This window comes from Gymnodraco acuticeps, unplaced genomic scaffold (genome assembly GCF_902827175.1).
Source record: "Gymnodraco acuticeps unplaced genomic scaffold, fGymAcu1.1, whole genome shotgun sequence".
In the NCBI taxonomy this organism is placed as follows: Eukaryota; Metazoa; Chordata; class Actinopteri; order Perciformes; family Bathydraconidae; genus Gymnodraco; species Gymnodraco acuticeps.
The window spans coordinates 851-61,798 of record NW_022991443.1 but is presented as its reverse complement, the minus strand read 5'-3'; the positions used below and the strand labels follow the sequence as shown (position 1 = coordinate 61,798).

At 41.2% G+C, this 60,948-nt stretch overlaps 4 protein-coding genes across 9 annotated transcripts; all 4 read right to left on the bottom strand.

Annotated features, from left to right (window-relative positions):
• Positions 1-2,134: 2,134 nt before the first annotated feature.
• Positions 2,135-22,133, bottom strand: plekhm2 (pleckstrin homology domain containing, family M (with RUN domain) member 2). Of its 2 annotated transcripts, XM_034196372.1 has the most exons (20): positions 21,540-22,133; positions 19,855-19,961; positions 18,852-18,961; positions 18,653-18,752; positions 18,111-18,198; positions 17,847-18,021; positions 16,499-16,558; positions 15,050-15,329; positions 13,600-14,358; positions 13,247-13,316; positions 12,712-12,802; positions 12,361-12,425; positions 11,843-11,931; positions 11,516-11,648; positions 10,895-11,085; positions 7,299-7,364; positions 7,041-7,200; positions 6,642-6,821; positions 6,012-6,128; positions 2,135-5,867 (listed from the first exon to the last, which is right to left on the bottom strand). In XM_034196372.1, exons 1-20 carry the CDS (start codon positions 21,597-21,599, stop codon positions 5,730-5,732), a joined length of 3,039 nt encoding a protein of 1,012 aa, XP_034052263.1. In that variant the 5' UTR covers positions 21,600-22,133; the 3' UTR covers positions 2,135-5,729. The 2 variants fall into 2 exon arrangements, with proteins under 2 accessions (XP_034052263.1, XP_034052264.1); XM_034196373.1 differs by lacking the exon at positions 16,499-16,558.
• Positions 22,134-23,037: 904 nt separating this feature from the next.
• ddost (dolichyl-diphosphooligosaccharide--protein glycosyltransferase subunit (non-catalytic)) lies at positions 23,038-27,754 on the bottom strand. The gene is made up of 11 exons (XM_034196432.1): positions 27,468-27,754; positions 26,243-26,353; positions 26,064-26,150; positions 25,870-25,973; positions 25,665-25,759; positions 25,017-25,110; positions 24,667-24,815; positions 24,302-24,449; positions 24,067-24,187; positions 23,869-23,975; positions 23,038-23,681 (listed from the first exon to the last, which is right to left on the bottom strand). The coding sequence occupies exons 1-11, from the start codon at positions 27,700-27,702 to the stop codon at positions 23,532-23,534; spliced, it is 1,401 nt and encodes a 466-aa protein (XP_034052323.1). The 5' UTR covers positions 27,703-27,754; the 3' UTR covers positions 23,038-23,531.
• Positions 27,755-28,244: 490 nt separating this feature from the next.
• zbtb17 (zinc finger and BTB domain containing 17) lies at positions 28,245-40,736 on the bottom strand. Of its 2 annotated transcripts, none has more exons than XM_034196296.1 (15): positions 40,577-40,736; positions 39,008-39,248; positions 38,058-38,237; positions 36,595-36,900; positions 36,410-36,496; positions 35,091-35,413; positions 34,260-34,402; positions 33,338-33,638; positions 33,087-33,174; positions 32,589-32,705; positions 32,365-32,485; positions 31,622-31,752; positions 30,981-31,223; positions 30,556-30,633; positions 28,245-29,471 (listed from the first exon to the last, which is right to left on the bottom strand). In XM_034196296.1, the coding sequence occupies exons 2-15, from the start codon at positions 39,210-39,212 to the stop codon at positions 29,077-29,079; spliced, it is 2,718 nt and encodes a 905-aa protein (XP_034052187.1). In that variant the 5' UTR covers positions 39,213-39,248; positions 40,577-40,736; the 3' UTR covers positions 28,245-29,076. The 2 variants fall into 2 exon arrangements, with proteins under 2 accessions (XP_034052187.1, XP_034052188.1); XM_034196297.1 differs by having other exon boundaries at positions 36,595-36,897.
• A 1,470-nt stretch (positions 40,737-42,206) lies between these two features.
• On the bottom strand, positions 42,207-50,011 carry hspb7 (heat shock protein family, member 7 (cardiovascular)). 4 transcript variants are annotated; one of them, XM_034196414.1, is made up of 4 exons: positions 49,694-50,011; positions 45,431-45,611; positions 43,502-43,626; positions 42,207-42,884 (listed from the first exon to the last, which is right to left on the bottom strand). In XM_034196414.1, exons 2-4 carry the CDS (start codon positions 45,594-45,596, stop codon positions 42,705-42,707), a joined length of 471 nt encoding a protein of 156 aa, XP_034052305.1. In that variant the 5' UTR covers positions 45,597-45,611; positions 49,694-50,011; the 3' UTR covers positions 42,207-42,704. The 4 variants fall into 4 exon arrangements, with proteins under 4 accessions (XP_034052305.1, XP_034052307.1, XP_034052306.1 ...); XM_034196416.1 differs by having other exon boundaries at positions 45,431-45,519; XM_034196415.1 differs by lacking the exon at positions 45,431-45,611.
• Between the last annotated feature and the right edge of the window lie 10,937 nt (positions 50,012-60,948).

The following is a 60,948-nucleotide window of genomic DNA, read 5'->3' as shown; positions in this document are numbered from 1 at the left end:
CTCTATGCTGTGCAACCTATTGTCCTTTTTCACTAAGGACTCAATACAGCTGGTACCTACAGTAAGATCTTTAGTTGTAACAGTCTTAAAGTGAACTCAACTGTCTTTAAAGGGGCCCTATTATACTTTTGGGGGTTTTCCCTTTCCCGTAGTGTGTTTTTGAGGTTTTAGTTCATGTGGATGGTCTGCAAAGGCTAGAGTCCCAAAGTTCTCTAAAACACACTTCCCCCCCCTGCCTCCACACGCCATTTGTTTACTTCCATAACATAGTGACAATGACATGATGTCACCATGTTATGTAACACTCGCTCTTTTTGACTAGCTCTCCAACACATTGTTCGTGATAGGCTAAGGGGAGGGACATTTCCAACACACCTCTAAGCAGTTGACCAATCACAAAAGAGTCGACCAGCTAACCAATCAGAGCAGACTGGGCTCTGGTTTCAGACAGAGGGTGAAAAGAGGTGCTGCAGCACAGGCAGTATGTGCAAAAATAAAGACCTTTTTGAACATTAAAGCATGGAGACATGTCACAGTAGAGGCAAAAATACAAATATGAACCTGAGAATTAGCATAATATGTCCCCAATTAATTACATTTAGTTTAAAAATACCTTAGAAATTGTTAGAAGCTGAAGTCTCCATACTTGAATTCCAAACAGTAAAATTTGCTCCAAAGTCAAAACTATAAAAGAAGACATAAAATAAACAGCTGGGGAAAATAATAGTTTGTTTTGGTTCACCACAACAATAATAATAATATAATAATAATAGCGATTGAACTAGAAGGGCACTTTAAAATCGCAGACTTCCCGGCAAATCCAAATGACAATGATAAGAAAGGTACCAATTTCATTTGTATTTCCACCCTGTGAGCCGAATCCAAACATTTTGTATTGGTTCGTTCTTGGCCCATGCTTCACCCCACAAGTTTAAGGAACATTGGGAAGGAAGTTCTTCTGTTATCCTGCTCACAAACTCTCCAAACAAACTGAAAACCGAACTTCCTTGGTGGAAGTAAAGCTTAGAGGAGCACTGAGCTTCAGAGGAAAACCATTTATTGGCCGACTATGTTCACTGGGGTTATTGTCATGTTGTCCCTTAACAGCAGAAACAAGCAGCCTTGTCCAAGCCATGAAAAACAGCCCTAAACCAAACATTCAATAATGGTAGTTTATGGTGTGAAAGCTAATAATAAATTGCTACAAAATTAGACCTTTTTAAGTTGATCAATACCACATACATAGTATGTACATTATCATAGACAGACCGCTCTTATGTGAAAAGGTTTAAAGAGGGACTGCATATCTGACCTGCCCTCTACTGGTGACGGGGAGGAACTGGAACCACCTCTGAAAGAGCACAGCATACAGGAGGAGCTGCAGATTAGTTGGTAATCGGCGACTATTTTTTATAATCAAATCAGTTTGAGCTTTTTCTTAAGAAATTAAAGGCAGAAAAACCGTTGCTCCTCTCCGACAGTAAACTGAATATCTTTCAAGTGAGAAAAAAAACAAGACATTTGTCATCTTGGGCTTTAGAAGAAAACTATTTTCACCAATTCCTGACTTTTAATAAACCAAACAATCATTCAATTAATTGAAAATGAATAGACGGATGCTTGACAATGAAAATGATCCTAAATTGCAGCCCCAAAGCATAGAAAATGCTTATTCGATGAAAAATCATTTGCTTTTTCGGTTGGAAAACAAGGATTCAAAGTTCTTCTAGCCTTACTGCCTTTCATCAGTATTGGTTTACAATATCATGTGGAGAAAAAGTAATGTAGGCTAGAAATTGAGCTTTGAAAGTGAGGAATTAAGTTGGTTATTACTGAATGGTAAACAATAATCAGCAACAAAACAACTCTTAGATGTATTACCATCAGTATGCTGTTTGTATTATTTGTGCTGACAACCATCCTTTAAGATGGATATAGCAAAAAAGACCATTTGCAATAACCTACATATAACTGCGACTGCTCTCTTACCTGCGAATCTTCTATCCCTGCTCTAACATGACTGTCCTTTTGATCTGACTGACAGTTCTTCCCTGGATTCGCCTAAAACAGAAATATAAGTGATAAAGTCAGAGATACTGGAACATATTATAGCACGTGTATTACCACAGGAGCCAATGTTTTCATCTCAGTTTATTCAGTTACGCTTTCCAATCACAAAGGTATATTTGTACATTCATTAACATTATAAAACCTTCTGGACATGCACGTTTTTATGTGCGAGTGTACAGTATGTTATATTCGATTAGTGCTCTATTTACAATTCAATAAAACCGCTAAACATGTACAAATATTACTTGCAGTATACATTTATGAACAAAATCGAAAAGGCGCTTTTCACTTAGAAGATGTCATCCATCATTGGCCAGCAATGTCCCACATTCAAACCCTCTGTTCAAAAAAGACGAAACTTTAACCTTTTTCTTTATATACACTTCATAGGCCACAACTTTATTTCTTTTATAGATAATCCAACAAACAATTCAAGTAAGTCCAACTCTCCCTGGTCAAAAATACCTTCAATAATCCACTTGGTGAGCTACATCCTTTTTTAGATCTCACTGAATTATTAAAAAGGACTTTTACATACCACCTTATCCATCATTTAATATTCCTTTGCAGCCTTGTCTGTTTAGGTGCGCAAAACAACTTCACAACGCTGCGTCCAAACAAAATAGAGAAAAAAAAGAATTAAAAAAAAAGATGAATTTGGACAAACAATATTTGTATTGTTTGTCCAAACAATATTAAAAACAAACGGTGAGTGCTAAGGTTTCGGATGCGACGTACCTTTTTCACCTGAGATTAGATTTCTTTGTAAAAGAGCCGAAGTTGAATGGTAGCACTTCGAGAGGCTTAAAGCACTGATAATGTGGACATGAACATGTAGTGGAGAAAGACATTTTGCACAAACATACATTTATGACATAAGGCTGGGTATCAATTGAAGGTTTTTCTAGGCGTGTTCAAAACTTTGGGGAAAAAAACCCCAAAATGGTCATTATTTGGAGATATTTGGCTGAATAGAATCACATTTTTCGACACAAACCTGCCCGATTCCAACGGCAAACATCAGGAACTGTGTAACTAAATAACAATGAGCATAAGGACCAGCATTCAATACAGACACCTTGATGTCTGTACTTCAGAACATTGGATACTCAGCCCGACATACAGCACATACTTTAACTTGTCTTTCAAAAGAAACCAGAACTCAAATCAAAAGATGATTGTTTCAGTGTTCCAACACAGTCTGTCAAATTGTACAGGGTAAGGCAACAGATAATAAGGATGATTAGTGCTTCATTTAGTTGGAACCAAATTGGCCATTTTGTACGGTTTAGACATGGGTTGTCCATAAAGGCAACATTGTCATTGCAAAAGAAACCTAACGCTGATTTCAGACTCATGATGAGAGCAGAAACACACCGTTACACAGAGCAGCTAAATCAGTGGTAGTGTAGAAGGCAGATGCTTAACCCAATATCATTTTAGGCAAAGCCTCTTATTGGACAATTGTCATTATTACACCTTCTGGAAAATAAATAGATGCTGACATGAGCATTCTGTGGCAAGAAGAAGAAATGGCTGGCAATATGGAGAAAATCAAATATCACCATATTTCTGATCAAATACCTTGATATAGATATTGGGACGTATTATAGTGTTGACTGTGCTTTCACATTTTTAAATAATGCATAGTTTTGTGGATATTAAGGCAAATAGTAGTATGGCTCAAACTAAATCCAGCCTTTAAAACCAAGAAAAGACACCATTACGCTCAGAAATGTAAGATGATATCTTGTGTCATATCACAATATCGATCTAATAACGATATATTACCCAGCCCTTATCACGGCCGGTTTAGGCTTTTTCAATTCTTATTACTTCTCCAAGTAATGCTTTAATATTAGATGATTTTACAGAGTACTTATCGGCTAAGAACAGATGATACTCTGCTCTTGGTTAAAAGGGTATTTAAAGATTTCATAAACCTCAAATAGTGTCTTAATGACTAGTGCAGAAAGGCATGGTATCATTTAGTGGAGTGGTCAGGTCGTGCTGCACAGTACAGTATGATGCCACTCATTTTAAACAAAAGACAACTCCTAGCTCTCAGTCTGTAACATATTCTTCACACTGACTGACATTCTTCTTACTCGATACACTACAAGAGAGGTATATACGCCAATATCAGGAACAATGAAATGTCCACTATGAATTAAATAATTTAGTAACACTTCTCTACAATGGAAATGAAAGCATGTTATGATACTAACACATAACCACAACTGGTACTGTTGTGAAAAACAACAGCGAACACAAGGTGCAAGTCTGCATGGAAGCCTCCGCTCGTCTCTACAGCGCGGAGAAAAAGGCAAGTCTGTTGCATTTCCTGATTTAAAAGAAATCTTTAAATTGGTTTAGCAAGAGTTCAGATAGACGACAGGAGCATGTCATGCACAGTGAAACAGCTAAATATAAAGATATCCTTCATATTGAGATCCTCCTCCTCTCGAGCTTATGTGGCAATAATTCAGTGTAGAGGTATGTGCCCGCAGACAAACCAGAACGGAGTATTAGAAACCATCAGTGAGTTGATGCTACACAGCCTGTGTTTTGCTCTATGTTGTACTTTAGTAGCACATCTTGTAGGGCACGTGCCCCATAGCGCCTTTTTCTTGCGGAAAATCGCTGGCAGCGGACGTTCCCAGCGTTTCAACAATAAAACGCTCCCTGCGCTTTTTTATTGTTTCTATGACAACGATATGTCAAAAAAGGGGTTGCAGCTGTTGACTGACAAGCATGGATTTCATCATCCGTTTGTGCTACTATATATTTGTTCACAATGTTTGTTTCTGCTCCAACCAATGGGCTTTACGGTCTCTTATGAAACTTATGATAGTTTCCATTTGACAGAAGAGCACTCGGAAAAAATACGCTTCCGACATCATGCACTGTTCTCATTGGATCCATTTTTTTAAAAAGACGCTGTATGGTCACGGGCCCTCACTAAACACACATTTATGTGCGAAAAGAAAGCGTTTTTTCTGTGTGTCTGCAAGGCATGGAGTGTGAACTTTTCCACGTCGCAAATAGGAGTCAACTGAGCCCTTAACATATGGCTTTCTCCACATATATCCCAGATTAAGAGAAAACATTTCTCTGTGGAGTGAACCTGCTGGTAACTGCTTCGTCAAATGTTTCTTTTATCTTTATAAAGTCTAAGACTTGACTTGTATCTGTGTTCCTTCTGTTATTACCCCTGGCCAAATCCTATGAGCTTTTTCCATACAGAGACACAATATTGTCCTTCATTAGCTATTCTGCATTGCTGCTATTTCTTAATATCCTCTAATAAAGGAATATGTGTCACGAGCATCAAATAAAATCGGTTGTATCCATCCATTAGTCTTCGTTCATTTCATTTAGATTAAGAATGTGTGGCTGTTGCATCACTGCGATGTGATCTGCTGGATGCTTGCTACTCCTGCAGGCAGTTCTCTGATAGAGATCGGTGTCTCAGAGGTGCATCACAAGCTCACGCTGCAGTGCGACGCCCAATAACCACGTCTGATCTTTTTAGCTTTGAGCTCAGGTTACAGCGGCTGTTTGCCAGAGTTTAATCTATTTTTTCGTGCTACTATAGCAAACCGTTTATCAGTATATCTCAGTGGCGACCCACAGGTGAGTGTGTGAGTGTGTGTCTGTCAGCACCAGGGTTCACGCTGCGCTCTGCCTCGGGCCAGACTGTCTGCCCTCTGCCAGGCGCTGTGCATCAGGACGAGGGCCTCGCTGCAGCGCTTCTGCACAGAGGGGTCCACCACCTCTCTGTGGGGGAGGTCAACCTGTGTGTGGAGAGGACATATGTGAGGGTTCAACTAAAAGGACAGCCAGAGACAATGTAAGAGTAGTAGATCTGAAAAACAAATATTCTTTGGACAGTAAATAATGCAGCGTTACTGATTTGAATGACTAGTCTATCCTCTCACCTGGAAAATGGCCTTCCATGTGGTGCTTAACACGTCCATCAGGCGATCTCTCTCCTCACAGCCGCTGAAGTACAACACCCAGGGAGGAAGGAACTGTGTCCGATCTGAGGCAAACTCCTACAGAGGGACAAATGGGGAAGACTCACATTAAAAGTCCTAACAACAGGAAATAATATCAGTACTATAAGCAGTTGGATATTCAACAGTTCACCTGATTTAAATACCAATCACAGTCTATTCTTCGCAGTTGGAGGAAAATGTGGTAATGAAACACAAGATCATTGGATTCAAGGGCCACGTATATTTGTTGTTGTGGACAGCCCTAATAAACCTGTGCAATTGTTGTGCTGTCTGTTCATCAGTCATGCCCTCTTAGATATATAGAAAAAGGAGGAGGAGCTTCTGTTTTTAACATTTAAAAATCATTAATTTCATTGGTTCAGCATGTATGCATATTTGCAAAACATCACTAACATTCATGACATATTAGATATTTAAATGTCAATAAGCATGCACACCCTAAACCTGAAAACGTAATAACGGATAAGGTAAAACTGTACGTCATATATGCATCACACATGAGTACAAGTCTAATATAAAACCATATATTTTGAGCCGATGGCCACTCACAATGACGCAGTACTCCTTGTCGGCCTCCACGCTGACAGCGGTGACATCACAGATGTCGGCGCTGCCCAGCGAGCGGAAGAAGCTGGTCTGACAGTCCTGATGGCAGGTGAGCAGCTTCCTGTCTGTCATCACCAGGCAACATGGGATACAGGGAGTGGGGGCCACACCCTGAGGGATGACCTGCAGGGGAGGAGGCTTTCATTGAATTGTATCATGTGCATATAAACAGGGCTTGAATACATCTTTATTGACATTTTGCTGAACCATGGATGCTTCTTGCACATTATGAACATGAGCATTCCATCATTTTCCCCCTGCATCTATAAAAACATATTGTGATGCATGCAATACTGGAAAAGTAAAGCTGTGCTGGCTAAACACATGTTGTATGCTCCTCACCCCTTTGGAGACGGACTGGCAGAGCAGCAGCATCCACTCGGACATGTCCTGCTCGTTGTTGGCGCTGAGCTCCAGCGGGGGGCGCTCCGTCAGGATGACCTGGAAGGCGTGGGGCCGCTCCGTGCTGTTGGAGCGCCGGCAGCCTCCACAGTGCTCTCCTCTGCGAGACAATATATCAGTAAATAGCTATGTCTCAGAGAGTTTACTTCCTTTAAGTGTTATTAGTAAAAAACTGTCCTCCTGCTATGTGCTTCTTACCCCATAGTGACGGACAGCACAGGCGTGACATCAGTTCTTTCTGCATACAGGTACAGATTCCCTTTGCTGCAAGAAAATAGAGCATTTATTTGTATGATCAGAAGCTAGACCATAAATGACATAAATATAACGTTTTTATTAATAGATATAATACAATCTAAGCCAGGGGTAGCTAACACGGTGCCTGCGGGCACTCAGTCGCCCGCAGGGGCAACGTGAGTCGCCCGCGAAGCATGTTCTAAAAATAGCTCGCCAAGCAAATCCAAAATGTATAAAATACACAAAACAAAAAAGGAAATGTAATTAAAAGAATCTACCCTACGCATAAACGAACCCTAAATCATAGCGAACTCTATCTACTTACTACAACTCTATATCTATCTAACACCCCTCCTCCCCCCACCCCCACAATGAATATCGACACGTTCACGTTCTTGCTTGATTTGCGGGACCAACGTTGCAGTCGGGAAGAAAAGCAATGTGGCACCTCCCCGCTGATTTTCCTTTGAACAGAGCCTAGTCATGCCAGCCTATACAGCACATGAGGGGCAGAGTTTTACTCTGTGTGTAACTTGTTGTAACCATAGACTGGTTGTAACCTATGGTTGTAACTTGCATATTTATTTATTGCACTTGACGCACACACACGCATGGCGTAATCTCCACTGGGGACATGTCCCCCGGACTTTTCGAAATCCCGTTTGTGTCCCCCCACTTTACAAATATGTTTATTTATTTATTTTAACGCAAGCCGTCATCGCCATGGAGGAGCACACAGCCTCTGTGAGCGAGCGAGACAGAGGGAGAGAGAGAGAGAGAGCGAGGGAGCTAGGGAGGGAGGGAGAGAGAGAGCGAGAGAGAGAGAGAGAGGGAGCTAGGGAGAGCACACTTTTATCTATTTAATATAATGTAAGAAATCATTCCAATGTGTACTATAGGACAGTACAAAAAACAGTTTAAAAGGAGAGTGATCAGTAAAATATGCATAAAGAAAAAGATAGAATGCTAACTAGGTAACATAAGATAAGAATACACAAGTTTGAATGATTTGTTATTGGTTGTGATCATATTCTAAAGATGTTTGGATCATTGAAAAGTATACAGCTCCCTTTCATCTGAGTGTTGAGAGCTGTATCCATAAATTCCTTTTGTGCTCAAAGTGCACCAGATTGATGCATTTCACTTCAACATTTAAAAAAACATCTTCCCGGGGGTGCATGCCCCAGGACCCCCCTAGAGGAGGTGAGGACCCCCCTAGAGGATGTGAGGTCCCCCCTGGAGGATGTGAGGTCCCCCCTGGAGGATGTGAGGTCCCCCCTAGAGGATGTGAGGTCCCCCCTGGAGGATGTGAGGTCCCCCCTAGAGGATGTGAGGTCCCCCCTAGAGGATGTGAGGTCCCCCCTGGAGGATGTGAGGCCCACCCCCAAATAAAGCAGGTTAAAATAATTAAATTGCATACATGTTATTTGAGTAAACACTGAAAACGGGTCCCACAGACCCAAACAGCACACAAAGGTTAAAAGGTAAGCATATCATAATGTTAAAATGTGCTAAATATATACTCTGCAAAAAACAAAAAAAAGAGGAGTAAAAGTAGCCCTCGACTTGTTTTATTTTTTGAAAGTAGCCCTCATCCTAAAAAAGGTTGGTGACCCCTGGTCTAAGCTTTAATAGATGAATGCCAGGATCAGTCACAATCCACTCAAATATCATTGTTATTATAGCAATAGGCAGCACTACTGCCAGCCTCCTCTACGTGTTGTGCTATACATTGTGTACCTCTGGACAGATTGGCAGGAAATCTGCAGGACTGTTTTGCTCAACGCACAAAACACAAAAGTCTGTCTGGAAATATGTTGGCATTTTTCACTTCAGCAGAAGTGAAAAATAGTTAACCATACATTTACCTTAATAAAATAAATGTCATAGTATGTCTTTACACCCCAGTGTAAGAAAAAGTTTTTAGAGAGTACTTGTCCATGGACAAGTGAGTTTGGCAATTTACTTGTCCGAATACATTTTTCACTTGTCCAGAAAAATCGATCGGCATCGTATTTTACATTTTCCCACGTTTTTTACGGTAAGATTTTACTGCATCACACATAGGGTTGGGTATCGTTTGGATTTTAACGATTCCGGTTACGCTTTTCGATTCCGGTTCTTTGAGAGGGTAAAAATAAGTCCCATGACAAACTGGGAGAAAAATATATTTATGAAAACATTAAGTCAAATCTGTATTCCTATTTACAAATCACTTCATACTGTTTAATTTTGTTACGGTTATTGAACACAATTATATAAAAATAATTGTTTAGTTAGTTCTACAGTAAGTGGTGCAGTTTGAGAATGTACAATTGGCGCAGTCTCCTCTGATGTTACGATGCAACCTGCCTGTGAGACAAAGTCCAACCACACAGTCTGTGTGTCCAACACATGTCCTGCAATACACATGCTGCAGCTGCCCAGCTGCTCACTGTTTGTAAAAGTAAATAAATAATATTTTCATTTCATTAAATGTACTTTCTATACCCTGCTTCATAAACAATACTGACATCCCTGTGCTCCTCCGAGTCTGGGGGTCCGGGGGTGTGAGGACAGCGCGAGGACACAGACAGGGAGGCTGATTTAATTCATAAAGGAAATGGCGGTCAATATTAACAACACAGGAGGTAAAACGCTTAATAACCTTCATTACGTGTTCGAGAAAGAACATAAGAAAGTTTGACAAAGATGAGGCTGTTAAACGGGCAGTGGATCCGCTGTGTGTAGAAAGAGAGAGAGAGAGAGAGAGAGAGAGAGAGAGACGCTGAACTGCACCGTGCAGTGATCAGCTGATACGGCAACACGATACGGAGCATAGGGAGAGAGAGCTGCAGTCCGCGGGACTCGGCCTCGCCTCCTGTCCTCACAACTCTTACTCGGAACCGAGTTTTGCTTCCCAACCCTGCCACTGTGCTACACGTCCCGCCCCGCCCCCGTACAGAAAGCGGCGAGATGCATTTACTTAGGAATCGACAAACAGAACCGAAACTAACATTTCTAAACGAACAATGGCGGACACGGACAATTTGCTAATTAGTTCTGCCTTTTGGAAGCTGAATTTATCAATAATTTGTCAATAAATGAGGGCGAAAAACGTCACTTGTCCATCGGACAAGTCAATTGAAAGATCTACTTGTCCGATATTGTAAATAACACGTCCCGGACGGTGGGACGTGTGCTTTTTCACATACTGCACCCACATTGATAAATGCTCATTTCTTTATTTTATTAGCTGTTTATATACATTTTATCTCCCGAATATTTTTGGTTTACATGCTTGTGTAGATATAACCAAGATTATGATTAAATCAAACATTTTCACACTTAATAATGTTTTGAGAAAATGTAAACATTTAAATAAAGCATATTCCTGACCTTGAAAACAATTGAGCATTTTCCAAACTATCAAAACGTTTGTCTTTAACCCTGGACATGAATGCTTCTTGTGAGCCCATCTTGTTAATACAATGAGGGAAGGTCAATGTCCAACGTACACGTTGTATTGAACCTAGCTGATATATACATTGATAGCAGTTGAAAGGAGCTGCCTGTACCTGAGGACGAGGTAGCAGCTCTTCCACAGCTCCTTGCCCAGGTAGGTGGTTCCGGAGCGGTACTGCAGAGACCCCTCTTTGGTGCTGGCAGGCCATCCAGCAGATGGTGGGCCACCCTGGGGGGACAGAGTCATGTCCATGGGATCCTCCCAGTGGACCAGGGAATACAGCTGGATAGACACTTCATATGCCTGGAGACACAAATAAGTAGATGTTCTTTATGAGTCTGCAAAAGAATAGTGGGGTTGTTAAATAAAAGAAGAAAATGTTCTTCTTTTTATGTAAAATATGAACATTGACTTATAGAGACTTAAGTATTTCTCACTGTGAACAACATGTTTGATTCATTTTCAATATAATGTTATTATTGAGATACATTGAAAAAAGTCTGCATTGCATTCCTGTAAGATGTTGTGCATGTGTGATCATTGGCACACACTTCTTGTGATAACTCGTTTCTTTTCTGAGCAAGTAAAACTAATTACTTTTATGTCAAAACTCTGTAATTTTATTTTATGATTAATAGTTGAATTGCTGCATTTTTGTCAGCTTTCTCTCTGTGAAAAACAGAGCTATAATGAAGAGCTAATGCAGTGTTTGTAAAGTTTAACATGTCTGTACCTCACAGTGAGATTCCTGGGAGACAAACTTAGTGAGGGCCAGTTTCTCCATGGTAGCGTCCGTCAGCACAGAGGGGTACGGAGGCTCACGACATCCCTTCACCATGGCTGACTTCAGAATGGATAAGAAACACCTGTAAGTGAAGGAAGAGGAACTGGATGAGATCAGAGGAGAGACTAACAATCACCAAAGTGTCTAGTATGGCTCATATGTGAGATGATAGAGGTATGCATGCTGGTTCTTTGACACCATTACGGCTTGCAAATAAGACCATTTATTGAGCCAAAAAACAAAAACAAAGGTGAAGAGATATACAGGTTCACTCACAGAGTCAGAGAAGCATCAGCTGTGTCCAACAGGAACTTCCTTCTTCTGTTGTTGCAAACCACCATCACTGTCTGTTGGTCAAGGCCCACCTAAAGTAAAACAACATTACAAATAAGATATCAGACACAAAACGTTGTGCTCCACGACCCCAGCTGTCATGTCATGATTAAGTCTACACGGTTCAAATCTTGTAACTTAACATGGATCACATTGAGGATCATGTAGACTGCAGGTTCAACCATGATGTGACAGTTTGGGCTAGTGGAGCAGTATATGAATATGTTGTGCCTCTGCTGGGACATGCTTACAAACGCTTACATGCACAAAAGCCTTTATAACACACTACAGGAAAGGAGAAAACTCAAAAAGCATAACAGGTCTCTTTAACTCATACATCTTTGGTAATGTCAAGGAACCTTAAAAGATTTGTTATGCCTTATTTGGTTTGGATGGACCCACTTTTGGTACCAGCACTGCTTATACAGTGTGTGTATAAGCAGCTTTAAAAGGATACTTACTGAAAGATAGTCCATCTCATTGTAAGAAACGGCGTCTTCTACGGTGTAAGGCTTCTCTGCTGCTCCTGTGGAGGAAAACAAGAGTCATCCAGTGAGAATATGTAATGGCAATTATTTTCCCATTCAAAATGACATTACTGAGATGTGTTGTCCACTTCCTTCAACATTGTGTCGATGTTATAGGACCCTTGCAATGGTTGAAACTCTCAGATCGGCAGGGATTTACAGTCACGATCAAAACTTTATTCTATTAATGTTAGGGAAGTCAGAGATAGAAACCGGACGTATGTAAAAAAAGGACTCAAGTGTTTGTGCAAAAGTCAATATTTGCTGTTGTTTTGAGCCGTGTACCCTTCCTAAGCAGGTAGATGTAACAGTCAGTCAGCAGCAGGTACAGGGGCTGCAGGTCGCCCTCCATATGGCCTGTGCTCATTCTCAACATCTGAAAACATAAAGAAAAACTAAGTGTCAGCAACATCAATATTCGTCCTAATTAGGATAATTAAGATAAATAGTTGAGCGTGTGAAAAATGGGGGATTTGAAACTACTAACGAAATAGCAATAAGATACGTTACTACAAGCGGAGTAGAAGCAGTTAAAAAAGGCAGTTAGCAAACTGAGCCTTTCAACACTTCCACTGAGCAACGGTCTCCAAACCACGGTGTCCATTTTGTAACATGTATGAGTTTTACAAAACCAAGAATGGCTCAAAGACGTGCCAAAGACACACATCTTTTTTTAAAAGACTTAAACAGGTCTCTTCTCTAACTGTTATCACTCAATGTTAATATTAGAGCTGAGCCATGACCCGAAAACATTCAAATTTCCTCCAAATGATGGAACTTCTTTATAAAACAAATAAAGAACGACTGTGATTGCCTTCACCTTGAAAAGCTGCTCCTCATTCTCCCTGAACACGTGAATCATGAGAAGAAGCAGGTGATTGTTGTCCACCCTGAAATATGAATAATGTTAGACACAAAATAAGTCATTTTTAATGACTTACAATAACATAATAATAGGTTAGAATATTCTATATATAGACCAATTTACTACGACTTAAAACAAATATAGATACATTTAGAATACAAAATGATAAGTGTGCAAAGTAGTTGCAGGTTTGTGAGCTAGTGATGCAAACGGTTCAGTGTTATTGAAAGGGAAAAACTAAAGAAACCTAGAAGCTGTGAGTTCTCTGTTAGCCAGAAGTGAGGTAGGATTTTGTAGAAGTTTCTTACTTAAACTCAGCAGGATGAGAACTCTCTGCCTCCTCATTACATGTATTCTTGTTGTTTTCTTCTTCTTCTTCTTCTGTACCTTCTTCCGCCTTTAACTCTGGCTCCTGTCCTTCTGCCTCTGCTTCATCTTGAGGGCCACCTGGAAGATTCTGCGGCTGATGATGCTCTGCAGGGTCATGGTGGCCACCACCCGTGGGAGGAGAGCCTGGACTGTCAGCGGTAAAGCAGCATAAGTCTGCGGGCGCAGGAGAGGCAAGCAAGAAGTGGTGGTTTGTGGGCAGAGGGGAGCGAGGCGTCTTTCCTCGGGCCGGGTCGGGGGGCTCGCCCTCTGATGCCTCTCGAAAGGGCTGCTGGGAAGGAGGTTTGGGGCCCCTCTCGCTGCCTTTACTGCTTTTCTCCTTCTCTGTCTCCTCTCGATGCTCCCACACATCCTCCCTATCCAGAGTGCCGTTTATCCGGTCCATGACATCACGCAGGGGCTGACCCACGGTGTCCATGGAGGTGTCCGTCATCTCCGGGAGCCGTAGGAGGCCTTCCGTTCCTTCCTCCACAACCTCTGATCCCACCCTACTTCTCCTCATCTCCGCCTCAGCATCCAGCTGAATCAGGGTCCCGTTTAGTGACTCCACATCCTCTGAGGGCAGATGGTGGTGGTCCAGTTCCATGTGCTCAGAGGATACAGAGTTGTGGATGCTGCTGAGAGAATCTGTGGAGCCCCTCCCTCGACGCTTCTTGGCTGGTTTCTTCCGCCTGGCCATCCTGGAAGATCAGAGTGGTTAGCTGTGGTTTCCTCGTTGTGATACAAACGTATTAACTGTATATAGACTACAAGCCATGGACCAGATGCACAAAACACCTTATGTTAAGATGTTACTTTGTGTTAAGGTTTCCTTAAATTATGAGTGTTTTCCTTAAAAAGTTCACTTAAGTATTTAAGATTTTCTTACTATCTATAGCCCAACTTTGTGGGAAGATAACAAGCAACAAGAGCGCTAGTTCAAGCAAACGGTCTCCATGGAAACTGTAGGATTTTACCATCACAAAATGTTACAAAGCAGTAAAGGTTAATGCATTAAAGGGGCCCTATTATGCTTTTTGGGGTTGTCCCTTTCCTGTATTGTGTTCTATAGGTTTTTGTGCATGTGAATGGTCTGCAAAGGTTCAAATCCCAAAGTTCCCTCCAGAGGGAGTTTCTCTCCCACAGAATCCCCCCCGACTGAAACGCCTCCATTGGACTCCTTTATTTACTTCCGTTACATAGTGACATCACAAAAAAAACTAAAACCTTTTTGAACATTAAAACATGTAACAGTAGAGGCACAAAGATGAACCTGAAAATAAGCACAATAGGACCCCTTTAAGGGATTCTGCGCCCTCAACTAAGAAAACATTAAGAAAACTTAAGGTGTGTTGTGTCTGGACACAACAACTAAAGCTGAGGCTTCTGTACCTGATGACCTCCAGCTCGTTGCCGGTGCCCTCTGTGTCCTCTCCAGCTGTGAAGGAGTTGTGTCTGCTGGCCACGTGCACTGGCGTGACGTCGGCCGAGGTGTTGGTGTCCGAGTCCTCGTTGAAGGGGTTGTGTCTGAAGGTGGGGCTGTGAGGAGCTAGATGAGATGTTACCTTCATCCTCAGAGCGCCGGAAGAGAGGACCACGGTGTCGCTGATGACCGTCTGCGGGTCGGAGCCGCTGGAGCGCGGGCAGCTGGCCTGGTCCGTCAGGTCGCCCTCTGAAAAGTAACACAAAGACTTAAAGGAACAGTCACCCACATGTAGTTCGAGGAGATATACACAGAGGTGTTGGCGTTGTCTTGTTGGTAACTTGATAATGTTAATAAGTAATATAGGATTAGGATTGTTTCTATTATGAATGATATGAATTGCTGTATATGCTTTTACCACCAATGGTGATAACCAACAAGATTATTTGGAAAACCTTTGTGTATTTCTTCCTCAGCGTCACAGACAAACACATGTCAGGGGCTGCAGCGTCCTTCACTGCAGTTCTTTGGCAGGGTCAGAGGCACAAACGCATTGCAGAAGACCTCGAGTGGGTTAAGTAGCAGCTTTTGCAGTGGCACAGGCCTAGGTTAAGCATTACTTACTGCAGCTAGAGATGGGTCATACAGATATTCAAATAAAATATTTTTGCAGTAATCAGCACTTTTGATTCAACGTGAGTTCACTGATCCAGCTATGGAATTGACCAAATTTGAAGATACTCCAATTGCATAAAATGTTTATCCACCAATAATTCACACTTAATACTTTAATAGACAGGTGTGTGTTCATTGAATAACACTTATTACAAGCAGATGTTGAAGTTATAACAAGGATTGTGCACTCACATTGTGAGCTTATGCAGATTTCTTAAATGTCCCCTCTCACAGCAGTGGAGCTTAATTTAGGCCAGTGCCAGATACACATAGGAAGAGAAGACTTTACATAAAAACGATACACCAGACAAACAGATAACACAGTGTCATGGAGACAGACTGGACGAGGTGAGCACCAGGCAGAAACCAGGCAGGCGTTTATGTTGCTGTGGTAAATAATAATGCAGAGTCAGCGTTAGGATCATTCCTCAGATGAGTAACACATGCAGAACAGGACACATACAAGTTCCCACAACACCCGTTCCCAAACTTACCAGTCAAAGTATTATTATGCATGATGTCACCTTTCTTTCATTTCACTTTATGTTGATCTAACTGTGAAAGCTTAAAATGTATATAGATTTTACAGCAGTCTTTTGCACTAGCTAGCTACACTACATATTAGTCTTATTTCTGCTAGAGTACCAAGCATGCTTTAAGCACAAACTGCAGGATGGCCATGCCAGATAAAAGGGAGGGAGGGGTCAAATGGGAGTAAGGGGAGTGGTTGACCAATGTCCCACCTTCCCAGTCTGCACTTGGCAATGACTGCAGCACAGGGAAGATGTCACCGAAATCATAATCTAAAAAAAAAGGAAGGATAACATTGATATCATTAGAGAGAGATGTAGTGGAGACAGGAGAGGAGATGGAGAGACAATGGTACAGAAATAGTCAAACAACAATAACATGATATATGGTTATATGGAATAACAGAAGTGATGAAAAACAAACAACAAAGTAGGAAGGGAACTACATCTCAAGCAGGGAACTGACTGTGCTTTGTGGAGAGTGATGGGGAAAGCATTGGGTGAGTGCTGCAATCACGCCCAATGAGGACATCCTGTAGCTCTGCACGTGGGTGATGCATCTGATAAGAAAGCTCTTTGGTTTCCTTTAGTCACTAGTGTCTGCAAAGATGAATCCAACTTCTGCTTCAACATGCCATTTACAGGGTGTTGCCCCCCTGAGCATGCTAGTTGTATTTTCTAGTTCAAAACATTGTGTTGGCAGCTTCTCATTTTAGCTGGAAATGTCACAGACGCCAGGGCATATCATCTGTCCCTGATTCAAAATGAATTCCAGTGTAACTTTATGAGAGATGGAAAAATAAACGTGGCTGTTTTCCGGGTTGTGTGGATAGATCACACTGTACCACCGCTACGCAACATTTAGTGCACTGGCAAGAGTGATGCCTCTTCTCTTTGGCTGATTTGTGTCACGTCATTTTGAAAGTTTTATTCACACCATATTGATCATTCAAACTAGAGCTGCTCGATTATGGCAAAAATCATAATCTCCATTATTTGGGTCAATAATTGATATCACGATTATTAAAAACGATTATCCAATTAGTTTGAAAACATCCATTTATTGAAAAAGAAAAAGTTGAACAGTATGTTTTTAACAGTTGATTACCCTGAACTTTGAGTAGAATTCAACTGAAAAACCAATAAATAAAAAGAAATAAAAATCATCGTTTTATTTCGATTATGTTGTTTTCATAATCGTTGCAAGCCAAAATCGTAATTGCGATTCAAATACGATAAATTGAGCAGCCCTAGTTCAAACTGATCAACATCTGAATCAGGCCCTTCACTATTTGGATGAAACGATTGTTAAAATACATTGATACAAATTTAGAAGGCTACAACAGTGATTTCAAAGTGTTGGATATAACATTTGTGATATTGGGCTATATAAATAAACATTGATGGATTGATTGATTGATTGATTGATTGATTGATTGATTGGATACATATTTAATCACATTTAGGTAAATATGATCAGATCAGACTCTATGTATTGCTAAGAAACTCTGATTGGCATCAGGGCTAACAAAACGTGGTTCTGGAGCCCCCTACTGCTTACCTTCACTGGAGGGGGCTATGGCGCTGTCGTCCCACTCCAGGTTGGTGGAGGTGAGGGAGGTGAAGGAGTGCAGGGACAGGCTGTCGGAGCTGGGCAGCCGCTCCTCAAAGTCCAGCAGGTTATGGGGTTTGTAGTATTCTGGCATGTAGGGGGCCACGTCCAGATAGGGCACATCCTGTAGCAGCACCAAACAGAAAGGTTACAAACACGCTGGTAGGATCTGCATTTCTATTTCTATTCTCATTGATTATACTGTATGCTGACCAGCTCCAGGTCAAAGCGGATGAACTCCAGGCCGGACACCAGCGTGAGGAAGAGTGTGAGGTGGTCATGGCTGCAGACTAATGCATTCCTAGCAGAGAAGAGAAGACATTTACAAATAAGTCTGCTTTCTATCCCCAGAGTCAAAGTCAACATGGAGAGGCAGCGTTTAGTTTGTATGCTTCATACATCTGAAAACTGCAACGCTCACCTCTTATAAATCAGGGTAAGACTTTTCTGTTGCCTAATAAATCAAATACCAATATATATAACACAGCATGGCAGCTTTTATTTTGTATCCCGGTCTTATGTTTAAGCTTGATATTAGGTCTCTTCTCTTGGCTTTTCATGAACATTTTGTTATGTATTCAATTGTTTTTCAAGCGTTTTCAATTGCCTCGCCTACAACACAAATGTTTTGTAATTATTAACTTATCTAACAACCACAGAATGTTATCCCTAAAATTCAATATAACTTCCACTTATTACATGGAACAATTTGAACAATTCCTCATCATCAACATCAGGATTTCTGAATGACTTACTTGAAATAATACTTCTGCAGTAATGCTTGGTTCTCCTGGAAGAGGCGTAGATAACTCTCCAAAGAGCTCTCACTCAATGCAAGGTATAACCATGCACGGCCTGCACAAAGAAAACAAGTTGTTTGAAAGATTCAACCCAATCTTACCCCCCAATGTTCTGTACATGCGAGTGTTCCATTGAGCTTCAGAGATGTCTTACTTCGGCCGAGGTTGGTCGCTATGTGCTGGAGCTCATCTATCTGACGGACAGCCTCTTTCCTGCTGAAGTGAAGGACCAGGACCCAGTAGCCTGAGGAGATGTCCTGCAGGCTGTGATGTAGAACAACAGACCATAATATCACATGCACGATGTCAAAAGGGGAAAGCTGAGTAGAGTGATGGCACAAGAGATACATATTCACAGAAATGTAACAGAGACAGAGTGCAATGCAATTAAGTCCTGCACACACTGAAGTGGAAAACAATTCATCACTCTGAATTTCCTTTGTATTACGTGACGGTGCCTTCTTGTCACATTCGTCTGCCAGCAAACAACAACACCATGCCTAATAGCTTCACTGTGCTGCACTACCAACAGGATAAAGAACCCATCTTTTAGCTTTTAGGCTGCAGATCGGAAAAAGTGAGCCATTAAGAAGACAAAAATGAAGCATTAGTCGGTGAATTGGGAAAACTGTGGCTTACTGACACTTTGCATTTTGTCCACATGTCAGCTTTAGGCTAAATATTGTCCTGTAAATTAAGCTAAAGCATTTTGAGAGTATGTAACACATATGTAATTTCATGTTTGAGAGTGCCGTATCCAACAATATTAGACATTTAGCTTGTCCCATCATCATTTATTTATCAACATATTTGAAATCATTTCCCAATTTGGGATTAATAAAGTATATATCTATCTATTTCCATTGCTGACATGCTTCAGGCATGTTGTACGCATATCAGGTCTTGGTTGCATAACTTGCGGCTTATTGTTTCCCCTATAGTGTGGTGTTGCGTTCTGTCCCTATATACTCTGAATGATCCACACCTAGATCAATAATTGAACCAAACTGTAAGTTGAAAAGCATGGGTCTAAAAGGTAGAACAAATTGTGACGGTTCAGATAGAGGGACATGAGCAGGATCCATAACTGAAGACTGATTTACAGAATGCGCCTCATCTCTTTCCAGCGTGTAACTGATGTGCGGTTGGCCTCTTACCCGTACAGCAGAGCATGGTCCAGGTGTTCACAGAGACGCTGAAGGACCCGGTCGTGATTCCGGATAGCTGGGGTCTCATCTTCACAGGCCGCAAAGTAACTCTGCAACTGTACAGAGACATGGTTTAAGTTATCACAACATGAAATGACTATAACGTTTTATTATTGCTTTGGGGCATGGCTCTCGATAGGAATATTTGTATCATTCATTATGCATATAACCAAAACCAGCTGGGAATGAAAAAACGAGCCAACTCGGCATGATGATGATGAGGATGATGAGGATGATGAGGATGATGATGTAGGTAAAAAACATTCAAAAACATGGAAAACTGGCAATTACTAAATCAAGAAATTGCTTTAATGCAAACAAGCCAAACAATAAAGTGATGTGTTGGATGTAATGCATTTGTAAACTAATATAATAAGGCATTTTTGACTTTTGTCTCTGAACTCCTGCAGATTGGATTTATCGAAAATAAATATCTTCAGTGCGATAAGACACGGTGTTCACTTCAATGTGGGATGAACAATGTAGGAACTGTAGCATGTTTCTACATGTTCCATGGTTAATGACGTGCTTCGGGACCTTATAATCCTACAGTGCCCTTAAAGCAACCAAGAATGTTGTGCCAAGTATTGGGAATGTCTCTGACCTAAATCCAACTTAAGCCGGGCTGAGACTAAAGGAGGTTTTGGGTCAATGTATCTACGGTTCAGCACTTTAAAACATGTTTGATATTAAATCCAATGTGCTGGAGGAAAAGCAACAACAAAAGGTCACACTTCATGCGATGCTAAGTGTGTTTTCATGGTCACCCTCTTCCTGCGGAAACCCAGAGGCATGCACCCAAGTATAGGTCAGAATAGCTTTGAGGATTGTGCCCCCGAAGAAAGACAATTTATATCTTGTGACTATCTCCACGTGACAGAGCAATGTTTGTCGAGGTAACACTTTCCTGGGAGCTTGAGACATACCATTTGCACTACTTTCACGGTCGTTATGCAGTACAAGAGATACTTTGCTGCGCCACTGTTCCTGTTTTGTAAATACCCTACATCTGCATTATTTTTTGGTCAACCCGTAGTTGCAGAATGACAATAAACGATCCTTGAATCCTTGTGTAACCAAATAATAATGTGTTAGACAAATAGGAGTTGAGGAAGTAGGTCAAAGTACTGGACGCATTGCATTAAACACTGGTGTACTAGAACTGAGTTAAAGAAAGACAATGCAAAACTAAAAAGCACATAGTTTTAAATCTACAACATTACAGGGAGAGCAGGAAGACAATACAATGTTGCCTATCAGGTTATGAGACAGGTAGTTTCAGGCATAGCTGGGGAAAGAAAATGTATAATGTTTTCAAACTTCAATGGAAAATAGAAGCAAATATCTTCCTGCTAGTTGCAGGTGTGTTTACAACACATGCCGCAGTTAGCAAACACAAGGGCTAGATGCCACTATTGTTCCCAATGGTCAAGAGGGAAAACTAGAACAGCATGACAACCCTTTAAGGTTGAATTGAACATTCGATACTGTATTATATCAATAAGGTAAAGGCCCTCCATTAACAGGGAGCTGGTCCCAACGACTTAAAGTTGGGCAGACAAAAGATGACCTAATGTAAATAATGTAATTCTCTGACAATGTTTAAATGTACTGACCAAACGGACAACGCTTACCTTCTTCACAGACAGGGATATGTTTTCCAATATGCGATCCTTTACTTTCAGTTGATCCATCACTGGTCTGCTGGCAGCTTACAGCAGGCTGTCAGCTGACTCCCAAGCGCAGCTATGTTATGCTAAAGCTAATGCCGCCGTCTTATTAGCTAGCTAGCTAACATTTTCTTTACCTTCAATGCTGTTGGCTGCTAAGGTAACGACACAGCTCGGTGTGTCACGTTTACACATTCAGTTTGACAGTGTCGGTAGTTCACATTAATGATGTTAATGTGAAGTACTTGACAAGCAAAACACTGTCAACGCGTCCGGTTAGCCAAGTAATGTTTGCCTAGCTTCGCGTTAGCTTAAGAGTTAGCCACTTGACTTTTTTTCAACGCTGGACTCAAGGTGGGGGTGGCTAGCAAATTTTAGAGCCCAAACATGGACTTTTAGCAGGAAATGTAATTATCTTATTCTCCGTTTTTCACTGTGTAAGCTATTGTGAATTAATTTAAGTTACATTTTTCGCGAATTTCTCTATTAAAGCAAGGTAATTACATCAAAGTCACGGATGCTAGGGTTACTTTTTGTGCTACTGACCTAACTGTTCTCAGGCTGAACTCCCACTGTCAGAACATTACGTCACTATTAGCCTCAATACGTACAGATTGAACAGCATTCAAAACTGACTACTTTAAAGTTGGATTTGTGCAAAAACACAAATATTAATAATATGACTGGATTTTTAATCGTCAGAACTTGCTCCTCAAATCGGCTAGGGTGCATACTGCCGGTTTTAACTTATTATAAATAAATACAATTATAATTGGTTCACCCTGTCATTCATTCAGAAGGTGAAAGTAGCTAAAGCATGTTTATACAAATGTCACTTTTCATTGTCACTTCAGGGTGTCACTACAAAGTAATGTACATCATTATCTAAAATTGCAACCAGTCTTACATTATTGATATGGCTTGTAACACTTCAAAGTTGAACTTTAAACATCTGTAATTCATTTTGAATAGAAATCAATGATAAAAGTTGAGTAACTTTAATTAAGTTCCTGATATCTACAATGACCATTGACACTACAAATAAATTAATCATTGATAAGGAATTTACACTTTGACTAGTGAGGAATTAATTGTAGATATGTTTAATTAGAATTGTTACTTTTCAAAATGACATTATGGAAGGGTTGGCTTGGAATTCTCATTATTTAAAAAGTAATTATTGATATCTACTGTAACTATTACCGCTACTGAATTAGATGGAAACAGGCCTTAAATAAAGCACATTTCCCTTTTGCAAAGCATCTGAAGATTTGAATGACCATATTTTGAGTTTGGCATGAATACTCTCCATACCAAGATTATCATGCCAACCAACAACACTATGTCAGTCATAGCATATAGCATTATGAAGTAAAATACCATCAAGTAGGTAAAGAAAGCATATACTCATGCCGTGTTGAAATGAAAGTACACTTATGTCACGTCACAGAAAGGACAGGAATTTGTATTTAGTGGAATGTCAATATTTTATTGTTAAGATGACGTTTTTGGAAACACTTATCAAAAAACAAATTAGCAGTTGGCATATTCAGTGCATGTAGTTACCACAATAAACTTCCCTGACTGAGAACATGTGGGTCAAATTTAGATATGGATTCCTTTCAATGTTCCAGGGCAAGTGCTTTACTTAGGAGAGCATTTTATCAAATGTAAAGCAACTTAATACAAACGCTGACTGACTTCAGTACATTTATCAGGCTTTGAGTGATTTCAGAGTACAAAAAAAAAGAAAAAAAACCAACCACTGCATTACAGTAACCCCTTTCGGCTTTAAGCCCCAGATTTGTTGAATGACCCAATAACCGAACAGAAACTGTATTTTTTCGGAGGACTGCTGTCCAAGTCCTGGCGTGAAGATTCAAGACATTCAATTTCAGCTCTTCACACCACATGTTTTCTATAATCTCGTTATCCCTTCACCGTTGTCTCTCTGCATTAGTCTGACTTCTCCTTCTCTTTCATGTGCAGGAACACTATGCTGAAGATAAAGAGTCCGCCCATCATGGAGAACACGCTGGCGTAGTATGGGTAGGCTGAGGGGATGAAGCGCTCGTACTGAGTGTGCTGCAGGGGACGCACGGAAACCTGCGATACGAAAAAAGATAGACATTAAGCCGCCGTACATTAGAGCAAGGTTGTTAATGCAATATAAGAAAGAGGAACTATAAATGATTAACTCTCTGGTATTTTAGCCCATTTGCCACTTCCCTCAACCATACCAGCATTTTGATTTAAGTAGACTTAAGTGGAAGAAAGCTTCTGATTAACTTGCCTGAGTGGTGGAGTAGAGGTGTGTGAATCCCAGTCTGTTGTAGTCGACCTTGAACTGGAAGACTCCGTACACATCGGGCAGCTTGAACTGGACACTGTATTTATCTCCTAAAGGAAAGACGACAAAGAATGAATACAATTGGTGACTGCAAATGTACATAAGCTGCTAACCCATATATTCATAAGAACAGCAACATACCCTTTCTCTTGAGATAAGTCCTGACGAAGGGATCGATCCTCACAAACTCCAGCTGAATATCATCTCCGTTGAAGGGAACCCAGCGGCCCTGGGACAACATCTCGATGACGATGGTGTACTCCTGCGTGGGAAAGTTTTGCACTTCAATGAGATAAACACGTCGAGAATACACACACTTTCTTTCAGGCTCAAATAAAAAAACATCTTCCGGAGATGATTGTTCACATAAACTCACCACAAGGTCAGTGATTGTGTACGCTGCAGGAGGAGAGACCTCTCCAACGGTGTGGTGGGCGACAGCTCCCACCCTGAGGACTCCGGCCTCCTTGAACACCCAGCGAGACAGAGCCTCGGCCAGCTCCATGTTCCCTGTCTGCTCATGCCTAACAAACACCACAAGAACTTTAAAAATTGATAATTGGACAATATCTATTTCTTCATTAAATAACAATGTAACCAGTCAGAGTCGATCCCCCTTGGATGGGATGCAGCATGTTTCTTTGCATCATTTACAGTAGAATTGATCAGGTCAAGGGTCAGAACCTCATGGAGGTAATTGTGATAGAAGCTGTATTAGCAATTATGATCAGTAAGTCTTACCTTGGGTAGCCGGGCGTGGCTTTCTGCACTGCAGAGTTGAAGAAGGCGTCACTGAAGAAATCCAGGGAGCCGCTGAAAACCACTCGGGCATTGTTTCTGGCCTGAAGGCCGGCGATCATGAGGGTGTTCTTGCCAACAGCATGGGGGTACTGGAGAAGTTAAATTCCATAAAATCATGTTACATCTTGTGAATTTGTTTCTAAATAAAAACAATTATCCATGGTTTCTGAGACTCCACAGAAAGAGATGTGCATGTGCATACATGAGGAAATAGTAGGGTATATAAACACAATGATACAGTTCTTTATAAATTGAGAATCCAACATAACTGTTATGTTCAGTCATCTTACCTGAGAGATTGGTCTGTCTGGGAAAAAGGAGTAGGCAGTGGAGGAGCCGGTCAGGATGTCCAGGACAAGAGGGTTCTCTGGGTCTGCCACCATGCTGCAAGGGGGGGGGGGGGGGTGCATGTTTGACTTTATATGGCTTGCATTTGCTGTTAATCTTTTAATATTAATATAAAGCTGCAACACACCATCTCTTTCTTCAAAAGTCTAAAACTTTCCCAGTTAATAATTTACATTTAAACAATTATTTTTGGTATGACAAGTTTTTCAGAGATGTTGCCTTTTACTATACAAATGGGGCTTTATCTAATGCAAACTTTTGTTGAATTTAAGGAAAAACGAATTGTGGTAAAAAACAATCGTCTAAATTATTAGTTTTTTTTCTTTCTACTAGTCTGAATAAAGACATGGCATGAAAAAAAAACTAGCCCAAACTCCCAAAACGGACCGATGCATGATGCATTATCCTTATTTTTTTCCTATAGCGTCTTAGCTATATAAAGCAATTATTTAAATTGTGTAAACAAGTAAAAGAGTGAATGTCTCAGAATATCAATGGGGTCAACATACTAAATGTTAGAGTGGAGAATTGCTTTATCATACTTTCAATACTTAGTTATCAACATTTAAATCATGAGCTTCTGTGCTTACCCGACACCCTTGAATAGAACTGGTTTGTTGGTGGGTGTACCAACAATAGTTTGAGCTTTCATCAGGTGCTCTGGGTCAGCGACAATCAGGGTGTGCTGGAGAAGAGAAGGATCACTTGTAAATAAACACACAGACATGGAAATCTAAAGGCTTGATGTGAGAAAAAAAGTGAAGGAGCCTTCTGTCTGATCAGAACTCTGTTTACCTCTCCAGCGTCAGACACGTCGTAGTTGTGATGGTCGATGACGGCGGTCTTTTCTTCATCAAACTCGACGCCACACTCGCTGCCCAGCTCCCTCAGAGGGTCACCTGTAAACAGGAGAAGACCATCAATTCAGTATATGCAATAATATGGTGTTTTTTCTAATATTACAAAAAAGGTGTTGGGAATTTACTCACCAATATCTGAGTTTGCAGCAACCAGGACATTGCCTCCACCATCAATGAAGGATGTGATAGTCTCCACGTTTATGTTTCCTCCAAAGTCTGCCGAAGATCAAAACGTGATTCTTTTATCAAATCAACAAGTCAGACATAAGTGTGTTAACATGATTTTAACTGAAGAGTGTTAGACTTACCCTCAACTGATGGTGAGAAGATGACTAAATGGTCGTACAGGAACTGGCCGTATTTGATGAGAGATAGGGAGGGATCGTCAGCCGTCTTGAATGTGATGTCAAAGCCTCGATCTGAATGGCAGAGATACATCATGATGACAAAGTTTTAAAAAATACTTTAGTGCATTACTCAGTAACTTGAACAAAGAACTGTGAACTTCCCTACTTTAACCCCTTTACATTTAGCACAAAATGTGAAAAACTTCCCGTCAGTGGTTATTGTCAAGGGTCATGTGAAACCACCAGAATTGTATGTTTTGTTTTCAAAATAAAGGATTTTGGTTTCTACAGTATACATGAAACCATTCAAAAGGAAAGTGGGTTACCCCAGTCGTGGAAAGTAACTTATTACATTTGGAGATTCTTCAACTCTAGGCTACTTCATTTAGGAAGCCAAAACTAAACTGTATGGAAAGATGTTCAACATTATTTAAATAATAAAGTATTGCAATGATACTGTAAAATGAATGGATCAATACTTATAATCAATGTATTACTTTTCCTGTTTTTATCAGTAGTAGTAGTAGTAGTAGTAGTAGTAGTAGCAGAGTGTTTCTACCCTGTGGCATTGCTAACTTTAGTCAAGTAGATGATCTGGTTTTCGCTTTACATAATGCACCTGCTTGACATTTTCTAAGCAAAAAAGCTGGGCAAATTGGCAAGTCCATTTACAGTATGATGGCATGCAAATCCTTAGTTAGCTCAGGAAGGAATGTCAACATACTGTTTAAAACTTTATATGTATTCAAATCAATGTAGCCTTGATCAAATCCATAAGTCATATCTGCATTTTTGGTTGATGACAGCTGAATTGATCATAAAGTGCTGATTGTATCAAATGATTAATTATTTTTGTCGTGACGCTACTAGAAGTACGCCAAATTCAAGAGTGTCCCTGTGTCTATTGAATGCAATGCAAGTCTAAATTAACAAGCACTTACACTATCATTAGTTAGGTAACAATATTATAAACTGCTAGCGCCTTGAATTAAGTTTCGCAAGACACAGCGAGCATAATAAAGCTAACGTTAGCCTAGCCGTGCTGCATGAAGCTAAGGTCTACAGGCTCAAGTCCTAAAGTCTCTAAAGTCATGTTACCTACAAGAGACCTGTCAGCAATACAAGGGGTGGTATAACAGTAAAGTAAAGAGCATTTATGGATGGAAAAAAAACATTTCTTACTGACCTGCCAGACTGCGGAAGAAGATTGAATGGGTGTCTCTGATGTTGAGGTTGTCCAGTAGAACCAACGTTTTGCCGTCAGCTAAAGCACAATGCAACAAAGAGGATAACGCAAGCAACACAAAGACACTGTTGTCCAAAAGTCTGAACCTCCTTTGCGACATCATTCCGCTCCGTTTTTTGGAAGATAATAAAGAACCGGGCTGGCTCGTCTGCATGACTGCTGTCAACGACGCCATTTTCTGCAGAAGTCGACGTCAGCGTTAGGAGACTACTTCACTTTGACCCCGAGCTGCAGCCAATCACAGAGAGGAACGCGTCTCTCCGGCTGACTCTCCGCCAATAGGAGGAAAGCTTTATTATAAGGTTGACCATCACGGAAGAAGTCCAGTTTGGGGAATGGATGAGAACTAGGAAGCGTATCTCTACAAATGTAAAGAATAATCATAGCTAAAGATAAATAGTTCCATGACTTTATTGTATAAGGAGGGGCATTGCCTGAATCTAAAAGTTGTGTGTATGTTTGTCTTAAGAGATGTATTATGTTGGGAAATAATTTTAAGGAAAACTATGTAAATCCAATTAATATTTAAAGTACAATGCCATATTACTGGAAAGTGACTGTTCCTTATAGCCTATAATATATGAATTGTTTGCCCCACATACCTGGGAAGTCCCTTTCTCAGACATTCTAGGTATTCTGTGAACAATGTAGACTTAAAAGGACACAAGTAATAACAAAAAGTTATTATAAAAAAGTTAAAATCAAAGCACAAAACAATGCGAGTTATGATTTTGTATTGTTGGAATGTTGACTACCAGTGAGTGTAAGTTATGGATATCTAATACGAATCTTGCAGGTGTTAATACAAACAAAACAAATAATAACTTAAAAACATTGGTGTCAGTCTTTATACAAATCATCATTTTATTGCAATACCAAAAGAAGATGTCTTGGTATCACCAAAAATGGCAAACTGTTAACCAGGTTATCATCTCCACCAATGTTCCATTTATCTTTTACCAGAGGTATTAAGACTTTTTCAGAGGACAAAACAAATATACAAATAGTATACAAGCAGAATTGTAGGTATGACATGAATCCACTCTTCCTACTTCCTAGAAAAGGAGGTGGCAATGAACCCCCAAAAAACTCTTTAGTCCCACCTCTGTATATGTAAATAATCTCTGTATAGGGTGAATTTCATGAAAATACTTACAACTAAGTATAAAATAGTTTGACTATTTAAAGAAAATGTACATATCTCATCCGAGAGAAATGGAAAAATAACGACAAGGTCATTTTTAAGGGAAAATGGGTAAAACAGGATTGTGATATCCTAATACAAAGGACAGAGCAAAGTCCAACATTTCAGTCAAAAAATAAACAAACTACAAGACATAGAATCCTGGAATAATGATGCAAAATAACAACATTTTTGACCCAAAAAGGTTATATTCTATGTTATAAATCCAGTTTAGATTCACTTGTAACATTTGCAATCCTCACACGTTATTTCTTATATTTCCATCTCCTGTTAAATAATTACATTTATTTCCAGCAATATTTAATATTTCAATATTTCTTTCTTCACAAATCTTCCCCACTATGCCTAACTCTCACATTCCATCTCCTCTTCTTTTTCCTTCTCTACTTCTGCTGCAGCTTCATCCTTTCCTTCCATGTGGAGCTCAGTGTGGGTTTCCTCCTCTTCCTCCTCCCTCCTCTCCTCATGAGTTACCCCTTCAGTCTCTTCTTCCTGTTCTTGTCTCTCCCCCACTATCCCTCCCTCTCCCTCTCCCTCTCCAACTGTCGTTCGGAAGATCAGCTCTCCTCCTTCCTGGATGACTTGCTCCGTGGCTGTGGTGTATTGGTAGAAGTCGGAATCTGCCTGGAACATGACGAGGGCCTGAGCTGTGTGGATGCGAACGTGCTGGGCGAGGGAGCTGGCGTCCAAGAATTTATCCCCGCATGAATCACAAGCGTACAGGATCTGGGTGTTGGGGTCTGGGAACAAGAGAGGAGTTGAATCAATAGACTGATACCAATGTGTTTTTCAGTGATCTGGCTTAGAATACAAATTCATTAAGTTCTTTAAAGGAGCGCTTTTATGCTCATTTTCAGGTTTATATTAGTATTTTGTGCTTCTACTGCAACATGTTTACATGGGTTAGGGTTGTCTATTTAAAAAAAAATACTTTCTATACCCCGCTTCATAAACAATACTGACTTCGCTCTGCTCCTCCAAGACTGTCTCACATTCCAGGAATGTGACAAAATACATTGGTGCCACTTTTTCAAGACTTACATTTTAACCAAAACTAATAGGCAAGTATGGATGAGAAGTAAGTCTAAGCTATTATATAAAACATACAATTGAACATCTACAATTCAATGACAACTCTTTCTGATGATGAAAACCACGTAAGACCATATAAAGCTCCAGAACAGCAATCAAATAGATCTGAAGTAGAGTTTTTTTTCAACATCCTGCCATTTTTATCTCTTTACCAAACTTGTTATCGTGTTGTGATGCAGATATTCAACTGCACATTCACACAAAAGTCCATTAAGCAAAAAGCATTTGTCTGCTCTGAAAATAGGTTTTAAAGCATTCATTGATATTCACAAATATGTGTGTATCCATGCCTATTTTAAATGTATCATTAATACTTTATGCAATAATACTGTTGATGGGAATTCTTGTGTTTTCATTCGGACATATAAAACATTTAGTCCTGATGCAGTATTAATGAATGTGTGGATAGCTGGTGTTGAATACCATAATAACTCAGCCACTGTACCAATTCTGGCCATATACAAGAGGATCAGTCTGTAAAAATGCTGATCATTATTCCCCTGTGGCATCTTAAACCCCCACCACAGCTTTTCCCCTCAAATTAAGTTGAATTACGCATTCCTATATTTAGTTTAGTATTTTTCTGTTACTCCAACTTGTGTCTAATATCCTGTTAAAGGCAATTCCTGATCGCATTGTTAGTAGGATGTCCTAAACCAGTGCGATTATTCCATTATTAAAATACAGATGTTTGTGTGCATACTGTAATGTATTTTCCAAACACATTCTTACCTGCTTCTTGCACTTTCTCCACTGCCTTTGTGATTTCAGCCTTTAAAGCCTCAGTCTCATCTGCAGCCACAGGAACAACTGTAAACAGAAACAACATAAACAAACACTCCTTAATGTGTGAGCCCTTTAATCATAATTCTTCTTTTATTATGTGCAGAAGTTCATGGTGATAAATACAGCTTTTGTTCAAGACAAGGACATGATATTTCCCCTAAAATCCCGGAACCCTGCGTTAAGAATTGTACTTGATTTTTTTAAACCTTCGAAGGCTTTCATAAGGTTTGTAGTTATTTTGCCATAATGTTTGAGGTTTTTGACCATTATAGGCTCCAATCATGCCCTCCCACTCTAACTAGTTCAGTTTTCCTGTACCTTGTCTGTATTAATAGTGAATAAGTTGAATACTAAAAAAGATGCTGTCTGACCTCTCAGCTGAGCCACAGCGCTGGCTGCCAGGGTAACGATGTCCTCCGTAGTGACGGTAACTATGTTGATCTCGCCGTCAGAGGTAGACGCGCACCCGTCGAGCCCCTCGTCTGCGCTGCCCCCGGCTAACACCAGCCGCTTCATGCCGGCCTTCCCTTGGTGCACGGTCTTGACGTGTGAGCGCAGGTTGTCCACCCGGTTGAAGCCTCGGCCGCATTTATCACACAGGAACGGTTTCTCTCCTGAGGGAGGAAACAAATGTAAGGGGGAAAGGCAAAGCAACTTTATTTGTATATTACACATTTTTACGCAATTCAATATGCTTAACAGAGTAATTAAATACAGCAAAGACAAACTATTTACTTTATAATTCTACTGCTTGATTTTTTTTTTTTTAACATAAATCTGTTATTTTCTTGATTTTATTAACGTGTGCTTGTCTCTTCATTTAGTTATGTTAGTCTACTAATTGTATTTCACTTTTTATCTACACTGTTCTTTCGCTGTAAGATTGTACATCACCCCAAAGAGGGACAAAAAAGGATTTCTGCTTTGTGGTTTGAATGTGAAAGAGGACAGGCAAGACTTGTGTAGTTTCAATTAAGTAAAGTATTTATTAAAAAGATAACTTTGTCCTTACCTGTGTGGATGATAATGTGCTTGGACAGGTCTCCCACGTTAACAAATGCCTTTGAGCACATCTGACATTTGTGGGGCCGGACATTGTCGTGATGCCGAATGTGATTGGCCAGCTGACTGGACTGCACGAACCTGTCCGGGGGGGGGGGGGGGGGGAGAGAGAGAGAGAGAGAGAGAGAAAAAGAAAGAGAGAGAGAGAGAATGTATTCACCGGTCATCTTGTTTCCTACTCATTCACTGGCATTGCAACTAGATTTCTTCTAGCTGCAGATTTTGTTTAATATGGTACATTGCAAATGTCACATGCCTAGGCCATAAACATGGTATGGGCCTCCCTACTATTCCTTATGCAAGATCTTCTTTGAGGCTCTTAATACAATACATGTCTTGAATAATTGTCTGTTTGCTCATATGTTCCTATATAATGTGTTTTATGCTAATGTCAAGTTTTAATACGGCAAATATCAAGATCATTTTACAACAATAAAGTAACTTTAAGATACAATTTTAAATCACAGTTGATGTGCTCGGATCTCTCTTTACATATTTTGAAATCTTCTTATTGGATTCAGAATCATAACACTTCTTTTAACCCATGGGAAATTGGGTTTTGTAACAGTTTTTATAAAGAAATTAAATAAAAATATGGTATAATGTCAGTTTATATTCCACAGATACAAGTATTTTTGTTATTGTATTAACCTTCTGTAACAGCACAAATGCATCTTCATTTTTTTATCATACCTTTTGCCGCAGCGATCGCACACGTAGGGTTTCTCTCCGGTGTGCTGGCGGACATGAGCGATGAGCGAGCTGGCCTGTGTGAAGGCCTTTCCACAGATGGGACAGACGCAGGGCTTCTCTCCTGTAAATAAGGATTACAGCATCAACATGGTGTCAGGTGAATGCAAATCGTATAGTGTTCAAACTGAAAAAGGATTAAATGATGATAAGTGTCATGGCAGTACCTGTGTGGATGCGTTCGTGCCGCTGTAGAGCTCCGGGGTCACTGAATGCTCTCTGGCAGTGCATACAGATGTACGGTTTCTCCCCACTGTGGACTCGCAGGTGTCTCTTCAGATTGCCTAAAAGAAGAAGAAGAAGATTCCATCACAGAAAGATTAGGTCAAATGCCTGGAAGCAAAGACAACTAAGAGAAGATAAAACATGGATTTAAACTGAAGCAGCTAGAATTGTGGTTGCTCCAGATAAAAAATGTTTCACTGTACACGTTGGGCATTCTTTGAGTTGGTGATAAATATGTCTTTTTTATTCTATAGTAGAATCATTTTATTCTTGTAGCTACTGTGTAACCACCACTCGTAGATCATTTTAATTCAAATCATGTTTAAATGGTTCAACTTTTGAGCCCTCTCCTGGCTGCAAAAGTGACTGACTTCAGCACATTTCTTACAGGTAAATATGACTGAATAACAGACATAAACTAATCCATATTGTCTTCTTACCTGATGTAGTAAACTGTTTGCCGCATTCCTTGCACTTGAGGGGCCCGTCTGCGATATGGATCTTTAAGTGAGCCTTCAGATTTCCAGGCTAAAGAAGGAAACAAACTCAATATAATTCACTCTAACACTTCACTGGTAATTATATGGTAATGATGGCAATCTAACTAAGCTTTTTTAAAGGTTTAAAACTTTATGACATTTCCGTGAAAAGTCTACAATTAACCTCAACCTGTTCACCAACATGCTGTTACCTGGTTGAAGCGCTTGTCGCAGTAGGGGCAGCGGTTGCCCTTCTCCGTGTCGTGCGTCTCCAGGTGCCTCATCTTGGCGGTGGGGTCGGAGAAAGCCTTGTCGCAGAAGTCGCAGTGGTACGGCTTCTCCCCGCTGTGGACTAGCTGGTGCCGCTTCAGGTTCCCCGACGTGGTGAAGAGTTTTCCGCAGACGTCGCAGCTGTAGCGCGCCTCGCCCGTGTGACGCTTCCGGTGCAGGTTGAGCAGGCTGATCTGCCGGTAGCTCTTCCCACACGTCGTGCAGCAGTACGGCTTCAGAGGGCTAGGGGGAGACAAGAGCACAACTAATGATATCAAACTGACAGAGCTTAAAGGGGGCCTTTTATGCTTGTTTTCAAGTTGATATTTGTATTTTGTGCCCCTACTGAGACATGTTTACATGCTTTAAATGTTCAAAAAGGTCTTTATTTTTAGATAAGAGATCCATGTGCTTTTTAAAACAAGCACACGTAATGGATTTCAGGAATAAGATAAGTCTACACATCTTCCATCAAGGACTGAAAACTAACCTGTTTTGCCTGAACCTTGGCCATTAAACACAAACAAATGTAAAACTTAAAAGGGGCATTTTTATGCTAATTTTCAGGTACATATTTGGGTTTTGTGCCTCTACTGTGACACATTGAAATGCTTTAATGTTCAAAAAGCTCTCTATTTCTCTCATACTGCCTGTGCTGCAGCACCTCTTTTCCCCCTCTGTCTGAAACCAGAGCCCAGTCTGCTCTGATTGGTTAGCTGGCTCTTTTGTGATTGGTCAACAGCTTAGAAAGGTCCACCCCCTTAGTGTATCACGTACAATGTGTTGGAGCGCTAGCCAATAGAAGTGTTACATGGTGATGCTATTTTGTACGATTAATAATGCTGAATATAATAAGTCACTCACCTGTGTGTTTTCTCATGAGCTTTACAGGCCGCGGGGTCAGAGAAAGCCTTGTTGCAGTCCTGACAGCTGAACGGCTTCTCTCCCGTGTGAATGCGCATGTGTCTCTTGAAGTTACCCGTGTGCGTGAACTTCTTCCCACAGTCCTGGAAAAGAAAGACAAAGTATGTCATTAAGACTTAGCTGACACAAACGTTTGAATGAAAATATATTTATGCAAAATAAACCAATATCTGCTTGAATGTCACCAAGATGTTCACCATGCCATCAACATTATTAAATGTTTATGTTTAAAGCAGCTATTTTAGCTGTTATCAGGTCAAACAGCTCAGTATGGCTGGGGATGTTCACACTCTGACCGTGATAAGCAGCTCTACTCCAGATATGGCCACAAAGTTGGTGATATTAAATGTGCAATATGTAATTTTCTGCCCACTAAAGGGCTTTCTCCTTCAGTGGTTTTTTGTTTGTCATTGATCTAAGCTTTTCCAGTTAGGATTACTTGTTGTTAGATATTCTTCAGGATGTTATTACCATGAGCTAAATTATCCAAAAATATCTACTCCTCTCAAAAACTCACTGATGGAATGATTCAAACTGGTAAAAACACTGAATAAAACTGTTTCGCGTTAGAAATCTGTGTTGCTCAGCAACCTTTTGGCTGCTGCTTATGTTACCTCATCTTGTGGTTTTAACCATTTCAGATCCAAAAGTCAATTGACTAAAATCTTTCATCCGTTTTAAATAAATAGTAAGAAATTACCAATATCTTAAAACTGTATCGGCTTAAAAGTTGAAAAGTTAGTTTATGGCAACTAATGTTTTTTGTCTCACCTCACATTCGTGTGTCACGGAGCTGTAAGGCTTCGACTCGGATCGGCTGCTCATCGTCGATGAATGAGTTTGTCTGCCTTCTCTGTCGCTGCCTGAATCGTCTTCTTCCATTTCGTCTTCAATATCATCATCATCATCATCATCATCATCATCATCTTCCTCCCCACACTCCCCATCATCTTCTCCGTCGTCCATCTCCCCACTCTCATCCTCCTCTTCCTCCTCATCCTCCTCTTCCTGCTGTTCTCCAGCTTCTTCTGCTGGCTCGGAATCTTTCTTCTCAGTTTTTGTCTTTGATGGGCCTTCTTCCTCTGAGTCATTGTCTACAAAGGAGACAACAGAGAACTCTGTGACATAATGTCTGAAATATGACGGATAATGCAGTTTGTATAATAGTAATATTTATTAAGCTATGTTTCAGAAAGCCTTGAATGTAAGGGGCACCCTAGAATAATTACACTAGTTATATTAAAACCTTCCTATTTTAGATATTATTATACATTACATTATGTATTCCACTGGAAAGGATTTAAATGTTACATTCTCTTTCATCTTATTCTATTTTATATGTTTATATTTTACTTATCTTTCTTGTTTTCCTATATATCCCTGCATCTTGCTTGCACCTGTCTCTTGCACAATTGTATTTCCTTACTTCCTTTTATGTCTTAAGGATAGTATTGTTGGGGGATTTCATAAAAGAAAAATACACTATAAATATCGAAAACAGTTGTTTAACTTAAAACAATAATAATACATTTTATTTATTTATTTGTATTGCGCTTTTCCTAATGCTCAAAGACGCTTACATTTTATCAATATATACTCATTGAAAAAGGACATTGTTATTATTACCATAACATACACCAACGTATCTTAGATAATCAGATTTTGCTTGTTTAACTCGTCAATAAATAGTAAAACCCACTTTTGGCACGTTGAAACCTTTTATTTTAGAAGATTCTCTCAGAACTGTTACAGGGTGTGTATTTTAATGAATTTAATTTGAATAATTGTGTAGTTCTTTTGATCTTTAATACTTCTTATGCAAGCTTCTTGGTTAAAATTAAGCTATCTTTGGCTCGTTTCTTGCTGTAACAAATGCAAATTTCCCCTCTGTGGGACAAATAAAAGGTATTCTGATGGTTGGGAAGAAAAAACCTGAAAATGTATCTTTTGTACACACTGTGGATCCCTTTGAATCTTTTCTGTCTGGATTTTGTTTGTCTACAAATTCAATAACCAGTGGAAGCTCAGAAAAAGCTGTGTTGTTGTTGTTTGGGTTAAGACCGCAGAGTAAAGCAGTGCAGCGTGCTCACCTGGTGGGAAGTTCCGTCGAGGAGGTTTTCTGATTCTTCTCCCCCGAGAGCTCATGTAGGAGCTGCCAGTGGATTTCAACTGTGATTCTTTACAGAAAAAGAGCAAAAACAAATTCCATGGTCAAATAAAAAGAGTTAACACTGTAATGCATCTATTAGACATCATTTTGTAGTAAAGCACTGACTGGGTATGTAGTCAGCGTCTGACGCCTGTTGTGCCGCTCCTTCCTCCTCCTTCTTCACAGGAACCTTCTTTGGAGAGGGCAGGGCGGGGGGTTTTGGGGGTCTTCCTGGGCCGGGGGTGGTTTTGGCGGGCTCGGGCTCAGTAATAGTTGTCTGTGGTGTTTCAGGGGAAGTGTCTTCCTTTAAGGTTTCCTCATTTTGTGTGAGCTTTATATCTTCTGTCTGGCTACTGCTCTCCTCTGCTTGAGATGCTGCTTCTGCCAGGTCACTCTCTGGTTCCTCTCGCTGCTCCTCACCTTGCTTTTCTTCTGGTTTGTAAAAAAGAATGAGAAGTTAGCGGAGAAGAGAATTTAATACACTGGACAATAACAGTTTACAAAGCTCAGTTTAATACGTTGACTATATTATATTGTTTAATTAAAATATTGAATGCACTTCTGTTACATTAACTCAAATCATGTGAGCCATTCCTCATACAAATACTGTGAACCTTGCACATTCCTTTGTATTTTTTGCAATGCTACCACTTTTTAAACTGCACAGCTTTGTTACTTTAAATTCTTATAAAGATTAAGGTCACCTTTATTCAGTTTCAGTTCTTCACTCTGATGTTATTTTATAATTAGACACATAGATCCGAAATACACACACATGAAAAAACAGGACGTATAGTCATGAACTGATGAGAGCGAAGGGGCTGCAAGTGATCCGGGGCTCTCAAACACCGGTCCAAACTCCATATTTTTGGTCGATCGTGACTTTCCCCAGCCCTAGAGACCGAGCCACTGCCACCCCTCTACTAAACTGCACATTATTTTTCAGATGAATGTTCAAAGTCTTGTTCTTACTTTTTTGTATACTTGTCTTTCTTGTAAACAATTATTTAAACTATTTTATAGTTTTTTTAATTATTTAAAAAATAGTTTGCACCTGTTTTACAACTTCATCTTCTTGCTCTGTTTGTTTATTCCCATATACACACCAAAGCAACGTTTTTGTATGTGAAAATCTACTTGGCATAGGTAAATATAAGTAAGCCATTTTGGCCCAAAAGTGGGATGACATTTTATTATATGCACTAAACAAAATACTTTACTAGATGTGAAAAATTACAACATTTAACTCATACGAATGCCCAAACAGCAGTTTAAAATGTAAAGCTTGGACTTCCTATTTCTTTAAAAATGCAGGTAAAGATTCCAACTATGGAAATAGTGGAAATACCTTATGACTAATATAAACAAAGGACACCTCATGCCATTAAAAGTGATGGTTAAGGTTAAATACATTCGATTGTTGAATTTATTCCAAACAAAAAACTTTTCTTGTTAACCTCGACTGCCCCTTCCTACACCAGCAGCGATATCTGATAGAGAACTGTAGCAGATACGACCGTTATCGTCCTCGTGTGGCTACAGCCTGACCTGCTTCAGCAATCCGGAAATTGAGGGCACCGGTGACTCACCGACGGCAAAATCCAGAGTTATGAGGGACGGAGCTGTAGTTGCCATGGACTGGTACGCAGAGCACGCATTCACAATTTCTTGCATCTTTAGAAAGTTAGCAACAGCCAAGACGTCTTCTACGTTCTGTGGACTCAAACTCAGCTTGGCTGTGTACATGAACTCCAGGACCTGACCCAAACCTGCAACCAGAAACAACAATCAAATAGGTCTGGTTATTATTATTACCAATTTTCCACATTGAAAGACACACAAAAAGGATAACAAGAACACAAACAATAACAACATGATGACAATGCAATTATAAACCATTAAATATAGAAGACATAGCCTGACATGGCATAACTTAAATTAAAGTAAATAAAGGTAATACAAACACATATTACAAACATTATGGGAATGATCACAACAATAAAAGTAATAGTAATAATACCAATGATTTTTTTTTTTTTTTTTTTTTAAATAGTATATATATATATATATATATATATATATATATATAAAACTTTAAAAAGGTTACTTTCCCTTGCTGTTCAATCAGAATCAAGTTTATTGCCAGGCACGTTTATACACATACAAGGAATTTGCTTTGGTTTCTGGTAGTGCGAACATAAACAATTTAAGAAAATAAGTTGCAATAGTAGGTCAAAAATATAAAGATGATAAAAAGAAACACTGAATTAACACACAAAACAGAGCTCGCCACAACACTGAAGCAGCCATCATCGTCGCCATGTTATTGCTACATATCCTAATTTCCCATAAAATGCATAAAAGACTGCCAGATAGAATTAAAGGCCTTTTGTGTCTTTTAAGATTGTAAGTTATTTTCTCCGCATAGAGCAACAAGTGTAGTTGTACAGCAGTGAAAACACTGATAGCAAGGCAGAACAAATATTTTTTTTAAAATGTAATGCATAAATACGTAGTGCGCACACTGATGGAAACCCACCTGCTGCATTGCTGATGTCCAGATGCACCACATCTTTCTGGTCCAGGAAGAGCGTGCGGAAGTAAACACTGCAGGCTGCCAGCACAGCTTTGTGGGCCTTGAAGTCCACCCCGTCCACCACAAAGGTGCAGTCACACAACAGGCCCTGCCGGCGCTGGCGGTTCAGCTGCTCCAGGACCTTCCCACTGTGCCACGGGAACTCCATCGTACCGAAGGACGCTTGAGGATGATGGAGGAGTCTCTGTGGAGAGTGAAAAGCAAATGGAGCACCTTAGGAAATGATCAAAAACGTGGACAGTCAGCTTGACCAGTTGTGTTTTACAGTGACATGACATTCCTGGGTCTTTATTTGAACAATACTGGAGGATGATTGAAAATAATTGGCAACATTACAATAATTTTTTGTGAGCCTTACAATGATCATTCATAATGATTACTCATTGACTTTGGCGACATTATGTATTTATTTACCTTGAACTTTATATTAGAATTTAATTGGAAAACATCTAAAAATTGATTCAAAATATTTTATAAAAAACAATAAAATGTATACGGTTCAAAATATGAAATACATTTGATATACATAAATAAGATTAACTATTTAGTAACTTGATATCTAATATAACGTATTTTTTTAATCAGTATCTGAATACTATTATGACTGACCAGAGCAGTCATACCAATAATGTTCAGTGTGAAACCAAATAAAGACTTTTGGCATTCAAAAACCATGTAACTCCAACATTAATAAAGTAACATAGAGTTAAAACAGTTGTCAGGACATAGATGTTTACCTTTACCCTGTCTTCCATAATTGTAATTCAATTACATAATAACACTATGAGCTCAAAAGATCAGTAGTTACACGTTTATGCTTAAAAACTATCCTCATTTGGAATGTATTCGACTCGTTAAAAAAAAGGAAAACAAGGTACCAGTGTTTTAGTCAAGTCTGTCGACAGGTGCATGAATTGTCTGTAAGGTATTTAGGTTGTATGGTCTAACCTACAGGAACAAAACATGTAGGACATGTTTATGGTCAATAAACATGTCCTAAATGTTTTGTTCCTGTAGGTTTGTGCCTGTTCCATTTCTTACAAGATACTGCAGGAAATACTCCAAACAGATATACAATTTAAAAACCAAGATCATTCGAAATATAGCTACGTTAGCTAATAAACTAAGTGCGTAGTAACGATATTGTACAATGTAACATCAGAAATGATAAAATAATGACGCCAGACTTTTGCTTCATGATGGACATGCAGCATTACACAAAACACGAGAATATTAAAGAGCAGTAAAGATGTTTAATGACTGGAAATAACGTGTCTCTAAAAGTTTTTGACAGCTTTGGTTTGACAGTGCAATGAATCGATTACAATTCCTCCATCCTTGTAGCTTTGTTATCAGGGATTAATTTAGCTTGCCTTGACATGCATGTAGTGAAGGGACAAGATGGCGGAGCGGCGAGTCCGGCTTGTCTTCACCTCTTGTTGTTTTCTCTGCTAGCTCGCTCATTTCGCTCCCTGCAAGCGCCATGTTCATATAAACTAAGTCCTGAATTACCTCTTTGTTGCCGCTTTTCACTCCGGGTCCAAAATGCAGCTCGGACGATGATTCGGAATGTTTGACTCGGTTAGGCAAAACAAATCCAATCGAGCTTTTCGGTGATCGATCATGCTCCACTCAGTCCATCCAGCGCCATCTTCGTCTCTCTGATCGATTGATAGGGACCGGCCGGATGTATAACTGGAGCATGCGCAGTGTGAACACGGGCTGTGCACATGATGACCGTGTGGTGGCGCAATACGCTCAATTAATTCAAACCAGCGCCGTATAGATAGAATTATAGTAGGCTAGTAGTAATAGATTCTATTATACGGCTCTGATTCAAACCTTTATTTAACCAGGTCAGGTGGTCCCATTGAGATCATCGATCTCTTTTTCAAGGGAGACCTGTCCAATATAAACAATGTCAGTGTCTGGTTCCAGAAATTAATGTCATATTTGTTATTCTTGTCCAAAGTCTTGTATTTTTTGGCAAGCTGTCTTTACATTTAATTCCAATCATTTTTTCTCAATTTTCCCTTTCATACAAAAATATAGGCCTATTGTTTTGGTTTTGCCTTTGAACTTTTCTTCTAACTTTTAAACTCACACTTATAAATCTATATGTTCTAATCATGAACCATCATTTTCTAAGTTTTGAAAACGACATAAAACCACCAAACGGCATCAATCCTATATTCTAAAAAAAATAGGAAAGATAATAAAACATTGAATCCACAATGAATAATTTACCATTTTTGTGAGCTGATTTATTATGTATATCAGTGCTTTAATCCCCTGGCTGGTATTGGTATTATCTGAAGCAGCAACATGCTATTAATCTGATTCATAAATGTGAAGTTGAAGCCATCAATGTAATGAATGGCAAACCCCAGAAAAACCTATAGGCTTTTGTATTAAGTACCCTTTCAATTAAAAAAATCATGCTCTATTATATGCTAGTGCCGATGTAATGAGTATAAAATGCAATGAGAATTGTGAACGTCCTTTGAGAATAATAATGCATAATCATTTCCCCATCACTCTGAAAAGAACATATATCATTAATTTCTACACTGCTTCACAGTCTAACATAAATCATTCTGTTATGTGGTCTTTCCAAAATGGAAAGGTCACATTCTGGCTCGAACATAAAGTGAATTACAGCCACATCACAAAGCTGTCGAAATTATTTTAGATTGAAAAGAGCCTTCAAAATTATTTTCTCATGGAAACAGGACAGACAAAACACACACAATACTGAATAGAATCACCTCTGAGCTTTCATACTGATTTTCAGAACAGAATAGATTGCCTTGTGCTGTTTACTGCCTACTCACCTTCAAGCCCATATTTTTTATTTGTATAACTATATTGAATTTTCCAATTATTTACACTTTCAGCTGTTTTTAGAAAAAAGAAGATTTCTCCAAGAAGAAACCCTAAATGTTGTTTAAAAGCCTTCTCTATAAATGCATTCATTATACACAAGGGAAGAAATACTCAAGCCATTACCAGCTATATTCGCCCTTACAAAAAAAAAGTTTAAATACTCAAGATTTGTACGTTTCTTATAGATTGTCAACTCTCCATTGGTAGCTTAAACTATACTTTAGTCCCGATCTAAATCAATGAAATAGTTCACATGTTTATGTCAAAGCAGGATTACTTTATTCACACAAATGTGATATATTACAAATGATTATTAACGTGGTAACCATCAATTTGTTAGGTGAGTCTTCATTTTTTAAGAACTGCGTTAGAGGACAACACACAAGTACTGTGTGTGTGTGTGTGTGTGTGTGCGTGTGTGTGTGTGTGTGTGGTGTGTGTGTGTGTGGTGTGTGTGTGTGTGTGTGTGTGTGTGTGTGTGTGTGTGTGTGTGTGTGTGTGTGTGTGTGTGTGTGTGTGTGTGTGTGAGTGAGAACCTGCAGGTTTGACCTACTGCTGCTGTGTATGTTGAACTAACTCAAGAGCAGCATTGTTGCAGACATGGAGATGGAGGACCTGGCATGTTTTATAGAGCATAGTGCCAACTCTCTGCTGAGTTTTTAAAGTAGAATGGTTTAAGTAAAGACAGCAAATAAGGAAGAAGCATAAGAACAAAAAAAGTGAGAAGTTTGTGATGAGAAAGCAGGTCAGTTCTTTAGATCTTGATCTCGGTGCGGAAGGTCTGTACGAGCTCGTGTTTGGCCGGTAGTCGCCGTGCTTTGACTGTTAGGGTCCCTTCGGCGCCCAGTGATGATGTCACTGAGGTGGGGTCCACATCCTCAGGTAGTTGGCACTTGTGTGTGAACGTGTTCATCACCGAACCATCCTGTGCCAACTGCCAGAAGAAACAAATATTTAGAATGACTTCATTGCAGGAATGACGTACTTTGTAGGTCTAACAGGAAGTTCGACATTCGACAAAAAGTAAATGGGATTTTTCCTTTGGATTTTGAATGATGGCATGAATAAAGCTCTTTGACAAACTTTATGATACCTTCATGTTTGATTCAGCAAGTTCATCTTTAAAAATGAAAATTCATTTGAATATTCTAAAGCATGAATTCAATTTCAGGCTATGGACCAACTGCCAGTCGCAATGCCTCAAGGTCATGATTTGGTAAATAAGGTTCCTGGTGTTAAGCGTGATCTTTGTCCCTGACACTCTCTGTAATCCAATTTAGCCATTTGTTAGCAACTACTTTTTTTTAAGACACAAAAAAAACGTCTTAATCATGATTGGGGTTATTACCAATTTGTATTTTATGTTGTAGAACAAAATGTCAAAATCTCTTAATTTTGACTTTAAAAAGAAAAAACCTATTGAAAAAACGAATTGACTTCGAGACAAGGGAAACAGATTTTAGTTTTAACATCTTGGAAAGGCTAATATTGTCTTACAGCTTAAAGACATTAGGTAAATTCCATATTAATTTCCAACAAAAGGCTGCCCACCTTTTCCGCATGAACTTCAATCTGGTTGTTGGATGTGGTGACGATGACATCTTCAGGGGAGAAGTCTCGCACGTCAACTGTGAACTGGTACGAATCCCCAAGAGTCTTGATATTTCCAGAGCTACCTAAACCCAAGACAAGATAAGACATAATGTAAGACCACAGGGAAGCACTACTATCATGAAAGTATTGACATTATAAAATCAAACAGTATGTAGGCTAATTATGTTCTGTTTCACTAGGTCTTTGTATAACATAGGAGCGAGCCTACTTGGCTGTGTATTATATTTATTATGGTATAAAGTACGTAGAGTCACTGTTCAGATATATAAACAGCATGGTTTCAGTTTTTAGTTCAGTTTTTTTCCTCAGCAAGTTGCAAACCTTGCTGTTTGGTGCTGTGCTGTTACCTTAGAGACATTTCACCCAAACTGGCTTCCTGAAAGATGGAGTAAGTGAGCGCAGAGTTTGAGGAAATGGAAAACAAAAACAATGAGCTACAGTGACTAAAATGGCTTTAAAACTGAGAGGAACTGTAGAGCGGGGTGACATTTTTCTGGTGTTGTCGCAATGAGTGAGACCTTTCACATTACACTATCACATGATCCAATTGTTAACATCAATTAAAAACTTTAAATAGCCCATTAAATGGCTGTTATCAGTTGTTATCACTACCAGTTGAATGCTTCAAATGGGCAACTGCACAAACCCCGCACATTGGGAGGTTAAACCTATGGGTTATATTATATAGGGTATTTACTGATACATACACCTTGACCACTTCACTACGCAGATTTTGTCGCTCTTTATACTGACTCACTTCTTTTTGCTTCTGTCAATTTACTAAGGCCAATAGACGTCAACATGGTTTTGTATTCTTTATGGTTACCATTCGAATAAATGAGAACAACCTTCTGAATCTTCCAGTATGTGGAGCAGGCCCCTTCTGAGCAATATCTATGACACTGATAACCACTGATAACGCCCATCCAATCCGATGATAACATTCAAAGAGAGTGCCATTACTCTGAGCTCAGTGAAGAACTATGTGGTAACACATGACCTCACACACTGACTAGAAATTAGCATGTGTGAGATATTAGCTCTGATCTCACGCAGGTCAGGTTGACTGGGTGACATCATTCCGATTGTTTGTGTATGTGCATGTATTTAGTGTGTACACCGGTCACTGGGCAACCATCTGGTCATTCCTTATGCAGGCGCCATTCCAGATACTCAGTGTGTGAAGTCACGGTGCTGGCAGTCAGTCCAGCATTCCCCAGCAGGCTTGTGTGCGTGTGTGTGTCTTGCTTTCCCATTAGCTGCTCCCACCCTCAGGATCTAGCACTGCACCTACGGGATACCAACAATGGTTCCAAAACAGTTAAGCTCTCCCCCTGAGACACTGTGGGCCACACTCTGAGTCCTTTTAAAGTTCAGATGTCACACATTCACAGGTCTGTGTACGCCAACAGGGAACCAATACAGAACAGTTCACACCAGCTGCACACATTACTGAGCTAGGAGATGAAGCATAAAGTGAAATCTCTGTTGATTTTAATAGGTATTTGAAACACGAACCATCTGAAAATCCTGAAAGAATTTGACAATATATTCTTGAAAAAATCCAACTCCAATTTAGAGTTTGTTTCCTCATCTTTTTTACCCGTTGGTGACCCTATCAAACTACTCTCTTGCTGAGAAAACATGTGTCCACACATCTATCACACGAGAGTCCTGTCTGTTTGTCTCCTTCCTCTGAACTTGGACTTCTTTTATCTCATATTTATGGAGAAAAACACCACACTTCAAACAAAGCACAGATAGCAATCTACCTTGTAGTCAAAGTTGTCTCTTCACCCACTGTTGCTACTACTTTCACACCACTTTGTACATAAAAAAGTGACCTACAAATTGCTCCAAACTTACTGGAAAACCCCAGAGCGTCACTCCCAGGCCTCATGAAGGAGCCAAAGTCCTCGGCAAACAGTCCCCGGCTCTTCTCCATGTATGGGTTACTAGAAGATGAGGATGAAGATGAAGTCTGGTGAAAACTACGCTCCGATCGATAGGCAGAGGAGTTGGTCCCACTCATGGATGGCTGAGTGTTCTGGGTTAGGCAGAGGAGGAGAGTAATGGGAGGGAAGAGGGAGGCGGAGAGAGTTGATTCTTCTGCTCTGGGACTCTTCCAGACGCTTAAAAGTAAGAAATAATTCCCACAGCTCTTCTGTCTTCTTTCTTACTTTTTCTTTATATTGTTTTTTTTCTTGTTTGTGTTAGGTAGAATGATTCAAATTCCCACCCTGATGCACTCACCCACCCTTATATACTGTATGGTTCCTTGGGCGGTGTGCACGTGTGTCACAGCTCATTGGGAAGGGGTCATAGAGATCTATATTTATCATGAGACGCACAAGCAATGGAGAGAGGGGTCTGTTGTTGGAAAAGTTCTGGGCATTGAAGGCTATGAGGTTAAGAGCTAGTGGAGAGTGGGATTGAGGAGGGGGGGGCAACAGTTGTCATTGACGCACCGTCCCTGAAATAGCTTCCCTTATCTTCTCTCTTTAATGTCCCTGCACTCCAGTGATACATCAGCCAATTATTTCAGTAAATTTTTAGAGAAATAAAAGTACATGTTCTTCCTCTTAGCTGTAGATATTTATCAGTGTAGATAGTTTTGGTGTGAGTTGCCAAGTGTTGGAGCTATTGACTGTAGAGGTGTCTGCCTACAATATAACAGAACTAGATGGCACTCGGCTTGTGGCGTTAAAAACACAAACAAATTATTAGGAAAAACTCAACAGCAATGTCTCATTCCAGAAATCTTGACCCACCTACTCAAAATAATCTACTGACCTTGTTGATGGCAGTTAGGCTACAAAGTAATTTCATTCTACCAAGCTACACTAGCTAACCATTTTACCGCGCAGAAGGAAATGTTAGCTAACCTAGCACCACTCAGCTAGCTTACACTACAGCTCATATTAGGAGGCAATTCATATTTACATGACTTTGGCTGTCACTAGCTTCTTGTCTCATGCTCCAGTAGGTGCACATTTTCTTCTGCGTGTTGATACAGTTAGGTAGAAAGTTGTTCCAACGTAAAACAACTAGGTTGGAACCTTGGTGGATTATCAGGAGTTAACGGGTAATGTTTTTCAGAAAGAGACATACTGTTGAAGGGCCCTATTACTTAATATTACTTTTTTCTTTGCTGTAGTTGGTTATATGAGTTACAAAGGCTCCCAGAGATCCCTCCAGAGGGAGTTTCTCTCCCCGTCTGCAATTCCTACATTGGACTTTAATAACTTCAGTAACATGGTGACCTCCTTATTTAACACTAATGCTTCTATTGACTAGCACTCCAACACAATGTACGTGCGAAGGAGCGGGAAATCTTTAAGCGGTTGATCAATCACACCATATCTGGCCAGCTAACCAATCAGAGCAGACTGGGCTCTGGTTTCAGACAGAGGGTGAAAAGAGGTGCTGCAGCACAGGTAGTTTGAGAAAAATAAAAAGCTTTTTGAACATTAAAGCGTATAAACATGTCACAGTAGAGGCACAAAATACAAATATGAACCTGAACATTTGCATAATATGTCTTATTATGTGGACATTCAACCCAGTCTCATGGCATTTCGTGTTCACCAACACAATTTTTTATCTATTGATTTGTGTTCACCAACACGATTTCCCCCTTTTTTTCGTGTTGCACAGCACGATTTTAAAAGCAATGTATTTCTACTGGTAATGTGTTTCGTGCCTGCAGCACGTCTTTTTCTCCGGTCGGGTCGTGGAAGACCGGAAGCTGTGTGGTTCATAAAAACATGTTCTTACTCAATATCAAGTCACAATTATTGCTTTTATTTTAAATCGTATAATTTCGGACTTTTGTTGCCGTCTGTGAGGAAAATAAATGGGGCTCAGAGCCTCAGAATACTGAAATCTGTATTATTTCCTTCTAATTTGTTATTCTTTTCAAATAACACACAGTTATTTACTCACCAATAACACACAATTATCCTTGCTTTATTTATTGGTTTAATTCCATAATCTCTGGCTTTTTTGGCATCCGTCAGGAACTGAATCTCAAAATAAAAATAACCGGAAACAGACATAGGCCTATAAGGGACATTTCGAGCATCATTGCGATTGTCAACATTTCTGAGTTTAGGATGGCCGAAGACACTACACTACCCATAATCCCCAGCTATCGTTTAGGACTACAGTCCCCGTGATTAATCTTCAAACTTTGGGATTGGATGTTGGAGTGGCAGTGCGCCAAGGTTACGCCGAGCGTCAAACAGCTGTTTGAAATGGAACGAAACCACGCCAGACTATCCCAAACTGGAATCGAACGCCTCCCCAGAACTACACATGCTGGCTATTGTGTTTCGCAAAATGTTCTATTGGACGTCTCTACTGAACGTTTTCGTTTTTCCCACAATTAGAAGTTGCCAGTATTAAACACATTGGTGTTATCAAATGTAAAACATATAATTAATAAATGGGTGAAAATCGCTTGTGTCCATAATGCGCAGCATTCATATATACCCACATGACAGCTTATTGTTACTTTGTAATTCTACTCCACTACAATTCAGAGGTTAACCTGGTATTTTTACTCCACTACACTTATTTGAGTTACTTTGCTGATTCTGATTAATGATGTGAAATATAAACAACCCTTAAATCAGACTTTAGTTACACCTGAGTAAAATTCAGGGAAGGTGATTGTCAAGTGCCAACAATCAGGAGAGATATTTGATAGTTGGTGCTTGAGAAGACTAAACATGTATCTATCTGCAATTGACATGAATGGAAACGAGTAATAAAGTATATTTATTACTCGCTATTCTCTACTAATAGTTAATTAAAGACTGTATATTATGGCTATTTTGCACATCCCTTTCAAGATTTCAAGATTTTCAAAGGTTTATTGACATATCATATACACAACTACGGTGTAGTTATGCAATGAATGAAACACTTGGGTCACAGGTTCCTCAACAGTGCATTACAAGACATCTATCAATATGTGTGTACCTCCACCATTAAACTGTCATATTCTGCACACATCTACATACATAAGAGTATAATTCATATGTATAATATCAGTTAAAATAAGTGCTTCAACATAGTTAACATTGCAGGAAAGCAATATATTAGACGTTAAGTACTTTGTCAGGCTTAATATTTATCTGTAGATACCCCCAACGTTTTTTTCTTATTTAAAAGAAGACCTTAATCTGTTATTTAATGTTTAAATAAAGGTTAATTCGTTTTTCTGTTTTGCACCTCCTCATATTAATATCTTTGTACATCCTGCACTAAACTGTTTTATTGTAGAGATCACTTACAGTATCTTCTTGATTTTTTATATTTCTATCACAAACCTTCTACTTTCCCCCTATGAAAGTATGTACTCTTAATATTTTTTTAATCAAATATAACACATAAAAACAATAATTCAATAATGTGCTTTAACCACTAGGCGGTGCACACAAGGTACACACAGCCATAATAACTTTGTATTATTAGCAGTGTTGTGCTAGTTACTGAAAGCCAGTAACTAGTTACCATTACTAGTTACTTCATTTAAAAAGTAACTCAGTTACTTTACTAGTTACTTACACCAAAAAGTAATGCGTACTGTGTTTTTTTATTGGTTAAGAGGTCCTTGGTATGAAAAAGTTTGAGAAACACTGTCTTAAATGGATAAAATACTAACATAATTGTTTTCACTAATCTAAAAGGTATTGAGAAAATGGATCCTCTTTCGTTTGTCTGCATTCCTTCTGAATGGATTGACGTCACTGATAATCAGTGTTGTGCTAGTTACTGAAAACCAGTAACTAGTTACCATTACTAGTTACTTCATTTCAAAAGTAACGTTTTAGTTACTTACAAAAAGGGCTCCCATTAATGCCCTTATAGCCTTCATTTCAGTACTGTTATTGCATTGAAGAATAATACAATCTGTTGATCAACTTGACATGCATTATATGCAATCTGGATTGCATCGATATTAGCTGGCTTTCCATTTTTGTATATTCTTTCTCCAGGTAGTTGGAAAAAGTTTTCCGTCCCATATGCCGTGTGCCGCCCGGACATTGTATCATGCTAACTAGCTCCCTGAAAGCGGGTGACTCCACTGTAGCAATAGCCTGCATGTGTTCTACAACATACCGTGCAATGGCTTTATCGACTTTTCCCTGGATAGCAGTCCTTTGGTTAAAATCCAGCCGCTGTTGGAGGTGGAGTGGCGCATCGGCTGAGTCTCTGTGGTCTTAGCTACTAGCTTCGTCCCAGCATGTTGTTTTTGCAGATGTTTTAAGAGATTTGAATTACTGGTGTAACGTTCCCCAAGATGAGTCGGAGACAGGCTTGTAGTTATTAGGCTTTAATAACTAGTAGTTGAAGACAGATGATAACAGGTCAAGTATACTTCGTGGGTTCTACCGCACACTAACTTATTTCCTAAACCAACCACAAGATATAGCACTGTCTACGTCACAACTCCCCGCCCTCCCCCGTCCGCTCCACCAACCACAGGCCCGCACCTCAACCACCGAGGAACATATAAAACACAGTACAAAACACTCCCCCCACCCTCTCCAGCTCACTGCAGGGACTACCCCACTGGCTGTCCCCAACCAAACCAGTAGCCTTTGAAAACACAGAAAACCCACCACAATCCCAGCCCTCTATAGTATCTACCCCCCCACTACAAAAATTCCTCGTCTACGAGGAACAACTAAACACAGCCCCACACTACACCTACACACTGAACTTTGACTAGGAAGAGCTGGGTGGACTACCATCCCTTCCAGTGAGACCAGGGCGCATTCTTGCCCTCTACAGGAACTGGGGGGTCTCACTATAACCTTACTACCACACAAAGTCCCTGAAACGACCCGGGGGTCGTGTCTGCCTTCTCGGCAGGGGGGCTGGGGTTGCCGGATCTGGCCCAGGTGCCGAAAGACTGGGGGGACTCTCAGTCCTTGATGGGGGACTACTGCTCTGTCCGCCGGGGGGTCTGCGGAGGGATGTCGATGGGACGTCTGTGTGTCCCGAGGTTCCTTCGGTCTGTGGGGAAGCGACGCCTCTGTACGGAGCCAGCCTGTCTCTGTGGAGCACCACTTTTCTCCCCTTTGGTGGCAGCTGCACCCTGTAGACCACTTCCCCCACCCTCTCCAGTACTCGGCAAGGACCCACCCACTGACTGTCCAACTTTGGGCACCGGCCTTTCGTTCGTTGTGGGCTGTAGACCCAAACCAGTTCCTCGGCCCGGAAATGCTGCCCTCTGGTCCTGATGTCGTAGTTCCGCTTCTGTCTCACCGCAGCACTTTTCTGCTGCTCGCGGGCAAAGGCATGAGCGGACTCAAGCCGGTCCTGCAGCCTCCTTGCGTACTCAGGACCAGGAGGCGTGTCCAGGGAATCTGGTGGCCGACCAAACGCCAACACCGCAGGGGTTCGAAGCTCTCTCCCCAGCATGTGGAGGGCCGGCGAACAGGCTGATGACTCCTGGACTGCAGACCGACATGCCATGAGCACCAGGGGCAGATGCTCGTCCCAGTCTCGCTGATGCCGCGACGTGAGGCTGGCCAGCTGCTGTCCCATGGTGCGATGAAATCTCTCTACTAGTCTGTCGCTCTGTGGTCGCAGGGGGGAGGTGCGTGTTTTGTGAATGCCCAGTTGAGAGCACATGGAGGCGAACACCCGGGACTCGAAATTCCTCCCCTGGTCACTGTGCAGGGTCTCCGGTACTCCAAACCGGCTGAACATGCCGGACACCAAGGCATCCGCGACTGTCTCTGCTTCTTGGTCAGGGAGCGCATACGCCTCTGTCCACTTTGTGAAGTAGTCTACGGCCGTGAGAACGTAGCGGTTACCCCTGTTTGACAAGGGTAGCGGCCCCACCACATCAACCGCTACTCTCTCCATCGGGTCCCCGACGGGAGATTGTTGCAGCAGAGCATGGGAACGCCCCGGGGGACCCTTCCGTGCCGTACACGGATCACAGCGGCGACAGAAGTCTTCGACATCCCTCCTGCACTGTCCCCAGTAGCAGCCCTGACGAAGGCGGCGGAGGGTCTTAGTGACTCCAAAGTGACCAGAGCCTGCCGTGCCATGCATGGCCTTGAGTACGACCTCTTGCAGGACCCTAGGAACCACCACTTGCCACCTCTTCTCCCCCGTTGCTGGCTCCTTCCACGCCCGCTGCAGTACGCCCTGACACAGACGTAGAGACTCAAACTGAGACCACAGCCCCTTTGTTGCTTTGGAGAGCGAAGTCGAACGATTTGGAGCTCTTCTAGCCACCTGGCGACCTGCCCTTCTGGCTCTTTGAACGTCATGAGCCACTGTAATGCAGAGTGATCCGTCCTCACCGTGAACGCTTGCCCGCACAGGTAGTACTTAAAGTGCTCGATGGACAGCACCACTGCCAAAAGTTCTCTGCGGGTAACGCAGTATCGTCGCTCCGCTTTGTTGAACGCCCGGCTGAAGTATGCCACCACCCGCTCCCCCTCTGGTGTAGTCTGGGATAGCACTCCGCCTACCCCAACGCCGCTAGCGTCGGTGTCCAGGGTGAACGGCAGCCGGGGGTTGGCTGGGACGAGAACCGGGGCTTCGCTCAGGGCACGCCGAAGGCCGTCAAACGCTGCTTGACATTGTTCAGACCACAGGAACTCCCTGTCCTTCTGCAGCAGCTGGAACAGGGGTGCGGCAATGCAGGCAAAACCCCGTACAAACTTCCTGTAGTACGAGGCCAGGCCCAGGAAACTCTTCAGCTGTTTCTGGTTGCGAGGATTTGGCCAGCCTGTGACCGCCTGCACTTTCTCGTGCAGGGTGCCGATGCCCCCCCCCCCCACTTTGTGGCCCAGGAAGGTGACCTCTCTCTGTAGGAAATGGCACTTATCTGGATGTAGCTTCAACCCAGCGGCTCTGATCCTCTCCAGCACCACTTTTAGCGATCCTAGGGCCGCCTCAAACGAGCTGCCATGCACCAGGATGTCGTCCAGGTAAACCAAACACTGTTGGCGGGGAATCCCAGACAGCACCCTGTCCATCAACCGCACGAAGGTGGCCGGGGCATTACACAGCCCAAAACTGAGGACCTTGAACTGCCATAGTCCTCGGCCGGTGCAGAAAGCCGTTTTTGGTCTGGCCTCCGGGGCAAGAGGGACTTGGTAATAACCGCTGCGGAGGTCCAAGGAAGAGAACCACGACGACCCTGCGACCAGGTCCAGGGACTCATCGATGCGGGGAAGGGGGTATGAATCCTTCTTGGTGACCCCGTTCACCGGTCTGTAGTCTGAGCACAGCCGCCAGCCCCCTGTCTTCTTCGGGACCATGACTACCGTGGGCTGTCTGAGGGCTCGATGATGTCTGCCTGCAGCATGCTCTGCACTGCCTCGTCACAAGCCTGCTGACGAGCCAGGGGGAGACGCCGCGGGCGACACCTGATGGGCCGCGAGTCCCCCGTATCGATCTCGTGTTCCACCAGATGCGTTCGGCCCACCTCCTCCTCCTTCATGGTGAAACTGCTCTGGAACTCTAGCAGGAGCTGCCCCAATTGCTCCTGCTGCTCGGGATTCAGGCCGCCACAGTTCTTCCTCCACACCTCCAATACTGCAGACCGAGCCTCTTCTACCTCTGTCTGGGGTACTTGGGGGGGGGCTGTGCTCGGATGGCGCAGCCTGGGGGTGACAGGTGGGGAATTGTCCTGAGTGGGCGTCACCGTGGGTACAGGAAGGGAGGGAGGGTTTGCTTCCGTGTCTAGGGTACTCACGGTGGGTGTCGGGGGTCTCCCCGCAGGCTCAGCAGGGTTGTGGACACGGGTCATAGTAATTACAGGCCCCCCCCCCGAAACCCACTGTGCCGGCTTGAAGATCCAGGAGGCAGCCCGTCGCCTTCAGAAAGTCCAAACCCAGAATGCACGGGTCCTGTACATCCGCTATCCACACGGGGTGCCGCACTTCCACTCCCCCCACCGACACAGACAGCACTCCTCTTCCTTTCATAGCCGCCAACTCTCCGGTGACTGTGCGCAGACGCACCGCTGTCGGCTCGAACATAGTCCCACTGGGCAACACCTCTGCTCTCACCAGGGTTACTGTAGAGCCTGTGTCCACCAGTGCATCGCAGGGCACCCCCTCCACCTCGACAGGAACATAGCAGGATTCCCCACCAGCACGGCCCACCACGACGACAGGCTCCACTCCGGTGTTGTCATCTTTTTCAGGAGGGCGTAGAGTCTGGCTCCCCCTGCTGTGCTGTCGGACTCCCTCCGCGGATGTCTGAGTCGGTGACAATAAAGCCTGTGGTTTGTTTGGGGAGTCTTCGGGCTTGGTTCCACATATCCTCCTCTATGCGGGCCCCCCGTCATTGCCCTGGTGTTCGCCGAGCCTTGGTGCAGTCTCTGGCAAAATGTCCTGGCTGACCACACTCCCAGCAGACTCTGGTGTCTGGTCTGTGTGTTGGCTGCAGAGAAACAGCCCTTATCATCTCTGTCAGCTCGGTAACCCATGCAGGCTTCTCCTCCTCCCTGCAGCTCCTCACCGCCGGCGCCGCCGGCACTCCGCCGCTCCTAGCAGCTCCACTCCACACGTTCTCCCTCTCCACAGCCATCTCCAAGGCCGCCTGTAAGGACTGTGGATGCTGCAGCTGTACCTCGACCCTCAAGTCCGCAGGCCGGAGGGCCCTGATGAACTGATCACGTGCCAGCTCACTCTGTACTCCGGGTGGCATGTGTGCATACGCCTGCCGCGTCAGGCTCTCCACGTTGTTAGCCAGTGCACGCAGCGTCTCTCCAAACTCTCTACAGCGGTTACTCAACTCGTTCCGGAGCAGCTCTGGCGGGAAACACTGTCCAAACCGCCTCTTCAAAGCCCCCGCTAACGCTTCATAGTTAAGTCGGTCCACAGGGCTAAGTAGTAGCAGACATGAAAGAGCCTCTTCTGTGAGGCACAAAGCTAGCTATAGTGCTTTAGTCTCTACTGACCACCCCCCGGCATGAGCAAGCAGTTGAAATTGGGCATGGAAAGCCTCCCAGTCTGCCTTACCCGAGAATTTGGGTGTTTTCACTGACCCGGCGGCGGCTGCTGCGGGTTGATGGGCGCCGCCATTGTTGTTTACCTCCAGCTTGGAAATGGCGAGAACTGCCGCAGAAGACGGAGACATTCCCGCGTCTCTAGCCATCCTCACCGCCGACTCTCTCAGGTGCTCTCTCACCTCTCGTGCACTCATGAACTCCTCTCTCATGTCCTTCGACCACCCGCATGCTCCATCTTCCTCTTCATCACTACTGTGTTCCTGCTTCACTCCCATCTTGCTGAACTTAGCCATCCCCGCTAGCTTACCGGCTAGCTCCGTGACGCAGTTACGACTCTCGTCCGGATAGACGTCCCTTGTTCGAAAAGTTCACTTCTGACACCAATGTAACGTTCCCCAAGATGAGTCGGAGACAGGCTTGTAGTTATTAGGCTTTAATAACTAGTAGTTGAAGACAGATGATAACAGGTCAAGTATACTTCGTGGGTTCTACCGCACACTAACTTATTTCCTAAACCAACCACAAGATATAGCACTGTCTACATCACAACTCCCCGCCCTCCCCCGTCCGCTCCACCAACCACAGGCCCGCACCTCAGCCACCATCACGGTGCAGCTCTATGATTGGCAGAGAGACGGGGGATGCCTAAGTGACACCCTGAGTAGCCTATCAGGATCGCTACACTGGTTTGGGCAGTAGATAGGATCTTTGACCCGCCAGGACACAACTTACATTTAACTAAAACGTTCTTTTCTTTGTGCTCGACAAAAGTGAAATAGTGAGAATATCTCCAGGTGGAGAAACTAGACTTGAGCTCCGCCGCCGCCATGATAGTCTTGTTAGTAAACAACACAAACGCGCCCACAGCCCGTCTCCGCATGTGACACAGGAAGTATCTAAGTACATTTACTCAAGTACTGTACTTAAGTACAGTTCTCATCTCTGTTCGCCTGGCTGTTGACTAGGCTATATAAAAAAACTAACGGAGTAACGCACCATGTAGTAACGGTAACTGAGTTACTGAATTTAAAAAGTAATGCGTTAGAGTACTAGTTACTGACAAAAAAAACGGCGTTACAATAACGAGTTACTTTGTAACGCGTTAGTCCCAGTGCTGATTATTAGTGTAGGACACTTATGTATGTACAACATCTGAAGATGTGTAGTTGTATTCATGTTTTCACATAATTTTACAGCATATTGCTTGCTATACTATTTCAGACTCAGTATTTACATTCTTATATTCAAAGAAAATCAGTAATATCTTTAAAAACTACAAGTCCTTTTATATCAGCTGTGCACCGTTATGGTGTAAATATAACCTATCTACAAATTAGATCAGATGTAAAAGTCAGCCGAATTAGTGTTGATACTGCAAGGAGACGTAGGCCTATTGTGTGAAGAGAAATTGAAGATGTTTAATTGTTGATATATTTATGATCCACGTCAAGTATTCAGTTTCGGCGGCATTTCTTCAGTTTTTCCAAAGGTCTTCTCATCAGGGCTCTATAAATAAAGAACTACGGCAGATCTGTAATATGTAATGCAGCCGAACCGTGTATTACAATGCCGTTATGTCATGACTTTCAAAGAGAAAAGCAAAAGCACTCGGAATTAAGTATTATTTTATTATTTTAAAATGTTTTTCGGATTTCATATAATATAAACACCAAATCCCAGCATGCATTGCGGCTAAAACATCCAATCAGCGAGCTTAAACCATAGCTGAGGATCTTGGGTAATCGCTCGAAATGCCTACGTCTGTTTCTGGTTATTTTTATTTTGAAATTCAGCCAAAAAAAACGGAGATTATGGAATTAAACCAATAAATAAAAGCAAGGATAATTGTGTGTTATTGGTGAGTAAATAACAGTGTGTTATTTTTGAAAAGAATAACAAATTAGAAGGGAAAAAAGATTTAAAAAATACAGATGTCAGTATCCTGAGGCTCTGAGCCCCATTTATTTTCCTCACAGACGGCAACAAAAGTCAGAAATTATACGATTTAAAATAAAAGCTATAATTGTAGCTTGATATTGAGTAAGAACATGTTTTTATGAACCACACAGCTTCCGGTCTTCCACGACCCGACCGGAGAAAAAGACGTGCTGCAGGCACGAAACACATTACCAATAGAAATACATTGCTTTTAAAATCGTGCTGTGCAACACGAAAAAAAGGGGAAAATGTGTTGGTGAACACGAATCAATAGATTAAAATCGTGTTGGTGAACACGAAATGCCGTGAAACTGGGTTGGGACATTTTGAGCACCAAGCCAAGTGCCATCCTGATCATTATATTGAAGAAAGAGCTGACATCTCTCTACAGCTGATATCCCCAACACTAAACAACTCACACCAAAGCAATCTAGATTGATAAACAGCACTACAGGTAAGAACAATCAGTATGTTTGACTTTGGATGAACTGTCCCTTTAAAATTCAGTAAATGCAGTGCCATGCCTTTGTCCTGTAATGTAATCCTCAAATGGTTCTGCCAACAAATGACACCGTGTCCAACGTTTTCACAGCATTCAGTTTCATATTATTCAATAGATTATTGCCATCTGTTAATCTATTCAATCTCTCATAGCATGTTAAACAGCTAATGAGTCACCGGAAAAAGCATTTTTCTCCCGTTGAGGGATTTGAAACAGGAAAAAGGGGCCTAGCCTCTTATCACAGATAATAAGTTAAGAGAAAAACAAAGATGGAAAGAATGTGCTTGGAAACAAAGCCGTCATCGGGTGCAGGGGACTTAGTAGTGACATTGCTTTGTGGCTATTAATATCTGCATGGAGAGCACAGGCCACGATTAGAAAAACACTCACCACTTGTCTCTGTAGTCGGTTTTGCTGACAGCAAATCCATTAATATCCATTTATGGGCTCATTGATATTACTGAACGTATTTGACTTCTGCTTCGTCTTTGGATGCCTATAATTTACAGATGGCCTGATATTTCATTTCATTTCAAACCTTTATTTATCCAGGTGTATCCCATTGAGATAATTGATCTCTTTTTCAAGGGAGACCTGATATATGTCATTCAACACTCATTTACTGACTGGCAGCGCAAGCATAATGTCAAACATTAAATATCTGCCATCAGTCATGTTTAAATTGAAATGCTAGGCATTTCAAAGGTTGCCATCTTTTGTTTTGATGCCCTGTTTGAAAGGTTATGGCACCACAGAATGCTATGTGCTGCAGTCTTATCAGTGTAGAGCTCGGAGCCCCTGCTGAAGGTCTAAATCCAGCCCAGCAACTCACCGTGTTCCTGCCAGGGAGCACACAGAGCCTCCTCCCCTCCATAGTAACAGCAGCGTTGATTTATACTGGCCTTTTATTCAAAAGTAGGTTACGTTTTGCTACTCTGTTGCATCTCTCATTGAGACAATAGCTATAGTAGTCTTCAAAATGTGTTATGAAATGCCATTGATGTAATTAATTGATTATTCATTCATGTTCAAATATACATAAATACAGTGTGGTTGTGGATGATGAGCAGGTTGCTCAAGAGCTTTAGGGTCGTGGCAGAATATAAATGGCCATCTTTACATTTCAATATGATTGTTAGAATGTGAATAAGCTCTTGATGATAACATCTAAGATAAGTGTGTGTTGGAAAGTCAAAATGATCAGTGATATTCTAGAAATACCAAGAAAATGCCATTTACGCTTAAAAAAAAATGCCCTCATGCAGTCAAAAACAGACAACTAAAAAACAGACAACTAAAAAACACCCCTGACAGGAGCTTGATGCCGAAATGCGATTATTTATGTGTCTTACATGACTGCAACTACAATGAAGGAATTTTAAATGGTAAAAAATATAGTGCCTTGACGATTTCTTGTTTTTTAACCCCTTCTATATATCCTTATTCAAAGATCACCTCAAACCAACTCGATTTTAGTCCAGGAAGTGCTCCTACCCTAATGATGTTATAAGAATTGAGGCGATACACCTTAAGGCATTTTTAATATGTAACTCAATATGAAGATACACGTAAGGCAAGGCAAGGCAAGTTTATTTATATAGCACCTTTCAACACAAGGCAATTCAAAGTGCTTTACAAAAAACGAAAGACATTAAGAAAATGGCATTTAAAATCAGTCATTAAAAAGAAAAGATACAAGATGTAGAAACTAAGTGTTCTCTTGTTGTAATATAATCAAGATATATAACAATATTAATCCTGCAATTAGGTTTAGATGAAGTTGGAGATTATTTAAGAAGAAAAAGAGACTTACATTTAAACAAATAATACAAAATATTGTAAATAAAAAACTCCAGGGAGCTGGCAGGACCGATGAAAATGAGAAACAAAAATAACAACAGAGTGGGAGGAAGACATCTAGAGTGGATCTGATCTGGCTGTCAGTAATCCACCTCGTGTCCCCTTTGACATTGAGTCACCTCTGTATGTGTGCATTCCTGTCTGCCCATAAAGAACAATGACACACACATTTCTGTGGTGTCTGCCTCAGCTGCTGTGTGTTACATAATGTTGCCGGCTCAGGGACAAGCCCCCCACAGTGTCTGATCAAGAAGGTCGTCTCCCCGCTGCTAATTTATTTTCATAAGTAGATGGTCAGCTTTGTGGGTGCAGATATTCATGAATAACAATCTTCTAACACTGGGAGCTAACCGGCCTTTACATGACCTCCATATTTGATCCTTTTTAAGAAGCTGCACTTCTCTTGACAATTCTATGTATTAGACTTGATATTATATTAATACAGAGCTAAATCCCAGATCAAATGCACGCTAAAGGGTCTTTCAGTATGAACGAGCTCGGCCTAACTGGAAAGAAGGCGCAGATTTGTTTACGAACCATGGGCCAAGAAAGGGTCGTAAATAGCCATATTGTGTTCGGACTAGAAGTGGCTGGCTTAAAAAATGACAATTTCTTTGAACTGCCACGAAGCTACACCCAAGAGTGCATGCCTGCCAGCAGTGGGAACATTCCTAGACAAGCAGACCTACAGAGATGGCCTCATCTGAAAAATGTTAATTTGCCTGAAATAAATGCAGGGATTGTACTGTTGATAGGAATCAATGTTTCTAAGGCCTTGGAACCATTGGAAGTCATACGCAGTGTGGATGACGGACCCTATGCAAGCAGGACAATCCTGGGCTGGACAGTGAATGGACCACTAGAAGGAGTGAGTGGGAATGCAATGGACTTTGACAAACCAGAAGTATCTGTGAACAGAATCTCAGTTGTGAATTTGGATGGACCTTGGCAACAGCAGTTCAGCGCAGACTTCCCTGAATGCAGATTGGAGGAACAAGCTGGAATGTCAAGAGAAGATCTCAAGTTTAAGAAGTTTGCGAAGAGAGTGTTTTTTCAGCAAGAGTCAAAGAAGAAGTGTAAAAAGAAAAGTTTTAAAGATGAGAAGAAGCCTCATCTCAAATCCCAACAAAAGCCCTCTCCTTCAACGGCTGCTCAGAAAGGCCCCCGCTGCAAACAAAGAAATGGAGAACAGGATGAAGTGGACCAACGTGCTCTACAAGGCCGAAGGACTCAGAGTCAAAGACGATGAGGACATGCTGCGCTCCTCCTTAAGAAAGTAGTGGGGCGATCAAAGCGAGAATATCGTGGAGAAGATGCAGAAACGGCAGGAAGAGACGGAAGAACATCCAACATCAGTGACATCTTTTCCACAGTATTGACTCTTTTCGACTGACAGACTTAAAATACACTAAGGATTATCTTTGACTGAGCCTAGGTGGTGGTACCTTTTGGCCTAACTGACTTGTGACTCGTACACAGAAAAGAAGAAGGAAAACTACACGCATGAACTGTAACTGTATGGACTTGATTACAAAGCTATAATTGTCACATGTCTCCCATTTGAATAATGTTAGTAATTATTATGTATACTAACCTAATAATTAGAGGCTGGTGTGTAGGAGCCATGAAACGTGTTTAGTAATCCTTTATGTTTTTATATAAGATATTTGTTTGATCGCTATTGATTGGTTAGCTTGGGTCACTTGGATATGGGCAGCACTCATTATAATCCTGTTCACCTGTGTGAGGTGTGTGTGGAAGAGAGGGTGACACAGGGCCGTCGTACTTTTTTGTTGCCCGCAAGTTGAAATGATTGCTTCGATTAATATAACAATGTACATGTCCAAGGAGTATAAGTTGATCATCCCAGTTTTCATTCAACTACATTATTTTGCAACAGAGTTTTTGATTTCAGCAAGTACTTTTTTGTAGCGTGTCACACAATATCAAACAGGCCCGGCCTCAGCCTCTCAGCGACTTTGTTTGTTTCCTGCTGTCGCTATAAGTATGTTTTCTCTCTGTGATTGTGCTGTTATGTTAATGTTTGTTGTTTGTTTTTCATGTATTGTGTCTCGATATCTGTCT

Coding starts and splice junctions, on each gene's coding strand:
- plekhm2 (XM_034196372.1), bottom strand. CDS start 21,599: ATGGATCAACTGAAAGTAAAGGATCGCATATTGGAAAACATATCCCTG. Junction 18,199..18,652: donor CTGCAGAAGTATTATTTCAA/GTAAGTCATTCA, acceptor CTTCTCTGCTAG/GAATGCATTAGTCTGCAGCC. Junction 15,330..16,498: donor GCCAAGTGCAGACTGGGAAG/GTGGGACATTGG, acceptor GTTACTTTTCAG/AGGGCGACCTGACGGACCAG.
- ddost (XM_034196432.1), bottom strand. CDS start 27,702: ATGGCGTCGTTGACAGCAGTCATGCAGACGAGCCAGCCCGGTTCTTTA. Junction 25,974..26,063: donor TGCTGCAAACTCAGATATTG/GTGAGTAAATTC, acceptor TCCTGTTTACAG/GTGACCCTCTGAGGGAGCTG. Junction 25,111..25,664: donor GTTCTATTCAAGGGTGTCGG/GTAAGCACAGAA, acceptor CCCCCCTTGCAG/CATGGTGGCAGACCCAGAGA.
- zbtb17 (XM_034196296.1), bottom strand. CDS start 39,212: ATGGAGTTCCCGTGGCACAGTGGGAAGGTCCTGGAGCAGCTGAACCGC. Junction 32,486..32,588: donor GCACGAACGCATCCACACAG/GTACTGCCATGA, acceptor CCTTATTTACAG/GAGAGAAGCCCTGCGTCTGT. Junction 30,634..30,980: donor CGCTGTGGCTCAGCTGAGAG/GTCAGACAGCAT, acceptor TTCTGTTTACAG/TTGTTCCTGTGGCTGCAGAT.
- hspb7 (XM_034196414.1), bottom strand. CDS start 45,596: ATGAGTGGGACCAACTCCTCTGCCTATCGATCGGAGCGTAGTTTTCAC. Junction 43,627..45,430: donor TGACGCTCTGGGGTTTTCCA/GTAAGTTTGGAG, acceptor TCTTGGGTTTAG/GTAGCTCTGGAAATATCAAG. Junction 42,885..43,501: donor TTGAAGTTCATGCGGAAAAG/GTGGGCAGCCTT, acceptor TTCTTCTGGCAG/TTGGCACAGGATGGTTCGGT.